At 42.7% G+C, this 72,089-nt stretch overlaps 2 protein-coding genes and 1 long non-coding RNA gene across 6 annotated transcripts; 1 reads left to right on the top strand and 2 right to left on the bottom strand.

Annotated features, from left to right (window-relative positions):
• Positions 1-12,208: 12,208 nt before the first annotated feature.
• On the bottom strand, positions 12,209-32,710 carry LOC133135681 (uncharacterized). Its single transcript, XR_009709429.1, has 3 exons — positions 31,977-32,710; positions 31,726-31,795; positions 12,209-13,255 (listed from the first exon to the last, which is right to left on the bottom strand). It is a non-coding gene; the product is annotated as an uncharacterized LOC133135681 (long non-coding RNA).
• A 4,406-nt stretch (positions 32,711-37,116) lies between these two features.
• Positions 37,117-49,066, top strand: LOC133135767 (clathrin light chain A-like). 3 transcript variants are annotated; one of them, XM_061253034.1, is made up of 7 exons: positions 37,119-37,444; positions 39,224-39,261; positions 40,484-40,601; positions 41,284-41,395; positions 43,408-43,461; positions 46,291-46,326; positions 48,388-49,066. In XM_061253034.1, exons 1-7 carry the CDS (start codon positions 37,258-37,260, stop codon positions 48,557-48,559), a joined length of 717 nt encoding a protein of 238 aa, XP_061109018.1. In that variant the 5' UTR covers positions 37,119-37,257; the 3' UTR covers positions 48,560-49,066. The 3 variants fall into 3 exon arrangements, with proteins under 3 accessions (XP_061109019.1, XP_061109018.1, XP_061109020.1); XM_061253035.1 differs by lacking the exon at positions 46,291-46,326 and having other exon boundaries at positions 37,117-37,444; XM_061253036.1 differs by lacking the exons at positions 43,408-43,461; positions 46,291-46,326 and having other exon boundaries at positions 37,120-37,444.
• Positions 49,067-50,573: 1,507 nt separating this feature from the next.
• Positions 50,574-69,962, bottom strand: LOC133135629 (bifunctional UDP-N-acetylglucosamine 2-epimerase/N-acetylmannosamine kinase-like). 2 transcript variants are annotated; one of them, XM_061252785.1, is made up of 12 exons: positions 69,839-69,962; positions 66,587-66,798; positions 65,844-66,298; positions 62,864-63,016; positions 61,597-61,809; positions 59,204-59,291; positions 58,314-58,524; positions 57,528-57,657; positions 57,158-57,379; positions 55,283-55,492; positions 54,426-54,542; positions 50,574-52,290 (listed from the first exon to the last, which is right to left on the bottom strand). In XM_061252785.1, the coding sequence occupies exons 1-12, from the start codon at positions 69,869-69,871 to the stop codon at positions 52,055-52,057; spliced, it is 2,280 nt and encodes a 759-aa protein (XP_061108769.1). In that variant the 5' UTR covers positions 69,872-69,962; the 3' UTR covers positions 50,574-52,054. The 2 variants fall into 2 exon arrangements, with proteins under 2 accessions (XP_061108769.1, XP_061108770.1); XM_061252786.1 differs by having other exon boundaries at positions 55,310-55,492.
• Between the last annotated feature and the right edge of the window lie 2,127 nt (positions 69,963-72,089).

The following is a 72,089-nucleotide window of genomic DNA, read 5'->3' as shown; positions in this document are numbered from 1 at the left end:
GTATCTGAGGTAATCCAGAACTGATCCAACGGTAAGGTGAAACGATAGTACCAGCATTCACGGTGATGCCAGGGTTAAGCTCTTTTCGTGCCGGTAAACTGAAACGGGGGGGTGGAGGAGGGGATGGGGGTTGCTAGCGCTAGCACTGATGTCAGGGTTAAGCCATTTGACATTGGCAAGGAGGACAATTACACGTCCCCAAGATCCTGGCCCTTATCCGTAAACCCAAAACCCGATCCACAAAGGCAGCTGCACATCTCCGGAGGGCGTCCCGATGGATCACAGATGGCAACGTTTGGGGTCATGGTGCACACGCAGACCCACGGACAATAGGGCGTATTGATCACACAATGCCCCAAAGCATGTAGGGCAGGGGTTCCAAAACTGTGGGTCGGGACCCCCATGTTGGCTCGCTCGATCTCAGGATGGGGTCATCTGAAAATCTTTATGAAGATAAAATGTCCTTTTATATATGTGAATGTAGGTCACTACATGTTTAACATTACAACAACCCAACTGTCATGAGGCAGGAGAGGTTGTGGTATATTTTCAGTATAGTAGCGAATAAAGGGTGTTGTTAGGCACAAGATGTGTGTGGGTGGGGTGTTGGGGTAGTGCAAGTTTGTGAACATTCATTTGGGGTCACATCAGAAAAAAGTTTGGGAACCCCTGATGTAGGGATACAGACCCCCCTGCCCTGAAAAACACTGCCAGAAATGCCCACACTGTACACTGGCCAAACCACAGACCAACTCAGCGTGGGACAGTCCAGAGAAATCACTCCGCCCCACCTCTCAAAGGGCTTCGCCTCGCCCATAGACATCCATGCTGGGGTTTCTTTCATGTGAGCACACTGCTAAAAATTACAGTCTTAACAAGAGTTTAAGTCTTGTACTAGTGCAGGAGCCATTTAGGCCTACATGCTAGTTTTGTTTATTCCATAATATTAATTTTGAATTCTTAATAATATGGATTGGTTTGATTTGATTATGATGATATTTGCTTTATTTTGACTTATTTATGTTGTCATTGCCCCCTTGTGTTCGAATTGATTTGTAGAATATATAAGAACAGGAAACGGGGTGCCTGCTGGGAGCAAATAGGTTTTCAACGGCAGTAGCAATGGCTAATGCTTCTTGCAAATATATTTTTGGAGGCAATAAATGAACGTTTATTTTAAACGCGCATGACTCCATTTTGTTAAGGAACACCCATGTAGAGGCGATTTGGCTCCGTTAAGACGCCTCTACAACTAGTTTGTTTTAACCCTTGTGTAGTCTTAACATTCTGTATACTCCCCTTCTCCGAAGGTTAAAAAATGTCCCGCCTTCACTAAACCCCTAAAATAAAGCTGCTTAATTGAATTTTAAACCCCAAATCAACAACCTTTGATTTCAAATCAACAACTCATCACAAACTTTGTCATCAAATGTCAAGCTGAAAAAAGATAATTTAGGGAGTTTTCACTGCTGTTAAACAGTGGCGGGTGATTTTTGGCCCTTAAGACAACACAGGGGTTAAGTTACTGTTTGCTTGACAAGTGAAATATTCTTACCTCATTGGCAAATCTTGAAATTAGTCAAATTGTCTTCCCTCATTGCCAATATTTTTGTCTAATTTAGCAAAATTGTAAAAAAAAAAAAGAGGGGATTGAGAAGAGTAAGCTCGACACGTCTCCTCTGTGAATGCAGGGCAAAGACATTAAATGGCTACACGCCATTTCCCCTGCGCCTGACTCATACCTCAGGCTGAAGGATCTACGCTCTACAAGGCAAACATGCCAACACGGTCAAAGACAAAATATGTCCAAATAACATTTCAGAAAAGAAAAGAAAGGCCAGACAGATTTACAAAGCAAGACAAACGTTTATTAATATTCTGGGAAACGGGAGGGAACCTGCCTTACCTAAGCGCCTTTCAGGCCAAATACCATTTAAAGATGTTTTTTTAACATTCCCATGTAACGGTAATGAATTTCCTCGAATTTACTGCCCCATCCCTTTACAGGCCAGAACGCAGATCAAACCGTGATTAAAAAGAAGTTAAAAGACGGAAAAACCAGAAATCAAATACAGTCCCACCTTGACTGCTCTCCCGTGACCTATAAACATCAGCTGACGGATGCCATTTTAAACAAAGCAGGAAGCGAGTGAGAAAATGCTTCTGGAGGGGTGGTAGGTATCCCGTGCTCTAGGACATAGAAAGAAAATGCCCTTGTTTACTGGTGTATTTTTGAGCTGCCCCTTACTTTTGGGGATTACAGGGGTCAAAGCGGGGGCGAGCAGATGGAGGGGTAACGTCCGCGTCACATCGCCACCTCACCACCTCCCCGAAAAAACCTCCCGAGAATCACGCGTGCCCCCTCCTCTCCAGGAAGGGCGTGTGACTCACCCCCCAAACTTGTTGTTCTCACGACTGTGGCATCCGTGCCCCGCCCTCCCAGACAGTTCCAATTACAAATGTGTTTATTGGACGGAGGGTGCAGGTGAGAAACAACATCCGAAATACACCCGTCTCCTCCCAAGCAAGGCCCACTAGGATGCTGGTCACATATAGGGGTAAATTGGCCATTTGGGGTGTTTGGACTGGCACACTTTTGCATTCCTGCTGTACATTACACTGCTTGACTAATACAGAAATAAGCTGTTAAAGCACCTCTGAGATAGTTTATTAGCATCCCTTATGGACTGATAGTTATACTATTACAGTATCTCTCTTACACACACATGCACAAATACACTCTGACTCACCCAGAAATTATCTCTCTCTCTCTCTCTCTCTCTCTCCCACACACGCACATACACACATACACACAGATACACGTTAAGGATATTACTCTCTTGCCCCTTCTTGTGTGTCTGTAGACTTCATTCACTTTACAGAGATCTGATATGGGGGAAGCAGTTACAGAGCACTTGGTGTCCCTTTGAAATTGAGTGCCCCTACATTTTGTGAGTTGTGACATGCATGTCCTGGGACCAGGTCCAAAATATGCTGTCAGAGGTCTCCCACTACCTTGCCAAAGGTTAGGGAACTCTCAACCATGTGATAATGAGCAGGCTTGTTCCCCTGCTGATCAGGGTTGGACCGTACTTTGAGACAAAAATCCAAACGCACCAGACCTATGTTCTATGTTCAATTGATCTTGCCTGCTTCCAATATACCAGACAAGCTCAGTAAAGCATAACAAAATTAGAGCCAGGTCTGAAACCAGGGCTCTGGAATCCTCATTCACAAGTTTTTTGTTTTCACCTTAGACATAGCAGTACATCATAAGGTGCTGCTCAAAAATGCTTAATTTAAGATACAACTATTTTGGCTGTAACCAATCAGAAACCAAGAGAGTTTATTCAGAAACCATGAGAGTTTAATCAGCTTGCTTTAATTGGTCAGCTAAAGGCTGAACAACAACAAAAACCTCTATACAGCTCTCCAGGACCAAGGTTGGGGACCCCTGCAGACCATGCGGCTCTCCAGGGTTGGCAAATATTCCACTTTTTTGGACAATGGAAAAATTAATTGCTCTTTGTACATACATGAATCAACATAAATCAACAAATCTCTTATTTTTGGGGGCATAAACATTTGGCCAAATCTGTTATTCATCTGTAAAGGGTATGACTCCAAGGTGTTCAGAATCAATTAAGAGAAAGGACGTGGGCACGGTATGGCTAAACGAAAGTGGCAGGGCAATATTTCAAACCAGAGAACAAATTCAAGTGAAATCAAATATTGGCAGTGCCTGTTGGTTGGCTTGGCTGCAGTTAGTATAAACCATTCTAGATGTCAACTTTATAATACGGCACACAGGTTTAAAAAAAAAGGGTGCCTTCAAGGTCTAAATGCTCAAACAAAGAGTCCAGCAATGGGTACATTAGCATTTTTCTCTATTTCTAGAGAAATAGTTCCGCAACACTTACTGTTCTAATGTGAAAGATTAAGGCTGTGTCTGAAATGGCTCCCAATTTACTAGGTAGCAAATTAGATTGGCCATCAGCCATTTTGTTCTAGTGTCCGAATTCAAAAATAACATTTTACTCACATTTTGAGGGCCCTAGAAATATCCCACAATGCAATTATCTAGCGAAGAACTGTGGTCAGGAAAGGTGAATACGAACCACAATACGACCGGCATTTTCCCAAACTTTATTATACACAAACCTATTTCTATTCTCATTTTAAGCTGTGAGAGATGATGGCGTGGTCCAGGAGCAATTCAAATAAAGAACAGCTCTTCTATGCCACATTGATGACAAATATGTTTCCACTGAGAGTTATAATAAACTACCCTAATATAACCTAATGTACTGTATTCATTATCAAAACACTGTTTGTCCAGTACGTGGCATTGTTAGCTTGCTAAAGTATTGTATGTAAGTATAGTATGTAATGAACAAGTGCATCCAGTCCATTGACTAAAACAGAATTCTTCTAAACCCGTGTTACGTAAAATTTGTGGATATAAATGTGGAGGGGAGATGTGTTATAGTTGTTGTTGGAGTTTCTCAGCACCTTGTGTCATCAGAACGGTGAATGCTGGGAGCTGTGGGAGGAGTGAGTCTGATTGCTGGCCCAGAGGACTGATTGCTGGCAAGATTGACAGCTGCAGACAGGTATTCGAAAGGGTGGCGCCCGTCTGGAATGCCTGCCGGATGGAAAGAAGACCGACTTTCTGCCCGCCGCTCCAACGCAGGTAAAAATAACTGACTTGATTGGTAGACCCGTCTGGAAACAGTTCAAAGTGATAATCCCACCCACTTTCAGGAAGTAACCAATCACATTAGCTCTGTGGAGGTGGAGCTTGGGTTATTCAAGCCTTAGGCATGCATCAAACATGTTGCACTCCCACACCCGGTGCTCTCCGATAGCCTGACCTGCCACATAACCTGGCATGTCTCTGGCATGCCTATCTGTGATACAGGGAGCACTGCTCCCATATACCTAGGTGAGAGTTCCCTGAGTTCTTTGGGCTCTGAGACGAAAGGCTCTGTGGGTGCGAAGTGTTAGCATTGACAATGCGTCTGAATCACTGCGGCTGGTATCTGACTGTGGTCATAATGTGGAATTTTAAAAGAAAGGTCTTTGGAAATTATGGTTTCGGGCAATGTCAACGGAAATGGGGAATTTCAATAATCAGAGAGGTACTGCACACTGAACGTGTACTTTAGTGGCCTTTTAAAGTGGCTTAAAGTGTTTTGTGCATCAGTGACAATGCATCCATCGGCAGACACGACTGCCAGGTGCAATAAAAGTGTCCAAGGACAGGAAACAGAACTGAATGCTAGCACATTGTGCTCCCAAACATTTCAGGAAATCGCAAGTGTTTGGACCAGGTGCAGCTAGTCCAGCCTCTTTCTTTGTCAAAGTTGTACAGTACCATGAGTAGATGCATTCAGCCCCCTGGCAGAAATTCCAGCTACCAGCCTAGGATGGAATCTAGCTGGATGCCATCTGGAATTTGGTGATGGTCATGGAGCTCATTCCAATCCCTTGTATTTTTCCTATTTTTCCTTTTCTTTTCTCCTTTTCTTGGCCATCGGGAGAAGAATAATAAGTAAAGATGGGGAAATCAAGAGAATGCGAATTGGGCAAATGGAATGTCCCGGCTCCTTCAAACGTCAGTTCCAGGCCACGTCAGTTACAGACGTGGCAGATGGGGAGAGGTGGATCGAAAGGTCGATCATTTATACGTCAGACTTTCCGAAAAAACACGCAAAGGAGGTGCTGATGTTTTCTTGCTCAAAGAAAACATCAGAAAAATTGGAAGTTCCTAACTTCTGCTTCTAGCTCCTTTAAGGGGTTGGAATGTCCTTAAAGATGGCAGACCTTCACCGATTTCTGGGTCAGGAGCAAGTAAAAGATAAGCGGAGAAAAATCCCCTACTGGAGCAATGCAGAGTTAAGGCCCTCTTGCTCATGGGCTCATTCCAAATAAGCGACTGGAATGAGCCTATGGTCTCCAGCGGATGGTTGGCTTCTCATCCACCTTGTTGCCTGGAATGGCTCAACCATTCAAACCAGCTTAAAACAAGACGTAAAAGCTTAAAACCATCAGGGACTCCTAACCTTTGTGCTGCATGAATCTGCTCACCCCTGAATATCGAGGCATTTTTTCATAGGGATAAAACTATAGTAGCTGCTAAGGCCGGGGATTGGCAATGATCTCCCCGTTTGATTCGATTCAATTCACTTTCAGTTCAATTGCAATTTGATTTGATTTCAATACAGGATACCATGTCTAGTAATACCAATATTACATACAGTAGATATGAAAGAGATTCTCTGAGATTTAATGTTATGTCCTGCACAGGCTAACTTCTAAATGACATTAAATAATATTGAAAATGTACTTAAGAAATGCATGGATACAAAGATTTATCTCAGGATTTTAAGAATCAAAATTGGTTTGTCCAAACAGAGATCACAAGTAATATGAAAGTCAATATGTAAAACACATGCAGCTTTAAAGACCAAAGGGCTTTTAAATAAAATATTGGGTTTGAAACCCAGTGAAAGAAAACACCCAAGTGTATCCCTCACGTCAGAGGATGACTCTTCAAGGGTATAGGGATTAAAGTTGGGCTTTATTTTGTAAGACTGCCATTTACGCTTTTTACGGGGTGAAGGGAAAAACAGAATAAGATAAACAAGTCATCCTATAGGGTTATGGGTAACTACGAGCAGAAAGTGTGAAGTAAATCTCATTGGAACCTGTCAGGTGTGTCAGCACTACCGCTACTCAAGTAAACATTGCAGAGATTTAATACTATTTGAATTTTCATTTATATATTTTTTATGTTTTTACAGAAATTGTAGTGGTGAATTCACTCTCTGTTTCCAGGACATGTGAAAGAGGGGGGGATGGGATGGGCAGTTACTTTTCATGTTTTCTGTGAGAGGACTGCCTGTATAAGTCCAGGTGGCTTCAGGGATATGCCCGCCTGCACATTCTTTTTCTTTCCTTTTTTTAAATTTGGCACCCAACCTGGGGATGAAAACATCCAATTCCCACCCCAAATTGGATTGTCCAATTATCTGCAACCGCATACATGTTCATGTTCAAAGCCATCCCTAGACTTTTGGGGGATCAAGTAAAAAAAAAAAATTATTTGAGCGCCCCTCCAAAACATTGGCGGCTGAATCTTCTGCTTGGAAAGAAGTGCTGCTGCAGCTGTAGCTGTAGCTGGGGGCCCTAGCCACAGTGTCGGATCTGCATAGTGGGAGGGATGGCTCTGTTTGTGCTGGACCCCAACGCCAGGCTGACAGCCGCTTCTATTCACACCGCAGACTACAGCTAAGCATGCTCAGACAAGAGTTGGAGGAAGATCTTTTATACAGTAGTCTTGTTAGCCGCCCCCTAACCTGAATGAACCTTCCCATACCCTGGCAGTTGCGGTCGCCAATCGCGAATCATCCTGTGGAGCTACCAGCCACAGTTGGCGCTACCAAGGTCCAGAATCTATCCCAGACCGTGGGGCAAATCCGGGCGCCTTTCTACACAGATAGCGAGTCAGATATACTCCCCTACACACTCTCTCTCTCTACCCTTTTCTCTCTGGGTGTCTCCAATATCTGTTCTTGTCTGTTCTTGTGTTCTCATGAACTTCTTCAACATCATCTTTCACTGCCCAAGAACAGTTCCAATGTCAAGAACACAAGAAAACAAAATGCCAGGATGTGTTCTTCATCCGAGGATGCATCGGGGGCAGTCAGATGGCAAGGAGACAATCTTTTGGTTTCTTCATTTATGCAATAAATGTTGCTAAAATATTTCTAAGAATAAAAAAATCAGGTGAGAAATATGCATTATAATAATAATATAGTGTAAAAAATTTATAAATAATAAGCTAATTTTAAGCATACATGTAGCCGATAGCTAAAAACATGTATAGTACCGGCCTGGCTATCTCATAGAGTTAATGCTGACTCGTAGACCTAGTTAAAATTTTGTGGGTTACGTGCATTAGCTAGCATTAGCTAGCTAAAGAACAGCAGGTGAAAGGGGCGTTTGGTTCAATTTAATGTCTTAACTAGGCTATAGTTTGTCTACAATTGGAAGAAAATGATGCCCAAAACCATTGTAAAGCAGCTTTACAAAGAAATGACACAAGTTTGAGAGTAGAGACAGTCAGGACAGGCTGCTACTGCCTGTTTTGTAGCAGTAGCACTCGCGCATGTCACAAGCATGCACTGCATCTCAAATGCATACAACAATGCTGTCTGTCCTTGCGTTCTTGCGAGAACACATGGCAAGAATGTTCTTCCCAAATTCTCCCTCCTTCCCAAATTTGCTTCCTTTTTCCTCTTCCAACTCTCTTTTTCTTCTTTTTTTTCCCCTTCAGCGAAACCTAAGGCAAATACAGCCTCTCACCAGCCCAGCAGGCACAGTTCCTGTTCGTTCCCCGCACACCCCTCAGCTCCTGTGATCCCCAGCAACGTCACCCCGGGGGCAGATGACCACCCGTCCCTGAGGATGAGGCCTAGATCCCCAGGCACAACCCCCTGCCACCACCCAGCACTATGTTTCCACAGCTTGGTGATGAGTGAAGGAGGGGAGCTCTAGATTACCGCTTGAAAACAATACCCCTCAGTGGCGGGCTGAGGGAGGGGGGCTGAGATGCTTGGCTGGGACAGTGACAAAAAAAACGCAGGGGGGTGTGATCTCATCGGCTATGCTTGAAGTACACCGTCACTCAGCTGGCAATGCCTGCCTCCATTGCCATTGATTGGATAAAGACTTATATAAAAAAAATTGGCAGAGCTACAATGAACCCCCAGTGATTCTCTTTTTGTATTATGATTCTTAATGTGTAAGGAAGGTATGAGGTTTTTTTTTTTGTGTTCAGACTTCTGGAAGATGTCATGTCCGCTGATGTCACACATGGCCAATATCATTCCCAGCCTAGCAGTTCAGCCCTATTCCTCTAGAGGCCGCCAGTTTTTTGTTAAATATACAGTGGACTCTGGAATTTTTGGCACCCATGACAAGTAATGCACAAAAAAATGTATGAAAATATGATACTAAAAATGAGCAATATAATTATTGAGATAAACTCAAAAATGCCAACGTGAAAAATACTGTGCTTTATAAATGTTTCAATGGAACCAACCAAAATCGAACATTCAATTAACACAAAATGAATTCCACCAAAATGAAGGTTTCATTATTATTGGCACCCCTGGTTTACTACTTGGCGCATCCACCTCTGGCAAGGAGAACAGCATGGAGTCTTTTTTTATAATGCCTGACAAGGTTTACTTGGAGATTTTGGAACATTCCTCTTAGCAGATCCTTGCAATATTCTTTACATGCTTGTGTTTGCACAAGCATCAACTGCCCTCTTCAGTTCAGCTCACAGGTCTTCGATTGGATTGAGGTCCGCCACCTGAAATGGCCATTGCAGAACATAGAATTTGTTGTCATGGAACCATTTCTGGATTTTGAGGATGCTTTGGCAGAATCCATTATACCATTGATTTTTAGATTTGGCCAATCTTCTTTTACTGTATGCATTTCTGTTTCAATGCCAAACATGGAAATGCTGGATCTGACCAAAACATTCTGCTGTATCTGACCACAGTGAATTCTGGCCAATCGTAGAGGGCTTACTCATGTGCTATCCCTGACCCTGTCTGCCTCAGTTCCTTACCAGCTAAATCCATGGTGTTTATGGGCCTGTTGATATCAGCTATAAAGAGGCGGGTGACCAGTTCATCATTCAGTGTGAATGTGGGAGAGCAACGGTGGACCCTGTCTGTACAGAACAGCAACACCTTGTCTGGACTCAACAGCAGTAGGGATAGATTACATTAATGGCATTTTGGCACAAGCTCTTATCCAGAGTGATGCACAGTTGATTAGACTAAGCAAGAGAAATCCTCTCCTGGAGCAATGCAGGGTTAAGGGCCTTGCTCAAGGGCCCAACGGCTGTGCGGATCTTATTGTGGCTACACCTGGGATCGAACCACTGACCTTGTGTGTCCCAGTCATGTACCTTAACCACTACGCTACAGGCCGCCCTATACGTACTGAGGAAGAGGCTGAACATGTCTTTCCCATGTCATCATGACATCACAGCAGCATAGCCAGGTCACTGTATACGCCGCCTCCATCCAAGGGTTTGATTTTCCCATTAAACCGTAAACTTTTCAGGCAGTCTTTGCAGACTAGCAGTTGCAGAATTAGCAATGGAGGGGGGGTTGATGTAATGAACCATGTTAACTTCCTCCCCCCTGGTGTGTCTGCATCTCTGAAGTCTACAGTGTGTGAAGAAGAAGGAGGTTGTAAAAAGACACTTTCAAAAATTATGCTGAAAAGCTGAGCAAAAAGTTAACTTATTTACCAAAAGGTCCTCCAACTCTGAGCCATTAATAATGCCAATCCCTTCCTCATTTCAAAACAAACTGTTCATACCAGGCAAAAGTCTCCTTAAAATTAATATCCTCTCATTATTTATTTTGGGGGCGATGTACTGTAAGCACTTGCCATTTTATGGGGCAAATTGAGCGTTTGGCTATGTTTCTGTAGTTCTGCCAGCTCCAGATGTTACATCTCCACAATTAATATAAAATGCAGAGAAGTGGGTCTTTTAATTTCTGGACGCCCACCCTTAACCCCAGACGTTTCACTCGTCTTTCAGGGGGGACTGCAACACAAATGGTTCTACAAGGAAATAAATTCAGACCCCTTTTTCCATCTTTTAATATCATCTGCCACTTTTATCAGCCAGCTCTGAATATTGAAGATCGTATTTCACTGCAGATGACAGATATACAGGCAGGCTGGGTGTATCTGCCATTGTGATTTTGTTGCAGCAAGTGAGCCCGGGCAATATCGTGCACGCCGAAGTGAAAATAAAAGGGAATTCAAAACAAAGGGAACAAAAAGCATTTGAATGTAAAAGATCAATCCGATTCCTCATTTTTTGGGTGAAACTGTGAAGAAAAGAAAAGATGAAGGGAATTCGAGGGAGGGGTTTTTTGTGGAGACCTGTACCAGTGTATAATGCAAGATAATGGACCAGTTTCACAGACACAGAAGAAGCTTAGTCCTAGACTAAATAGTATGGAGAATCTGCATTAATAATAGAATGTAGTCCAGGACTAGGGCTTAATCTGTGTCTTAAAGCCTTAAAGCAGGGATCACCAACTACAGCCCTCCAGAATCCAATCCCGCCCCGGTTTTCTTTTTTCCCAGGTAATTAGTGCTACTGATTGGCCAGACTGTCATCACACCTGACTCCCAGGTAAACAGAGGGTGGAGGGAGCAGTTCTTTGCCCTTGAGGACTGTGAGGTTCTGTTCCCGTAAGTCTCACCAGGGCTGGACTGGTGCGGTTTATTTTCAATGCATTCCTTTTTTCACGGTGCAATTTTCAATCACTTTGGTAACAGGATATACAGTTTGAAAGCGTTAGAACTCACGGTTCCATCTGTGTAACCTTAAGAAGTCATTTGAAGATGGCAATGCGACAACAGATCCTTATTTTGTAACGTGGGTGGCAAAACAAGTGTGAGGGGACCTCATGTCAATGTCCTTTTTATGGCAAGGATCCAGCTAACCAAATGCATAATAGTTTCAAATTCTTAAAATGCGCTAGCTCCGAGAAACGTTGATAGAATGTCCATTGTTTACTTGGAATTTCTCTGGAGGAATTATCATTGTTGTCCATTTCGCTGTTGCATACTTCTACATAAGTACTTGTTTAGTAAGCAAAATGCAGGATTACACCTCAGGAGACCCATAATATCATTTTGTTTCCATGCATCCTTTTGGAATCTCCAAATGTCCTTTTTGGAAAACTGCCTAGGCATAGCTTAGAAAAATCAAAGCAGAATGCTCATTTTCGATGATATTGTCAACAAATATGAAATTGTATTTGTACGGTGTTGTGGCTGTGGCTTTATTGTGTTTCTACCAGCATCAGCCACAATAATCAGCTTTCCCTTTCACTGTGTTTGGGCTTCTGTAACTTTGCTTTAGTAATATGTAGAGTAAACCTTTTTTGACCAAAAATCATAGTGTCGGCCAGGGTCCGATCGGAGGTTGCAATCCTGCCAATTCAGTGTTGGCTAAAACGATTTTAGTGGATGTCGTTCCCATAAACTGTAGCTTCCCTTTCTAGGCACAGGATCTGCAGTCAAGACTACGGCAGTCACAAGTCATTTATTGGCAATATGTGCTTGACACAATAAAAGCATGTCTACAAGAGGACCTTGATTTGAATGGCATTCATTTCTTAAACCTTTGATTATTTTTATCACCGCATTTCAGCAAAAAGGTCATGCTCTGTGAGTATTCATTTCACACCTCTCTCCTCCAATCCCCACAGTGACTGTGGTAATAACACACAGCAGTGCTAATCTGGGCCACAGAAGCATGTTATTGAACTTTACCAGACTACACTACGCTTGTCAGACTTGTGCTTGACTCGGGCAGTGTGTCTGAAGAGGCTCTGTGTACATGAGGAAATCGTCAGAGGTGATGACGGGGAAAATCCTGGACGAACCTCTTTCTCTGCTTGAGTGAGAAACGAGTCCAAAGGGCTTTAAGCCTCACCCTGAGATGGGAGGAGGAATCCATGAGGCAAATTTAAAAGCAGCCCTGTCTGTTCTGACCACCCATCTGGAAGAGCGACCACTCAAGTAAATCACATGACAGCAGGGAGCATTTCATGTAATGTGCTAATATTGACCAACCATAAAGACGTCTGACTTATCTCTGGCTGTAGTGGTGATTTTTAGCTATGTTATATGTTACTTGAGCTGAAAATGGCAACTAAATTGTTAAATCCTGAACTTCTGTATTTTGGACACCCCCACTCCAGAGGCCTGGGAGAACTTCTGCTCTGTCTACATGGCTTTCAGGTCCACGAGTTTGGCTCAGATACCACCACCCGGTCTAGCTCGTAACACAGTCTGCAGGAGGCGGGAATGCACTCCTCTGGAACATTAATACCAGGGGTAGGTTATCTGACCCAAACTCGTCCCACTGCCAGATCTGTTTTTTGTGACTTCCTTCACTCTATCGCTCTGTCCTCTCTCTGACTTCCTCACTCTATCACTCTATCCTCTCTCTCTGGTGGAAATAGTCAGGATTCCAGGGTCCCGGAGGGTCCAACGCTCTCTTCCATGGCTTGAACTGCCCTGCCCTGCGTTCCCAAATATCGGCCTGGCCACCGGCCGCCTGTCCTTCTGCCAGGGCAGGGAGGAAGCAGAACATGGGCCAAGGTTTGATAGCTTCACCCAATCCTTGGAACTGCAGATGAATATTTAGATATGGATTAGTCAGGGCCAGGAAATGGTGACATTTACCCTCAAATGTTAGGCAATATCATGTGCATTGTCCCTTGCAAATAAACTAAATTGAGGAGTAAAGTGCTGTAAGGAAAATGCTGTTATTTGTGGTAAAAAAGCTTTGCTGCTGAATTCCAGTGTGAGAGCGGTAGGATGAATGAGGGGTGAATGCAGACTTAAAACACTCCGGGGCCTAGTTTTTTTAAATGGATAACATTTAAATGTACTTAAGACTGTTCATCTAACATTTTTGTCGCTGTTTCTTTTAAACATACCGCAATTTGTTCCTGTACGGCATCAAAGTGTGGTTGGCAGAGAGATTAGAGATGGGTTACTTGGGAATTTGGAAAATCTCTCAGACGAGGCTCAGCAAAGTCGCACATTCTCGGAGCGGGAGCTATATCGCACAAGCACACTCGCTCAGACCGCTTCTCCTGCACCGCAAGATTATGTTCCCCCAACACCACCCAAACCGGACTGCTTCTCTAGGACATATTTTGGCAGGTATTTCGTCCTCACAGAATCGGCAAACAAAAATAAAGGAAACAAGGGAGCCCGTTTTTCTTCTTCCCCAACACAGATGTGAAATCGCAGTGTTTTCAGTCGGAACCGATGAACATGGTGAGGGCGGTTTGCGATGGGGGCGGGATACAATGGTGGTGGCCTGTGATGGGGGCCGGGTGCGACGGGGGGGGGTCATCTGTTTAAGGGGCCCAAAGTTCAAAGTCCCCTTAAGCAGAAGGAAAAAAAACAAATAAATAAACCCACTTTAGTTAATGTGCTCTTACCCATTCTGAGGCGGACGGCAAGAGCCGGCGGTTAGCAACTGTCCGTCAATTTGAAGCATTTTTGTTGTTGTTGCCGCTACTCGTTATTAACTCTTCCCATTGGAACTTGCCAAAACAGGAAACATCTAGTGTATGCAACATTTTAAAAACCGGGCTTTAACAGTGGTAACACAATGGAGGGAGTTAAGAGGGAGCAATCATTAGGCGGCAACAGGCTTGACTGGGTGGTGCGCACATAGGAAATACTTTAGCGTTGGGCAATTAAAAACAGTGCTGGAAAGCATTAGATTAAGAGGAAAGCAGCAGAGCTTTGCCCATATTAAATGTCTTACCACTCGTTTTTCTCTAAAACCTGCAGTCAGCATCTGTTTATTTTGTTCGGGCAGTACAATAGCCTCATGGACACAACAGCACACGGGCTGAGGCCCCTCAATCAATGCAAAAAGGCTTTTATACATTTGTACATGGGCCCGGGCCTGTCTAAATACTAATAAGACCATTATTACCAGTTCCATAGCTTGAAAACTTGACCTCTTAATTAGCACCTAGGAAGAACTAAATGTGGTTGTGAGATAAGAAGAGAGAACATCTAGAATCGTCAAAGGAGACCAAGCACACACAAATGTATTGGCAAAACTCCAAAATTGGTTATTGTATTTAATGTTAATGCATGTTTGACTGAATTTCATCACAGATTCTATAGACCCACCAGATACGTAACTTTATTATGTCCTGTGTCCCTACCATTGAAGCTGAAACATTCCAATCTGGTGCTGGAGTTAACAGATACAGTGCCCCCTCCAGGACTGGAGTTAAACCTGCAGTCACTGCAGCCCTCCAGGACTGGAGTTAAACCTGCAGTCACTGAGATGCTCCAGGACTGGAGTTAAACCTGCAGACACTGCGGCCCTCCAGGACTGGAGTTAAACCTGCAGACACTGCGGCCCTCCAGGACTGGAGTTAAACCTGCAGACACTGCTGCCCTCTAGGACTGGAGTTAAACCTGCAGACACTGCAGCCCTCCAGGACTGGAGTTAAACCTGCAGAAACTGTGGCCCTCCAGGACTGGAGTTAAACGTGCAGAAACTGTGGAGCTCTTAACTAGGGGCTCTTATTTTCTTAGTTAAAAAGGTAAAAAAACGGTCAAAGGAAGTATCAGACAGAGTGATCTCCTTTTTGTGAGAAAGTAAAACAAAAGAGTATGGCTACCAAGGACAGGATTTTGAACAGCTTGCCTTCTCATAGAAATGAGTTAGTTCAACAGACAGCACAGTGCACAAGGCAAAAGGCTTGTGGCACCATGGTGCGCATTAACTTTGACATTCGGCACTTAGCGGATGCTCTCATCCAGAGTGACCTGCACCGATGACATTCATTTTTTATCAAAGCAATTTCAGCCAAGTATCTTTGCTCAACTCCTGTGCCCCGTTTGGGAATCAAACTGGCAACCTCTGAGTTAAGCCAGGTTTCCTTAATCATAATCCATTATAGTGCACTGCCACCCGGCCTTTTCCCAGAGATAGATCAGGTCCCATATTGCAGCAGCTCCGTATGACGCTTGATGGTACAACACTGTAATGCCTGACTCTCTTAAAATGGCAAATGAGTCAACACCTCTGTATTATCCTACAAGGGGACAGCCCACAAAGCCAATCATAAAGAGCCCAGCAAAACAATAAGAGGCGATAAGGTCTGTGGTGACGCACTTTGACATTCCGGGTGGCTTTGTGACCATTTTGCCCTTATCATTGTGCTTTATCATTGTGGTTATGATATCTCAGAAACTTTCTGGTCACGAATAGAGACCATTGTTGTCTTACGAGGACACATGAAAGAGATAAAAATCTGTGAGCACAAAGATGTTGTGTTTGGAAGCAATGTCAAATGTCCTCTGTGGGTGAGTGTCATTTTGATTGACAGTGAAGTAGGCAGAGCATGAGCAGACAGTCCAGGGTCGGTAACTGGCACAAGCAGTGTGAGAGGACTCAAAAAAGAAAATAAGCACAACTAGCAACTTTTAAAGGTCACACACACCCACATTCACATAAGCATACACACACAGCATAAATGGACACACACACTTATATATACACACACACACACATACACACACACACACACACACACACACACACACACACACACATACACCCAAGTGCACGAATGTACACACACACACACACAGTACATGCATGCATGCACACACTTATGCAAGCAAGCACACACACACACACACACACACACACAAACGAGGCCTTATTAACAGAAGGAAGAGTACTGTATAGTGGATTTAGTAAAGTTACTGGAGCCCGGTTCTCATGTATAAAGGGGATAACGCCACATAACTCCACAGATGGCTTTACAGCTCAAACTACTCCAAACTAATCCTATTAGACCCTGGGTTTTAATCAGAGGGTCTGTGGGCCCCTGGGGTCCCTTGAAGGTACTGTAGGGTGTCCTTGGCCAGACTTGAAATGCATTAACTTGGTACAGATTTGGGAAAATATTTTAAAATATGAAACCTTTTTTAATAAAAACTCTTTTTCACATTTTTACTTATGATGGGATCTGATGAAATGATGATCCCTGGATCTGATGAAATGTTGAAAACCCCTGTATGTCTTTGGTCCACGGATAGTCAAAGGATTGTGATTTCTCATTTCATGTCAATACTTGAAGACTGAAGAATTGACTCAGTAACAGCTGCACGATACAATATTGAGGAGAAAAAGGGAGAGAGGGTGAGAATGAGAGAGAGAAAGAGAGAATGAGAGAGAGATGTGGAACGTGTGACTGAAGCTTGGATGCGGAAGGTGACATTAGCCCGAGACCTGAGGGAAAGTTGTGATTGGTTCACTCGACTAGGGGAATGGGGGTTGTTAGATCCGTAAGCTAATGGATAGCAAGGCAAGGGCTACAACTTCTGTGTCCATTTCTGTCTGTGTTTGCATGGCTGTGTGCGTGCATGTCATGAGTGAAAGGAGAGCGTGCTTAATTACACTGGGATTTTGAGCTTTGATATCAGTTGCACCTCACAAACAATTAAAACTTATTTCGAGAAGGAAACATGCCTTTCTGTTTATATCCGTCATGACCGCCAATGCAATGGCAAGATGCTAAGCTAGCGTGACTAAACCTAAATTAGCATTTTTCACTCTTTTTTTCTTAACTTCTTTCTATAGGGCCATATTTGTGGTCTGTGTTAAGACAGAATATGCTGAAATATTTTTTCTGTCATGCTGGGCACATTACAATTTTGATCACCGTACCTAGAGGTACATATTCCACCATTTACAAAAATACAGCAATTCAATGAATTTCACTGAATTGTTTTATCAGGCATTCCATCAGAACCTATGACTACATGCACATGACCTCAGTGGAATATTAGGCCGACAAAGGCCTGCATTTAATCAACATTTCTCCTTAAGGTTGAACTTAAACAAGTAAAAACAAGTGTTACACTTTTTCTTCATGATCTCATTTTGGTGATTTAGTTTTAGTAGCTGCTCAACTCACTCTGTGAAGAAAAGCAAATAAATATTGCTCTGCAATTGGTAACCATATGCAGAAAACGTATAATGAACAATCAGTTCACTTTACATCTATGGTGTGTGGTCCAATTCTATTAAGTCCAGTTCTACAGCGAAGGCTCAGACATGGCCAAAGCAATTCAAAATAGTTTTCATATTATTGATGGCAAGATGATATTTTACAAGATTTGGTTATTTAATACAAAATACACAACCAGTAAACCGAAATCTACTTCAACTGTAGAAAATTAAGGACCAATCAAAATGCAAATGTTGCAAGGTGCAATTTTTTACATGCATTGGCTGAAAATAAAAAAGTACAGTTGTTGACAGCCAAAACTGTATACCATTGTGTGAATGTACTGTATACAGGTAAACCTAAAAATGGTAGGACATTAAAGCTGAGACCACGGCAACCACAAGTTGTGCCTACAGCATGAATTTGAATCAGTATGAAGCTGTAGGGTTAAGTGGAATTTCAGTGTCACAATGTTCATGTCACAATTCCTCTCTTATCTCAGGGGTAGGTTCTGTATCCTAGCTTGGAAAACCGGCCGCTAGTTCAGAACAGAGGTTGACATAAAGGCACAGCAAGATAAGCATTGGCAAAGGGACTTATAGAGAATAATGATTAAGAAATATAACCTCCCTTCTGGAGTACGCAATTTACCCAGATTTAATCATTCTGTAAGTGTTCCTGAAAAATAAAAAGGTCAGTTTGAAAAGCCTTCGCTCTGTCAACTCGCTGCGTAATTACGCAGATAACCTTGATCCAGTAGTCCTGAGTCAGCATGAGCCACTTCCTCAAAGCAAGGTTACGCCCGCATCCTCTCCACTATCTTTGCAAGCGCCGGGGCGGGGGAAAGTCAACTTCCCTCCCGCCCATACATACAACTGTCAGTCACAGCACTGGTCTGAATGGACATGACCGTTGGGCGATAGTCTCAGGCTCACGGCGTGGCCTAACGTTATCGTGTTCCTGTGACAAAAGAAAAACTCCAGGGTCCGCGACTGTGTGCACATGGATAAACAAGATTACACAGGAGAAGACCCATCCCCCCCAACACATGACATTGGGATTTCCCGAAGCACTGCACATTTCCCACAATGCACTCCCCTGGCAGTTGAGCTACACTCACCCTTCACTTTTAACCCTTAACCTGTATCCGATCTGCGGGTCAAATCTGCTTTTTGGTCTGTAATCGTACAAATTTATCAGCTACTGATTAACGATCATGCTGTAATACATACTGAAACAGTCCAAAATAAATAAATAAATAAAAACAAGCAAGCCAAGAAACAAGCTGACTGAGTTAATCACTGAGTAACAAGGATATTTTGATGTTTTTGATGGTTTTGTTATGCACAAATTAAAATTTTCTATAAAATGGTTGGATGAAACCCCACTACTGCTGCACGGCATGACTGGAGATTGAGATCTCTGTTCTAGAGGGATTTGTTTTTGTCCAGACAGAGCGCTTGGTGACAGGATAAAAATTTTGGGAGATAAGGAGCGCCATTAGACCTAACAATGACAGAGGAGCATGAAAAAAAAGATAGGCTGCCTTCATTAGCATATCTCCTTAACTACGCCCGACCACTCATAAATGAGGAGACACCTTCAGTGTCATTGGCTTATCTGGTCTTACCTTCACCAGATAAGTACTCTCGTTTTGGACACTTCAGTGCAAAGACCCTTCTGAAAAATAATGGGGCTTGGACAATCTGTGGCCATCATTAATCTGCATTGCCTGCGAGGGATATCGCTTTCGTGATATTTCAAAGTCAGTTTGCTTTCGTCAGTCCAATGCACATTGTTCCAAAGGCATCAGACTTCTCACTGTGTTCTTTTGCATTCTTAAGATGCTTCATTTTGTGTTGAGGTCATTCTTTCTGGCAACTCTGCCATGTATTGTTTAAAGTGCATTGTATTGTTGTCCTGTGAACAGCTAGACTTGTGTTTGCCACTATTTTTGGCAGCTCTTTTGCAGTGATGTGTGGGTTCTTCTGAGAATTTCTCAACAGGTCTCAGGTCTCTGAAATATTTATTGGTCTTCCAGACCTTGCCTTGACTTCAACTGTTCCTTTTATCTTCCAATTTCTAATAATTTCTGACAGGGGAAATAGGTAGTTTGAAATATTGAGAGAGTTTTAGTAGCCTTCTACTTCTGGGTGGAAATGAACCATCTTCATTCTGAAATCCTTGGACAACTGTTTACAGAAACCCATGGTTGTTCACATCAGACAGAACAGCCACTGCAGTTGGATACTTTAGAAGGCATGGGGTTACTTCAGGATAAAAGGTTTAGCCCTGGAATTATGCTCACCTGAATCACTGAAGCCCTAACATTTAAATCACCTGGGTCTGGGCCTTAGCAATCATCTTTTTTTAAAGTAACAAAGAATAATCCAAAAGGGATTCCTTTTTCTCGAATTTATAAACTATAAACAAATTAAAATAAAAAGCATATTGCTTTAATATTTGCTTTGCAGAAAGGTGTATATATATTTAACTCTGTACCATTTAGAACTCAGGTTTGCTTTCGATCACATACAGATTAATTGTAACAGACATTTAAACCAGGGGTACCCACATTTCTGCACTCCACTGTATAAATATTTTTGTATTTAGTCACTAAAGGTTGACATATTAAAACACACAGACCCCCACCCCACCCTTTTATAAAGGACTATTTGTGTCCAAACAATGTCAGCTCTCATTTTTTATTTTCTTATTATCCCAAAGAGAGTTCTGGTTATTCAGGTTGATGCTATGGGAACCAATGTGGATGTTTAAATACTCACCATTTCTCTAACAACCAAAGAGAGTGCCAATAAACATAACTGTAAAGAACTTGCACTTAACTACATGAGGACCATAAACAAGACACACTTTTCGCTTTTAACATGCTTTGGCGTACTTACAGTCAGAACCCCTGCCAATTCCTCCATCTAAACTGATCAGCTTGATTAGAGATAAGCAAGTACGCCCAGTGTGTGTTGGAGGTCTATGTTTATTAACCCTTTGAAGTTTTAATTAGTCCCCACGCATTAAAATGCCACTCCGATTGGGTTTAGAAACAGACAGGGGGGGTGGTGTTTTGGCTTGGTTTACAGCGGGGATTAAACAGCTGTTTTCACCCTCTCTCCCACAAGCCTCAAGCGTGGCAAGCATCTGAGCTGCTCGACCAATCAGAGGCCTTGGACCAAAGACGGATCCTTCTTCGCTGAACCCCTGACACCAAAACAGCATGGGCACAGCCAATCGAAAAACGTTTTGTTATGGTTTCTATGTTGAATGATACGTTTCCGGTGCGTAATGTTTTGTAACAGGCTTTGAGGTATGTTTGTTCCCATTTGGTGGGTGTGTCGGGGGTGTAGCCTGAATCAATAATTATGTAGGCCTACGCTTTAAAGCCCAAAGAACGACTTCACTTTTTAATTATCTTTTTTTTTTTTTAATTTTTACAATTATTATTTTTATATAATTCTGAGTGTACATCAAGTATATCATTCTTATGATGAGCAAAAAGAACAAAATACAGTAAAATAACTTGTACATAGATGCCATAGGAGCACGCCATACTACATCCGTCAGTCCGCCCGCGGTTTGCAACAGGATGTTCAACATGCCACTGTTTCCGTTTAAATAAACGTTATGCAACATTTTGTCAAGACTGAACGTGGCCCATGACCGAGGGCCGCTGACAGGGTCACTAGTGCTGGCATTTGTTCTGACTGACTTTAATGAGTAACGAATACAAGAGATAGGTTTTTTCTTCATGGGCACAGATTAGTGATGGCTAAAAAAGAAACTAATCGGAAAACTAGGAACTACATTAACCAATTTAGCAAGCACTCCTGTCCACAGAAACTTTACAATGTTTCAGCCGAAGAAGAAGAACAGTGATGGTATCAAATTATCAGTAACAAATGAAAGCAATTATCATCACATTAACTTACAGCATGACATCACATAAGAGGGTGATTGAGGATATACTGCTTTAAGCTTTGAATGAATTTGAAGGTAGTGTTAAAGGTGGCATACATAATGGTTTTCAATCCAGAATAAAAGCTTTGCTTGTCCGTTAAAGTTTGGAAATGTTGATTGAACCTAGGGCTAGGTGTCAGGTGAGTAAGCGCTCAAGGCTTGTTTTAAAGTGAACCCTTTCCCCTCTGGTCCTCAGGGGAAGCAACCGCACCTGTGATTTCACTCACCTCAAAAAAACACAGCCCCCACCACCCAGCTCAACATATCCCCTGGGTGAGTTTGTCTATAGGAACTAAATTCTAAGTTACATTGACATCCCGGTAAATAACTAAGCCAGTATTTCAGGGATCATCAACTCTGGTTCTCAAATCCAAATCTCAAATCCCTGGTTTTCTTTTCTCCCAGTTCATTAGTGCTACTGATTGGCTAGACTGTTTTCTTCATCCGACTCCCAGGTAAAGGGAGGGAGGAGAACCAGCAGTTCTCAGCCTTTGAGGACAGTGAGATGCTGATCCCCGGAGTGTATTATTTTTGAGAGAAGCGATTTCACAACCTGGAACAGATATTGGTGTTTTATACATCCCTTTTTATTCTTTACTTTTGCAGAGTATGTAGGCATACTTTAAACAGTCTCCCCCATAAAGCTAGGTGTTTAGTCACAGCCAGTGAGCTGGAAACTGCCAAGAGGCGTTTTATATTCATCATCTGGATCCATCCCATGAATCAGATTTTTATATTTAGCACCATAGATTTTACTACTCTCTCTCGTGTTGCCTTTACCGAAGGGGGGTAAATCTACTTTGGTCAGTTAACGGGTTACACAGGCGCATCAGAGCCGCCATTGCTCGTTGCTTGTTCCTCCTGATCCTCATTAATACAAAACTTAGTTAGCGGTACAAACCGAGTTAGCAGCGCCAACGGAACACAGCGCATGGCTCAAATTCACGGCCGGCCGCAGGCAGCAGGCAAGCCCGCCTTCCAGCCTACCGGAACGTTCTAAGAACATTCAGTAACATTATCTACGGGTTCAAAAATAACATTCCTGGAATGTTCTAGAAATGTGATGCAAGAACTTTTTACTTCTTGTTTTTAGAATGTTGCTTACATAACGTTCCCAAGATGATGATCCAGCAATGTTCCGGGAAAATGTGATTTAAGAAAGTTTTGTGTCACGTTTATAGAAGGGTTCACAGAACATTCCCCTATTGCCAAAAAAGAACATGTTCAGGTGACCTACAATAAGGTTCATATAACATTACTGCAGCGTTGTGAGACCGTTAAGAAACGTTACATAAGAAAACATAAGAACTCCCAGAAAACAAATGAACTATTCTGGGAACCAAAACTAACCTCCTTAAACGTTCTAAGTTCTGCTAACTGGGCTGATGGACGGAGGAAGAATACTTGAGTCGACTTCTCCTTTAGTCCAGCCTCCGTGCACCCTGAGATCCACAACACATGCTGCTGACTGGCACTCTGGAACCTGTCTGTCCGCTTTTCAAAAGTTTTCTTCGCTCCACGAAGCCTTGGCTCTGACAGTTGTTCACTGAAGCAGCAATTTCACAGAGAATAATGGCTTTCGAATTATGGGGTCTCTAAATCTTACAGCACTGTTAAATGCCATGATATGTGCAGTGTCATTTCTTTAACCGAACGTCACTGCTATTTTGAAATTCCTGTCGATCTGAAAATGTTAACAAAACACAAGGTCAAAAGCTGCTCAAGGTTATAACTGAAATAATTTCAGCAGCTTAAAGAAGTCAGTGATATTTTTCTTTTACTTTTTATAAGAACATAATGTGGCAACGCTGATTTAACAGCACACAGGGATCGCTTGGGAGTTGAGCGCTTGCTTGCGCGGGTTCACCTGCTTCGACCCCAGCCTGTTTCCCATGCTACGTTACGCTACACATCAACTCAACCGTAGCTGCACCCTTCACACAGTCCGTCCTGAGCACTTCTCCAGGTGTAGCAGCGCTTTATTTTATAACCCGAGAGAGAATGAGTCACAGTTGCATTACGTAGCTAAAGGAGCCGAGCCATCATTTGCCACACTTCTGAACAGCACCATGATGAAACAAGTAAAAAAAAAAACCTATTAAACAAAACTTGAAGTCTTCTCCTTCTCCTCCTCCCACCACGGGTTCTCTCTTATTGTTTCTGTATCTCTCTCATGCGCCCTGCTTTCTCACTCTTATCATTTGTAGCAGCAGCACTCACTCTGCTAAACTGCACACAAGCTTCTTCTGCCAAACCCGCCAAGCTGAGAGAGAGAGAGAGAGAGAGAAAGAGTGAGCGTGGGCCTCCCACTAGCAGCGCCCAGGACCGGCGACATCAGGGCCCATACTGATAAAGCCTCTCGGAGTAGAAGTTCAGATCCAGGATCAGCTTGACCATTGCTCGTATCCTAACCTTACCCATTATTGCCTAAAAGGCCAAACTGATCCTAGATCAGAGCCGTATTTATAAAGAGTTCCTACTCTGTTCTAGGATCAGAATCACCTTCATGATAATAGATAAGTTTAGTATTTGCACAAAGGAAATCCAAAGGGTCCAAAAGGCTAAAATTACTCAAGCGTTCAAACATGAAGACACCGGTGCATACAGTCTGCAATCACTCCAGTTCTGAGTCCCAGTCAGCACCATAGGCAGTACAGATTAAATATATTACCTGGGGATACCTGCCTTACTTGGACACACATCTGTGTAATCCAGTGCGTGACGCTTCGGATAGTGTGAGCCACATGCCGACCAGAATGCTTCACATGAGGTACAGGGAAGCAAGAAAACCGTACATCAAATAAATGTGTCATGAATTATTTCCAAATGCATTTATGGATGTCTATCAAAAAGCCCATTATGAACATCCAATGCTAGAAAACATGTGTTTGCGTGTGGTCTATCTATGCGTGTGTGCATGTGTGTGTGTGTGTATGTGTGAGGTTCAACTATGTATGTGCTTGTGTGTGTGTTTGTGTATGTGTGTTGTTAATCTATGTCTCTATGGCATGTACATGGTGGGGGTTCAGGGGGTGAAGGGAGCTCCCTTTCAGTCCCTCTGACTCAAATAATGAAAGGGTGTTGGGGGCGTTGGGGGGAGGTGTCCCTAAACAAAAAGGACAGTGTTTCTGGGCACAAAACATACATGGTGGTAATACACTCCTTTGTATGGGTGCATTCCCCCACCCCCAACTCCAAAGCAACCCTGGAAACAGCTGCACTAGACAGACCCCTCAGATGTGAGGATTCTGTGGGAGCCAGTGGGATGCTTTGTGTTTAATGGGAAACAAGTGCTCTTTAATAGCCCCCAACCCCACCTCTCCCTGAGACAGACACACAGACATACACACACTTGTTCAGTTAGGCTCAGCACCAGCACTGCATGAACGGATTTGAGTGCCATTTCTGAGAGACTTTCTTCATTTTAATGTTCTCTCTCCCTCTCCGTCTCTCTAATGGACTACATTCCTAATGCCTTTGAGTGAGACAGCGCCACGGAAAACAAGAGAGTGAGATGAAAGGGTGCGAGAAAAGGGGGATAGTGAAAGAGAAGGAGATAAGATAATGGGGGGGAGATGGCAGCTATGTCATGCATCCTTCGCGAAAAGCTGTCAGTCTGACCTACTCCGAGCGTCAGACCTACACAGACCCTGTATTGATAGCATTGAGACAGATTACGGACCTTTAGGTTCAGAAAGGCATTAAAAGCGGACGGGTTTGGCGAGGTGGCATGGAATCAGTCAGCTGTGTCTCCAGGCAACTACCGCAAAACAGGGACTCAGTGGCGGAGAGATTGTCATTTGCCTTTTTAATACTTTGACTCAGGGGCAGAAGCTGAAAAGTAGAGCTTCTGACTAGAAAATGTGGGGGATGTAAAGATTCTATGAATAGCTAATGGGAAATCTTTTGAACATGAACATGTTGTGACGTCCCGTGCCCCCACATTCTTGATATTTCCGGATTTCCCTGTTTTATGTATTTTCTAAGTTCCATGTTTCATGTTTTCCTGTCACGTCCCGTGCCTCTGTATCTTAGTTTGTTTCCTTGTTTCTTCATTTCTATGCATTTTCTAGTCTGTGTTCTGTTTTGTGTTTTAAAATTTAGTCTGTTTCTAGTCATGACACCTGCGCCTGTTACGTGTTTACAAATGTGTCATCACACTCACCTGAATCCCATTGTGTCTCGTTACTTGGGTATATAGTCTGTCTGTTCTCTTCTGTTCAGGGCTAAATTGCCTTGTGCCGTGCCTTTGTGTTCGCATCCTGTTTTTCTAGCCTCTGTTTGCCATGTTCCTAATTCCCTGCATGTCCCTGATACCCTGCCAGTTCCGGATTCCCTTTCTGTTACCTGCCTGCTCCTCTGCCCAGTCCTCCGTCTCCTCTCTAACTCCCACCTCCTGTTCCTACCCCCATTGGACTGACTCCCTGTTCTCGACCTTCATCTGGTTTGACTACGTTCTGCCTATTCTCTGTGCTACCGTTTGCTGGATCTGCACCTGGACTGTCGGACCAAAATCTCAAAAGTCTGCGCTTCTTCCGAGTTTCCAGTTCCAAGTAGAGCCTAGATTTCATTAAAAATTGAAATTGCATGGTATTGCATGTGGTATATTTGTGAAAATGTGTGCATGCTCCAGTAAGTTACCATGGTAATGATGAAGTGACACAAACTCCACCGACTACACCAAAGTTAGCTCCCAGGTTCAAGATTCCCCTCACTGGAGCTCTGAACCACACACACTGCCAAAAACACTTTCCTTTTCTTCCGAACAAAAAAAGGTTTCTCCTGACAAATTTTCCTGATGAACTCAATGGAAAGAATATTCAGGAGGAACAATTATTTTTGTATCTACCGCATATCTGGCAACAGCACAGTGGTTTGAGGCTCATTTGATACCTTGGACCATTGATGACTTAAAGCCATTTAACACAAATGTGTTCCATACTGTGTCAGCATCATTTACAGCTGAATCTAATCCTACCCCCCCCCCCCAGTTCCCATAGAGATCCATTCAAATGCAAAGAGATTTAATATCGCTTGTAGGACAACCTGAAAATAAGATATCCAGACACTGATGATGTTGATAGATCACAGACATCAGGAGCTCATGGCATGCAAAGGATATGCAACAAAATACTAAACCTGACTTTAATTTAAATAACATTGCTGTGTCCCAAACTTTATGGTACCCTGAAATGGGGGGACTATGTATAAACACTGCTGTAATTTCTACATCGTGAAACCAAAATGTATAAAAATGCCCTTTAATCTGACAATGTGCAAATAAAGGCAAATAAATAAATAATGGGTCTTTGTCACAAATATTATGGAATGCACTGTATGTATATACACACACACCATAAAAGTGAACATGAAGGAACAGTAAGACTGGGCCTACATTGCAGACTTGAACAAAGGGAGGGAGAACTCAATGCCTCTCTTGTGGAAGGAAAATAAATAGTTGCATCTTTTTTTCCTCCCGCAGTTCACCGTCTGGTAGGGATTCGGATAGCGTCTGTCTGAAAGGTGCGATCGCTCTGTGCGGAACTCACACAGACTGCACGCCTGCTAATGGCCCCATTAAAGAAAGGCTGGCATGCAGTTCTGACAGGTGGGAAAAAGAAGGGGGGAGGGCAGCAATCCTGGAACAATGAAGCCATTTTGGAGCTGTGCATTTGCTACAAGCATAGTCCCAACAGTACACAGTACATACGAATGGACAGGCCTCATAGCAAAATTAAGCTGCTGAAATTAATAGTTTTTGGTTGGCCAACTGGGGGTGCTCTTCCCTCCAAAATCGATGGGGGCACTGTCCTCTAGAAGGAGGTATTCTGTGGATGAGATAAATGTGGATAAATATGTGGTCCTGACACAATGCGGTTTTAAAAGATCAAGTGAAAGCCGTATTTTTGAGATGGGACATCCTGGCGAAAGTCCCTCAGAAAACTGACACTCTACATTTGGTCACCTAAACCCCTCACCAGAATCCTATCAAAGAATTTTACTGAAGCGGATCAGGTTCAGGTTCATGCTCCAGAAGATGACAGCAGTGCCTCACCTATGAGTTGAACCCACAGCCCCAGTTCCCTAACCATTATGATGCACCATACACTAGAGCAGATAGAGCAACGAATATCCTCAAGCCCCGAGAACTGCTGGTTGTCCACCCTCCCTATACCTGGGTATCAGGTGTGAATATGGTCTGGCCTATCAGGTGCTAATTACAGGGGACAACAGAAAACCTGGGCTGGATTTGGAATCGAGGCCCAGAGTTGATGACCACTGCTCCAGGTCAACACGACAAAATAGAACCAAGCCTTCAGTCGACTTCACTAGATAAATAAAGATAATACAAATTAAGTAAATAGTCTGCTTATTTTTTTGGACAGGAAGGGTTTTTGGATGAGGTTTTAAAAGATTAATATTCAAGACCTAAATTCAATATTTAGAAAATTCAGAAGGCGAAGAAATATACACCTCATTTCCATGGTGATGGATTCTTGGCATTGATTGAGCTCTCCATCTGGAGAATATACTGAGTTCACTGTCAACGCGTGAGACACCGCCTGTCTATCCACCATCAGTTGCAGTGAAAATTCCATCAAGACTATATGTTTAATTAACCACTCAGTCAACCCTTTTCCCTCCTCTCCCTGGGGAAAAAAAAGCAAATCTGGAATCACTGGGCTTTTTGAGATATGGCAGTGATTGGATTGAAAAAGGAAAAAACAGTGTCAGAAAAAATCTTGGACAGAAAACGCTGTTTAACATGCCAGCATTGTGACAAGTGGAAGGTGCAAACAAATGTAGCATTAATGCATTTAAATGAAGATAAACCATTAAGAGGAATGAACACAAATCTAGAACCATCCTGCCAAAGCAGAAGCTGAGAAGAGAGTGGCTTTTGGCACATGCACATCTTGATGCCTGAAGGTAATCTTTTCTCTACAGCAAGACGATTCATCATCACTTATGGCAGCACGATTACACACAGTAACATGTTTTGTGTCAGATCAACACTAATAGAGTACATTATACCTTGATAGAGTATTAAAAACAGAGGGGTAGCTGCTGGGTAGCCAATCCTTTTTGGTTTTCAAACTTTATCATGAAGACCGACTGTGTATGCTGGATTTTCTTCCTACCATAATTGCAATCTCTGAACTGTAATGAGCTGTTAACTGCTCTCAATTAGTATGACAGGCGCTCTTAAAGTCACATTAAGATATAAGAATCAATATTCCACATTCACATCACCAATGTATCAGATCAGTGTAATATTCTATAACGCTCCACATGACAAATGCCTCCTTTTGAAAGAGGTTACATTTTCTGAAAATAATCAACTATGGACTGACATGTGAGATCATAGGTCGTAATGGGTGATCGTGTGGTCACCAAAACTATGCATTTGTGAAAGATGAACAGTTCAATGAGAGAACATGGCAATGAGCCAAACCCACATTATTCTGGAATAAGTGAAAGAACAAAATTATGTTAGAACTTACACAACATTAATTGATCAAGAGATTAGCTGTGACAAAAACCAGCATACACAGTGGGCCTCCGGGACCGTGTTTGAAAAACCACTATAACTTAACTTGTCATCGGGACAATGCTGAACAATATCAGGCTAATCTCATCATTAAAGTGGAATTCGCCAAAACTGGTGCTCAGACCGCAAACATTTCGACGCACTGCTTAGAGTAAAGCGCCTTTGTTTCATTTGCGCAGCAGATGAATTTCACCCTTTCCCTGGCATTCATATTTTATATATGGCACAGAAACCAGCATTGTTTCCCGCGTGATGACAGATTTCCAAATTCCGGAGCGTCCCAAGCATTAGCGTTTCCATCTGCTGGTGGAAAAGAGTATATTCAGTCAGTTGTTCACATACTGAGTTTTAAATCTGATAGGGTAGACCTACGTTGACATACGCGATGCGGCGTGCACTATAGTGAATACTGTGCGTCTTGCGCGTGTTCGAACATAAGGTGTAGCGCTTTAGGTCCAGACTCTTACGTTTGGGGAACACACAATACTGTACGTATCTTTTACTAAATCCAACCTCGACATACAGCATGTCGATAATAACTATATAAAGCGGAATACCATTTAAAAAGATGATATACTGTGTATGCAAGTACATTAACTATACCCGGCTTCCATGCATTCTCCAAAGGTAAAAATGAGAAGAGGCATAGGCGGGCGCGGAGCCATTCTCAGCTCAAAAAATTCCCAGCACTTCTATGTATAGCTGTTAAATACCACTGTTTCTGTTTAGAATAGCTGTGATTCAGCTGTCTGTAACCCTCACGACGCCTTCTGACTATCAGTGCGATGCCTGAGAGAAGTGAATCACTGTAATTCGCCCGCAACATGCGGAAAGCGCACAGCATGAGCGCTATTTTCACTGCGCCTGCCGGTCTCGGCTGCTCGCGCCGTCCTTTCCATTAAGCACTTAAGAGTACAGGAACCGCCAGATTCCCTGGAGTCGGCCATGCCCCCCACTACACTGAAAAACAGTGGCTGTAACGCAGTTTCACTATAACGGCTCCAAAACGAAATTCCAAGTTGTCAACAGTAAAACACTTCATCTCTTGGCAAGCAAAGCAAACTAAAACCAAAGCAATTTATAACAGGCTACAAAATGATACAATAAATACTATTTCGCACAATACAACTGGAATGCTTTGAAATTAAATGGTTGAGTGAACTGGTCTACTGCACATAAACAGTGTTACGCAAAAAACAATATTACACTGCATTTTAGCATTTAACTTCGGGCTCAACTACAGAACTTTCATACATTTTTACATTGGTTACAATCAATTTATACAGCTGTATATGTTTACTGAAGCAAGTCGGGTTAAGAATCTTACTCAAGGGTACAAAGGTAGGACCTCGGTTGGTAATTGAAGACGCAAGCTTTAATCTAAAAGCCCCTGTCTACACCACATTGCCCCTGGGAGTAATAATGTAATAATGCATATTGTTTAGCTACTCAACCGGAAATCCTTCCATGTATTTGCAATATCATATTTTAACGAGAAATATTCAAACCACCGGGTTAAGTGGGGCATTTAGCCAATTAAAATAACTATTTGCTTGGAGCGCAAGTTCATTTGAAGCCGCGATTCTGTCCATGCCCTTAGATTTTGGTTTAACATAACATAACTGCGTCTGTTCCACGGTGTACGCTGTGAAGTTTAACCAAAAGATTGGTTGTAATATAAACCGCCGAATTAGGCTACTGGTCATGTCCGGGAGACCGAGGAAAACACTTTTAGGTTTTCGCCTCATAAAAAATGACTATGAAATGGCTATGACTATAGACCATCGGTACAGTTCTAGAACATTCCTGGCGATTACAGTTCAGTCGAAAGCAGCGAGAGTGAAACTGATCCAACGTGCCCTGGCTACGGGGGAAGTTTAAACAGTTCCGGGGAAAGTTTAAAAAGCGTCCAAAATGCCGTTTACATTTTCCATCTGAAAATTGTCTTGCAGAAATCGTCTATAATCTGTACTAACCGCATATGACCATGTATATGAAATTGATATCTCGGAAGAAATTGATAAGTGCTAAATCGGACTGAACAAATGCATGGTCTGCATGGAGCACGTTACATTAAACGTTATTGTGGCTGATGCATTTATAACAGGCGGGGCATGTTGGAACACAGCGTTCCCACGTGCCCCGGCTGCGCTATTAGTACTCCAGCAAGGCTCACAGTTTCTGCTTGCTCGAGACATGGGTCGAATCGATACAGTCGTATAACCCATAAGACAGTGATTTAAATGCAAAAATATTTATCACATATCATCAGTTATTCTAAAAATACTTTGGTAAAAAAAAAAGCGTTGCTTTCACGGTGCTAAAACAGGTTTGTTATTAACTCTTGATGAAGTTTTCAAATCGCCCAGCCACATGAGAAGCGCGTTGCTATAATACATCAGTGAAAACAAACCCAAAATTCTTCGCAAATGCAACTATGCAAAATCCCCATGTTTAAACATGCCCCGTGTTCGTTTGTGCTCCGGTCTCCCCTATAAAACAGCATATTTGACTCACCGCTCCATCCCACATCCATATCAACATGTAATCAACAGTTGCCAAATTTACCTGGTGGACAGTTACATTCAGATGGAGCTTCTCGAGCAGATCTTATCTTGGCCAAATGTTCGTAAGTCCTCTGTAAATAAACAAAAATGTTCATAAATAACAAGGAAACAAGACGCTTGCATTATTAATACTGAAATACAAATAAGGATTCTAATTTTCAATGACCGCGTGATTTGCGCATTTTTAAAAGGGAATACCAGTCATGAGGTACCGCCCGGCGTGTTTGGTAAAGTGAACAGGATGGAGCTTACCTGAGACAGAAGTTGATCCACTCTCTCCCGCACCAATGAATTAAATTGATCCATGGAAAAGCCGGGAATCTGATGATACAGAAGCTCCCCGGTTCCAGTTTCCAATTCCACGACCCTCTGTCTGATTTCGGATGTTTGTACACTCAGAAGAATGCAATAGGCGACCGACACAACAGAAAATAAAAGCGAAATGACACTTCCGAATGTCCTGCAGCAATACTGCCGTTTGTAAGACCCTGGGTCCTTCTCCATGCTTTCAGTGCACCTTGAGTTTCCTCGAGCCTCCACTGCCTTCATAAGGGAATCTCAACAATGCGACAGCTCGTGCAATCCTGGCGCGTAAATTGTGCACAAATTAAAGCGCTCTTCTATCTGTACTCGATATTAACGCGTGGGTTGCAAATATTCTAAACCTAGTATAATAACTGCAACACCAGAGAGGTGCGCGAGCTCCCAGCGAGCAAAGAGACGGTCCAACGAGGGCACCGCGTTTCCGTCCTTTGCCGAGTGGGGCAACCTGTGAACGGATTCCCCCCACTGACTTACAGCGAATTTTGTAAACTTGTTGCACTGTTTTCCGAGAAAATAAAATTGAAGCCAAAACGATCGAGTTGGTTAAAGGAGTAATACGACTTGAAACTAAGAGACCTTGTGTGAGTAAACACATTCACCAGCGGCGCTTGCTATTACACACCGCACTGATAGCTACCACAGCATTCCCCCGGTAAATAAGGCAGCACGCCTCCAAATCTCCGCGTGCGCTCTCTGATTAACATAATTTATTGACTGCGCTCCTCACCAGGCTTATTTCCATAGACCATATAAATATGCAGTAGGAGGGTGTGTCACCGCGTGTTGTGAAATGAATGACTGTTTAGAGCAATATCTGAAGGAACATATTATTAAAACACTGAAACAAATTGCAGGTAGATGTAACTGTACTCGATTTGAAGAATTAATTAGCACATTCTGTGTTTAAGATTAAATAACGCATGAACAAAAAATATGCTGTCAGAACAGATGATGGTGGAAATAATACAATGTTTTTAACCATACGTGTTGCATACGTTTTGCATATCTGCCATAATTATATCATTTCCTGTACACATTTCGAAAATAACTGGATTCATAAACATGTTTTGTCCACATAATGAGTATTAACATGAAGGCACGCTTGTTGTACTACACGGTGTTTATCCCATTACTTGAGCTCACGCGAAAACTTTGCAGTGAAAATTATGTCACAGAAAAGTCCAGGCCTTTCACCCTGGGTGACAACATACAGTACCGTCCAACATAGAGTAACTATTTATTTATCTTACAACCCCAAGGGCAGAACAACATTGATTAGTTTTCTGGTGCACCATCCCTTGTGGAGACATGTGAATCACAGCACCATCCCAGCCTGCAGACATGAGATTTTTGGGAAGAATGTTCCCCCTGTCTGTTCTCATTCCAGTGGTGATTCCTCATTCCAGTGTTTGTGACTACGTTACAAGGAGGGGATGTCTGTGAAGTTTGTGGTCCATACTAGTAACCCAATCTTTGGAGAGCAGACAGCTGTCCTGGACAAACACAAACTGATGCATGCCTTAGAAAATGTGCTCAAATGTTTAGCCATGAACAAAATAACACGTTGTCTTCAGCAAAACTTATTAACAATTGAATAAGAAAATATCCTCAGTGAGCAGTTTATTAGGTATTTCTTAGACTTATTAAGTCTTCTGCTGCTGTAGCCTATCCACTTAGTGGTTTGACATGTTGTGTGTTCAGCGATGCTCTTTGCATACCACTGTTGTAATGCGTGGTTGTTTGCGCTACTGTCACCTTCCTATCAGATTCAACCAGTCTGGCCCTTCTCCTTTAACCTCTATCATTAGCAATGTATTTCTGCCCACAGAACTGCTGCTCACTGGTTGTTTTTTTTGTTTTTTGCACCATTCTCTGCAGACTGTTGGGCATGAAAATCCCAGGAGATGAGCAGTTTCTGAGAAACTCAAACCACCTTGACTGGCACCAACAATCATTCCATGGTCAGTCACTTAGGTCACATTTCTCCCCCATTATGACATTTGGTCTGAAAAAACAGCTGAACCTCTTGACCATGTCTGCATGCTTTTATGCATTCAGTTGCTGCCACATGGTTGGCTGATTGCATTAAAAAGCCGGGGTACAGGTAGACCTAACAAAGTGATAATTGAGTGTATATATTTGAAGAACAAAAAACAACACTTGTATGGAATACAATGCAAGGCAAATTATGTGCTAATGGTGGTCATGTTGTTTATAACTTTTTATAACTGATTTTCATTTTGTAATTTCATTTTGTAATTTTGTACTTCTTTAATACCTTATAGGAGCTCTCAACGAACTAACTAACTATCCAAACTAACATTAGTATCTGCTCCTTGATACCTCTACCTAAGAACTGCAATAATTATTTAGAAGGAAAAAGTATGATCCCTAAGACAGACTGCAAGTGCAATAAGTATAGACTCTTTTGACAACTTGTTGGCAACAGTAGGTTTACAAAAACAAAGCCAGCCTACTAAGCATTGAAAATCATGATACAAGCTAAAGCAGAGAACCACAACAGAGTCATGTGTTAGGGTTTATAGTGTTAGATGTGTTAGATGGTGGAAGTGGTAATGTAGGGGAAAATTCACAGAACGAAAGATCTCCCTCCTAAAAGCATGATAACCAATCACAAGTCAAAATCAGACTCCGCCTTAGTGAGCAGGCTGGTTCCTCCAAAACTCTCGACGATGTGTGCTAAAAGTTTATCAATATATCTGTATTAAAGTATGATATGTACCCTGTATAGTTTCAAACTGATTAACTGCTAAATTGTGCTAGGATTACACAGTGAGCCCAGCCAGCTGGCAGGGGGGGCCCGTCTTGAACTGTGTAGACCAAACTGTCAAGGACACGGGCAGAGCAAGATATGACTATACAGCTGATTTCTCCGGGACTCTCGATGTTTTATGCCAGGAGTGTATCTATTTGACCTAGAACATTAATTATAGCTGAGCTTATGAAAATGCAAGAAACCACAGTGAAAACTGTTGAAATGAGAGCAAAGAATGCTACGTACATTTACTCCCTTAGAAGAGAATAATTAATCAAATGTTTAGTGTGTCTGTAGATTAGAAAAGTATATTAGAAGTGAATATTAATGAAATGTTTAGTTTGTCTGTATATTTTCAATGATTACTGCTGCTTAGTTCGTCTTATAAAAGCGAAAGATACAGAGTGACGTGTATGGATGACGTGTTAGAGGGAGGGCATCCAGAACTTTCTGAGGTCTGGTAGTTTGCCAAGAGCAGGTGCGGGGTGAAGTGAGGACACGTAGTTGGCAGAATGCCCTGAACTTTGTACAGAGTTGGCAGAGCATAAGGACCGTTGGCAATTTGCCACAATGACGTTGTGGGAGGAGCGTTGGGAGGAGTTACGGTAAGAAAAGTGTGGGTGATTTGCCAGAATGAGGTTTTAGGAGGAGTTGTAGGTGGAGTAACTGTGTATAAAATGGGTGTACAAATGCCAGTCGGGGTTCAGTTCTGGAGAGCTGATCCGGCTTTATGCACGTGTGCTAATAAAGTCTGATTTTCCTGAAGATCTTGCTGCCTGGTGTCGTCTTTTCCCTCGCGAAGATGTTTTTTGACAAATTGAAGATTTGGACTCTGTCGTTTCCTAGACACGACAGTAACTCGTTCAGGATACAACTGAATCAGGTGAATTACTAGGTCAGCATTACGCAAATGGGTCATGCCCATACTTACAAGCAGCAGAGGAATATAAAAACAAACTCCTTGGAAACTCAGCCATGACCACTGAGGTCACCTTTATGTACCAGCCTACTGGGCTTCACCAAGGTAAAGTGGATTATTCACAGCGTTACAACACCCCCTGGTGGCCATGTGTGTACACTGTCTGTCTTCCTTGTATTTCCATGCATACACAGTGCATGTCCTCGGAAATGGTAACGTGTCAGAAGAGAACACTGATGGAAATGGACTAGGTTTTGGACAGAAAAAAACATGTGGCTTGTACTACACCATTTTATGCACACGGTGTGAAGTAGAAATCAACAACAATAATAATTATAGTTCTTAAGCTCAACACACTTTCAGTAAATGAAGTGAATTAAATGTAGAACAGATTAATAGGAATTTAATCCCTTTTTATGCAAAGCCCCTCCATTTTAGGGGAGCAAACATAATCGGACAATTGCTGTTTCATCTGCGTGTCTTTGCACCAATAGCTCATGCACAAGAAAGGTCTGTTGTTGTGTCTCAACATGGACCAAATTATATATTTTATTTTAAATTATTTATCCTTTATGTAGATGGGAAGGTCCCACTGAGATACACTATTTTATTCTTCCAGAGAGTATATCACATTTCACATGGTATATAAAATATATATAAACCATACAATACATACAATCTCAGAGGGTTCATAGCTAGATGCAAACCATTGGTAAGCCTCTGGTACATGGAGTTCTGGTACAATGTCTTAAGGACAGGCGAGATAAGTAGTAACTAAAGTGATGGAAAATAGACAAAGCAGAGGAGCGTCTAAGGGCTTGGGTATCTATGACAATGGAACTGGCTCACTTGTCTTCATTGATAATGTGACTGCTTACATCAGCAGTATAAATATTATATGATCATGTCAAACCAAATAATGCCTCACACTGGATGGCACTTCAATGCGATAACTGAAATATGAAATATATAAATATTATTTTATTTGAAATGCAATGTGCTGGAGCAGGCTAGAGAGCCAAAACAACTCAAATTGTGTCCCAACACTTTCGAATTTAATTGTTGGCCTACATACGTATAAATAGGAAATACATTAATACACACAATACTACGAATAGTCCTATTCAACATCACGACGTATGCGGCTAATATTAGAATATTTTGTGCCCTAAAGTCATTTGTCTGCAAATGCTTTGTGACATTCCTCTCCTGGATAAAACGGTACCTCTGGTCATTTACACGAGAATCACATGATATATGCTATTTAGTGGCTCGGTTCCTGTAACTGGGTAATGTAGGTTGTGGATCACGAATGGTGGGAGTCCATGTCTATCAAAAAGCTTTGCCCTCTGATTGGTTTAGCTCACATTTCCGCTTAAATTTCACGGATTTTTCTCCTCCTCTCCGTCCTCTGTGTAATCTACATTCCTACTATCAGTACGTTAGGATCTGCAAAGGTCGCGTTTAGACTTCATTCACCCTCTCATCTTTTTCTTTTCCCCTCGTAGGCAGACATGGACGATTTCAATGCGATGAACACGTCAGAACCAGCTTCCGCGAATGGAGTTGGGACGGAGGAAGACCCTGCTGCTGCTTTCTTGGCCCAGCAAGAGAGCGAGATCGCTGGGATAGAAAACGATGAAGGTTTCAGCATCCTGGACAGCGGCGAGGTCCAGTCCCCACTCGGTAACAACATAACAGGTGAATATGACGTAGTATTTTACCGTTAGCATCTGGTGGTTGCTTGGCTAGTTTCAGCAGAAAATTACAGCAAAGTGTTAGCCGAAAGTGTTAGGTCCAACAATCACCGTTGCCGACGATTCACAATTGCTGGAAATAACGGGTAGCTCGCTTCTAAGCTACAACGATGAATAATAGGAAAGTGTCATGGTGGACTAGCCAAGGTTGGCTCGGCTATCAGTGACTGTGATGTGACTAGCATTGGTAAATTAAGGTAAGGTACATTTCTGTTGCAGTATATGGAGAACACCCGAGCTAACGTTAGTCAACATCATCTTGGTATGCTGAGTAGTTAGCAGCGAGCTAGCGTTAAATGAATCATCAACGGGTAGCCTGCTACGGACAGTAAACAAAGGGATAACTGCGCAGGGCTTTGTTCTGCGTTGTGAACGGACAAATAAAGCAGCGATAAATCTGGAAGATTTTGCTCACACGTATGAAACCGTTTATTTTTAAGTGCCTACAGCATACATAGCCTAATCTGTTAATTGTTGTCAAACAAAGTAGACGAACATTACTCAAGCTAAAAAATCGATACACAAATGCGTTGTATCAATTTCACCACCGCTGCTTTGAAATGTATTATTACCACGCCACGCGTAGCCTATACCACTGGGCGAGAAAGCCGTGACAGCACCAAACAGCTCACAGCAATGCTCCTGATGCGATTTGATGTCATCTGTTAAATAATAGGCTATGCAACGTTTGATGTAATTGTGTAGCCAAATAATTATTTGATGTGAAAAGCTGGTTTGGCTACTAGGAAACTAAAGGGTAGCTATACTAGAAAGGCATATCACTGCAAGATTTTAATGTAAACTGATGCATGCCATTCTCTAAAGTTATTGTGGATGTAGTTAAAACTTAACGGGAATTTATTTCTGTCGACGCAAGGGTTACGATTTCTGTAAGTTGGATGTAGTTTCTAACAGGATAACAGTATCCTCATATTTAAATTAATTCCTTTCCCCCGCACGCTGTGCGAGTGGGCAGTGAGCGGCTCTGGCGAGATTGAAGAGCAGGCTTGTAAATCACGACACAGTCTTCATCCCGTGGGCACAATGTGGCCTTGACACAGTGCGAAAGACAAAACCCCTCAGTTCCTGATCCGTGTGTCCACAATGCGCTGTATATAGCGGCAGTTCCCAAACTTTCAGGACCAACATCCCATTTAATACATTTTTTGGTTTTACTTGACGATTTAAAAACACACATCCAAGGCAACTGGTGTAGGACATTAACCTGATACATTCAGATATGGATTTAACACAACGTAACACCAACTAGAGCCATTCAGATTGCTGGATGTTTTAAGGGAAACCTAACTGTGGTCGAGATTACCTCTTAGTTTTTTACCCAGTTAATGAATACAGCATGTAATGAAAAATGTAATGCAAAGCATTAAAACAGAAAGTATTTCATGCTTTGCTGACTGGCTCTTGCCTGTGAAGATGAATACAAGCCTTGGTTTGTGCCAAACTTTGTTGTGAGCAGAGCTAGCCACTAGCATGAACGGTATATGCAAAAATGTAGGGCCACAGCCATCCCTGGGCCAAACATTTCCTGTTTTCCCACACATTGGAGCACTTTGTGGCCACAACATTCTTCTTTAGGGCCACCAAAACCCTCAGACTGGCTCTGGTTGTGATGTGTGCAGTGCAATCAGAATATCTCTGGCTTAGCCTTCACCATTTATGTCATGCTTTGGGTTGTAATTGAATTATGCAAATGCATTTTTAGATGCAGTCGATGGAGCGGTGAACGGGGAACTTCAAGAGGTAAACTGTTACAGAATATCTGTTCATATGCATGTTACACAATCCAAACAAGACTGCATTATTGTATAATGTACTTGCAAGTTTTATTGTAGTAATCTGGCTGTAGATTGGGAGTGCATATACATGTAGTATAGTAGTAATCTGGCGATGCACCACATAATGCATGGTACATAGTAATAATCTGGCTATGCACCTCCTTGTGCCTGGATGTAGTATAGGAGTAATATGGCATTGCATTATACATGTGAATGTTGTACAGTACTAATTTGTTTGTGTAATACATGCTGTATTTCCATTGTGTACTCGTAACTGGCTTTGTACTGCATAGTGCAAGCATGTAGTATGTTAGCAATCTGGCTGTCCATCACACAATGCGTGTGCATGTTGTGTAGTAGTAATCCAGTATTGCACAATGCATGTGAATATTGTACAGTACTAATCCGGTTCTGCAATACATGCTGTATTTGCATGCTGTACTAACACAGTAATGCATTCCTAAAAGCACAAAGCTTGCCTCATATGAGTGTCATTAACACCCTATAATTTTGCAAGCAATTCGTTCTGCCTAGGCCAGATGCTGCCCAGTCTGGCAACTGCTACATGATTACTACATGGCCAGTGGGCAGAGAATGTAGGAGAATCAAACTATTTCATGAGCAGTGTCCATTATCAGCAATGTCAGTGTTGCTGTCTTGCATCAAATTTTCAGTGCAGACTGGTTAGCACATTTTATCAATCTGTTCAGACAGCACATGCTGTTATTTTCAGATGCGCTCATTAATCGTTACGACAGTTTGTCTTTCTACTGTTTTTTTTAATCATATTTTATCAGAATCCTTGCACATACCCGCTTCATACAGCTTCTTTGGTTTTGGGCCATGTTCCCAGAATTTTGAGCAGTGCATCATGGGTATGCTGTGGGACAGACTATTTGGAAGGGTAGTACCATTTTACCACAGGGTGTAAATCGAGCTCACCAAAACATAACATGTTAAGAGGCCCCATGACCTATACACTTTAGATCACGCTCTTGTCCTATGTCTGTTTTATCCAGTGTAAATATAAATTATGCAGGCAAAGTTGGTCCATGGACTGATCAGTTGTTTATTCAGTCAGCTAGCTGATTGTGCTTGCTTCATTGGTTGATGGGTTGATTGATGGATGTATTGATTGTGTGCTGAAGTGCATTGCTGGAAGTGTTCACAGTGTCTCCGCGCTACAGGAGAGTAATGGCCCCTCTGACACTTACGCGGCCATCTCGCACGCTGACCGCCTGCAGGCTGAGCCCGAGAGCCTGCGCAAGTGGAGGGAGGAGCAGCAGGATCGCCTGGAGGTCCTGGGTGAGTCAGCGCTAGCGCGTTAGCATTAGATGTTATCACAGAGTTGGCGCTACAGTGTTAGCATTAGTTATTATTACACCATTAGCACCACAGTGTTAGTTGTTATTACAGTGTTAGCACCACAGTGTTGGCATTAGATATTATTTCAGTGTTAGCACCACAGTGTTAGTTGTTATTACAGTGTTAGCACCACAGTGTTAGTGTTAGTTGTTATTACAGTGTTAGCACCACAGTGTTAGTGTTAGTTGTTATTACAGTGTTAGCACCACAGTGTTAGTGTTAGTTGTTATTACAGTGTTAGTGCTACAGTATTAGTCTTAGTATTATTTGTTTTGCATTAGTTATTATTACAGTGCTGGCACCACAGTGTTAGCTGTAGTTATTATTACAGTGCTGGCACCACAGTGTTCACGCTATAGTGTTGGTACCCCAGTGTTGAACTGTACATGCTAGTATCACAGTGTGTTAGTGCGTACGTGCGTATGTATGTATGTGTGTGTGTTTGTGTGTGTGTGTGCATGTGTGTGTGTGTGCGTGCACGCGCATGTGTGTGTGTCCGTCTATGTGTGGGTAGGAGGCTCTTTTCGGTCAGTGCGGATCCCTGCAGCCCAGTGCATGCCGAATAACCTCTGTGCCCCTCTAATCCCTCCCACCCCCCTTGGCCCCCTCCCCCGCCCCCCAGACGCCAGCTCTCGCACTCAGGAGGAGCAGTGGAAGGAGAAGGCCAAGGAGGAGCTACAGGAGTGGTACACCAGACAAGAGGAGCAGCTGGAAAAGACCAAAGTCAACAACAGGTGACCCCCCACGGTAGCCCTGCTCACAAGGGCCACGTCCCTTATGCTTGCACTCCATAGATACGGACAAGCAGATCTTCTACATCCCAATTATAGAGTTGGACTGAGCAGTATAAAGACTCCTGCTGTAGCCCATCTGTGTTCCTAGACTCCACTGCCAGTGACAGGTGCAGCAGGTATATATATCAGTACTGGTACATGTCTGCATGAAACTGCAACTAGGTTTTATATATACAGTATACTACACTTTATTATACATAATTAAAAGGCTGTATACTATATCGATTAGGGTTCCTGAATCCATAGGGATTCTGTTTCTTTAAGGAAATTTGTCACACTCACCTTTGCACATTTTCAGCGAGAAGTTCGTTCCATACGATGAGCAGGTGGACTCTAGAACATTCACCCGTTACAAGCCTGCATTATCGGGAGGAGTGACATCATTGTGATGATTATATTATCTCAAGATTTAGCATTTTTCCAATTCCATGTTTCCAGGTGAAATGTGACACCACTTCACAATAAGACTGTTATAGTGATTAGATACTATAGTGTCTTTTATTGGGCCATTCTGGAAGTTTCCATCTGCAGATTGTGTGATTTTCTCAGTGGGATTGGGATTTTCTGACAAAATTAAGGTGTCTGGTTAACGTAAACTGAAGAGAGATTCATGTTCAATTACATCCGTTAATACCAGAACCGTGAGTTTCAAAGCTGCTATGTACTAATGTCTCTTGCTGGCGGGTTAGTATGAAACTTGAATGGTGGCTGGCGGAATGCAACCGTTGTTGTAGTTTCAATATAGCAACTTGTTTGCAACCTTTTTTAAAGCATTTAACAGCTTCGAAATTCACGGTTCGGATATGAACAGATGTTTTGTTCTACGACTTACATTACATGAAACTCTTAAGCTTACATTAACCACAGACCTTATTTTCAGCAAAAAACTAAATCCCTATGGGGTAAAAGCATTGGGAATGTGCCAAGGAAACTCATGGCTCAGAAAAAAAAACTTGCTTCTGGGTTTTAAACTCTACTAGAGACTGAGCAAATTGTCATAAGGAGCACCTCCTCTATTTCAAATGGAAACGGACTGGAGGATCCCCTTTAGAAAGGGCAGGGTCTCTGGCTGGTGGATAACCCAAAAATGTCCCACTAGCAAATTACGTAATGAATATGCACTCAGAGCACTTTATTAGGAAATGTTTTACTTTATTACACCTACTTATTCATGCGATTAACTAATCAGTGTGGCAGCAGTGCAATGCATACAATCATATAGATACAGGTCAGGAGCTTCAGGTAATTTTCATATCAACCATCAGAATAGGGAAAAATGTGTTCTCAGTGACTTTGACCGTGGAATGATTGTTGCTGGCAGACAGGGTGGTTTGAGTATCTCAGAAACTGCGAGATGATCTAGTCTCTAGAGTTTGCAAAGAATGGTGCAAAAAAACAAAAAAATAAATCCAGTGAGCAGCAGTTCCTTGTTAATGAGAGACGTCAGAGGAGAATGGCCAGACTGGTCAAAGCTGTGACAGTAACGCAAATAACCACATATTTCAACAGTGGTATGCCGAAGAGCATCTCTGAACACACAACACATCATAACTAAGTGGATAGGCTACAGCAGTAGAAGTCTAATAAATACCTAATAAAGTGCTCAGTGAGTGTATAAAGCGACTAACTCCCCTTTCATTGTTTTAACTCTCATGACCACCAGTCCAAACAGGCCAATGAGACACGTGCTCGTTGCCATAGTAACAGACCAACCGCACATCACAATAACACCTTTAAACATTCTCATACAAACAGATAATCCCATAATCAGGCTGCCATCTGTCTACTACAGTTCAAATCCCTCCCTCTAGTGGTGGCATACGGTATATATTTTTTTGCTTTCTCCAAACTGTGCTGACGTGTCATTGGACGTTGCCTCTGTTTCTCTCCTCCTTTTTACCGCTCTCTCTCTTCTCTCCTGCTTCTCTGCCGCTCCCCTCCGCTCTGTCCAGGGTGCTGGATGAAGACTTCTACAAACAGCCCTTCTCTGAGCTGATTGGTTATGTGTATGTCGCTCAAAACTAACCCGCCTTCCTCTCTCTGCACGCTGCTCGCCTCACGCCCTCATTAACACCCCAACACTTTTACCGTTTTTACACTCGAGGCTCGTTTACGTTGTGTTATCATTACCATCGTTTGTTTCTCATTTTGGGTTCCTTCAGTTCATAGAGACAAAGAGCAGTAGTCTTTAGAGTGTGGTAATAAGGAATATACTGTACACATGTGGTACCTTCAATGATTGATTTTGTCCGGTCAGTGAGTGGTCAATTTGCTAGACTAACATCACACAGTGTGTATCTGTAGAATCTGAGCATTCTTAAAGACTTATTTTAAAGGTATTTCTAATGAGCTTGTGAAGAGTTGTTGCCATAGTACTTTTTGATAGGGTCAATTCAGGTAATTTGGGACACTTCTTTGTAAATGCAGTGTCCCAAATTACCTGACTTCAACCTATATAATGTTAAGTTCTGCCGAATCTACTGTACAGCTGATGTTAATTATGGAAGTTTTCATTTTTGTTGTTTTTTGTTAAAATATGATTTTGTCACCTGTATATTTTCCCTCTCACAACTCACTGATAGCATTATGTATTCTATATACTGTATGTTCAGATTTTTACAGATAAAGTATCGAGGCCTAATTTTACCAGTGACTGGAAACGGTTTGCACGTGTGGAAAGTGTACACTAAAGCAAGAGACTTCAGTTAGAGATTCTGGTCTATCTGAGCAAAGAACTGAAACAGAACTGCAAAGCATTACAGCAGATGTGCCCCAGCCTAGCTAATAATAGGACTAGACAGGTGCTTCAGTCCAAGGCAGACCTGGTTGAAATAAGTAATTGTTTTGGATTCTGTATGCCTGGTGCAGTTGAGCCAACCAAGAGTACCAGAAGGCAGGCTTTGCACTTTTTGTATTCATAGGTATTTCAAAGGTTCCAATACAGCAGACAAACTCAGTAGAGCATAGAAAAGTATTTGAATCCTGAACAATTATGTATTTGACCCAAGTCTGGCCCAAGGTACGTACAGAAGGATTCTTAAAAGGATCACTTCACAGGGACTAGCCCAAAATAAGGAGAGCCCAAGCTCTCCAAGCTCAGAAACATAAGCCCTTCACCGCGTCCGCTGCTGTCCGCACTCCCAAGGTCACGCTGCTAAGCTCATACACTGCATCATTTCTTTCTGTTAACAGCACGATTCAAATAACTATATAAAACCAGAACTACAAGAAGGTTTCAAATGTACAACTCCTGTTGAGGCAGAGGCATTGGGTCCGGAACTGGGTCAAATACATAATTGTTTTGGATTCAGATATGTTTCTGTGCTCAATTTAGCTTGCCTGGCGCAACCAAGAGGACCAGACGGTGGGGTTTGCGCTTTTTGAGAGCATTTCAAGAAGTGTAAACTACTACGCACCGGACAAGCTCAGCGAAGGGTAGAAAAGTATTTAAACCCAAAACAATTACAGCACTCAGGTGTTTCACTCAGGTCTGCTGGACACACTAGTTTGTAGGTAAAGTGCCTGTTCTCATAATGTTGTGTTCTTATCTTTATGTAGCAAAGCTTCGCTAAATCTGTTAGGCATTGGCAAAATTGTGTAATATCAATTGGCTCAATAATACGGACAATAAAAGTACTTTTAGGGCATTTCCAGTAGAACAGACCTGCAGCTATCTGAACATATAGCATATAATACATGTGTCCATTTGTTCCATGGTGTATTCCCGTAGTTTGTCGAATGGTAGTGGTGGTGGTGTGATGTCAGTGTATTGTAAACATTCCCCTGAAACCATGTGTTCAATTCAGTTTTGCCTCGGCAGTAGTTTTGTTTGAAGCAACTGCATTTACATTTCTTTCAAAAACGGTATTGGATTTACAATGGACAGGCTGTCTTGTATCAATAACAAAGGCTTACAGTTAACAGGTGTAACACGCGCTTCAGCTCTACTAGGTCAGGGTCCTTTGGGACCTCATACTGTGAATAAAATGCTGAAAATACAGTGAGGTCCATAAGTATTTGGACAGTGACACAATTGTAATGGGTCCCTACACAGTGCACTTGCTATGGCTATTTGGTGGCATTTACATCCATATGGAGTGAATCCAGGAGCAGGAATTACTGCCTTTTAAATTTGTGCCACTGTCCAAATACTTATGGACCTCACTGTATATGATCTCCCAGTACCTGCATTAGCTGCCACCAGTTTTTTCCCCCCGCCAGAATGTTCCAGAACATAATGCTCCCCCCTTATGAAATGAAAAAATAAACTATGTATGTGTGTGGGACAAATGAAAAGCCAGGGTAGTCTGTGCCTTAATGAGATAAAAATACTGAGAGCTTTATTTATAAGAGAGGTTTAGACTGATCAGTGGAAAATAACATCCTGTGGTTTGCAAACTTCGCTATGGATGCAGTTGCTTCAAACAGATAATGGCGTAGAAAAAGTGTGCAGTGTTCTCCCCTCTATTATAGATATGGTGTGGTGTTATAGCTAGCTGTAGGTAGTGCAATGTTTTATTTTAACTTTTTTAATTTTTTTGCCTTAACCCCTCCCCACACTCCAAACTCAGTTTCTCAGCCCTCATAACTGTCATTTAAACCGAAGTGAACGACGCTTTTGTCATCGCGAAAACATTTATTCATAAAACATTAAGCGCGGTGGCCGATCCTCGTTAATGACAGTTGGCGATAGCTGAGAAGGCTAGAAACAACCCCACCAGGTTGAGAAAGATGCATGCTTGGCTTGTCATTTGCATAAATCTCATTTACTTTTCATTTCTCTATATCTGACTTCTGATCTGTTTCTCCTTTCTTTTTTCCTACGCACCTTTAAGCACACACATTAACCATCCTTGCTACCGCCTAGACCAGTTAAGTAAAAAAACAAAAAATAAAACCGTTTTTTTATTTATTTATGAAACTGCTTGAATGATGACCATACAGTTTGAGCTGCCATTTTCTGTTTCGCTCTATGGATTCGAAGTTTGATTGTCCCCCTTGTGGTGATGTGATGGTACTGCTGCCCGTTTTGTGTGTGCGTCTGTATATCTGTGATTGGCTTCCCATCCGCATTCGCCGACTGTGTTCCCCCTCCGGTGTTTAGCGGCCCAGTTGGGCCACTGAAGAACTGGGGCTGTGGTCTGGTCCATTCCGGTTGAACCGGGTTAGGAGATGCCTGGGCAACAGTGGGTGGCATTGCCCAGATTGGGGGCACTGCAATCAGTGAATTACTTAAGTAGTTAACCCGCCTGAATTATAATTGATAGTTTTGTCATTATAAATCTCTGAAGCAAGGTGCTTCAGGTTTAGAACTGCTTCAGTGATAGTTGTATGAATGGACTGTGTAGAAGCTGTGCAAGTTGCCTCTTAAATGGCCAGAGAATGCAATAAGAATGCAGTGTGGAAACAGTTGTACAGACATAAGCTTACTGCCTTAAACTTACCTACTAGTAGCAGGTTGCATATTCCTTAAAGCTCATTTGTGTTCTGGGCTATTCTATTAGTTGCCATTTTGAATTATAAAGATTGTTACAGTGAATGAGAGAAACTAATCGTTCTGATTAAATAAACTGTGATTTAAAGGGTTGCTTGACTTAAATTTATTTATTCTCGTTATTTATTTTTAAATGTTGAATGGAAATTTGTTTTGCGGTGTCTTTTAAAGACGACGGTCAAACTCAGAGCACTGCAGGGTGATTTCACTGCAGTCCAGACAATATTAAATATATTTTTAAAAGTATGGTTGCATACGAATGTATAGCCAACTAGAACGGAGTCACCTACAAAGACCAAAGTTACATCACTTCACCCTTTTCCGTGAAGGTAACAGATTGTTATTAAACCCAGGTGAGGTGTGAATCCTGGTGTTGGATGCAGAGTGGGAAGACAGGGGGGCATGCTGTATTTCAGGATAATCCTTTGTTAAGTGTTTTGTTTTTCTGTTCGTTATGTGAGCACCTGAATGTTGCGTGTATGTTTTTAGTGTGTGCTGGACAGGAATGTACTGACCGTGTCTCCAGGCTGTGCTCTGGCCTGTTCTCAAGCAGGACAACCAGGTGCATTCAGAGAAACGCAGCAATATACATTAGATATTGGATAGCCAGTTATGTATAGATAGTTGAAATTGGTCTTTGAAAATTCAACGGAAAGTAACACTCAGTTGAAGACTCTTTGGCTGAATTCAAAACCCCTCTCTGTAATTGGTGCGTTTGGGTAACTCCAGAATACAGTTAGGGTAAGGAGTAGGGTCATTGAAATTCAGCTTTAAGACTTTAAAGGAAACTCACGCTCCGCAGGAAACTCTAGGGATCCGAGTCATTTGTGCAAGCCCACGTATAAATGTATGCGCGTGGGTGACTCTGTAATTACACTTACAGTTAGGTAATTGAAATTCCACCTGAAAGGTCCCATATTGTACACCTTTCCTGTGTTTTATTTTAGGTCCTGATATCCATAAGGAGGCGTTTGTGTGGAAGTACCAAAAACAATCTCTATCCAATCCTACATGTCCATTCTCCAGCACCTCTCACATGCTTTACCAAGAACAGGCTGTTTTAGCGACTGTGCCTTTAAGGCTCATTGATATCAGTGAACCTCTGTTCTGTCTGGCCGGCTAGCTCCAACGAGCTGAACGGCGTCTGTGCCTAACGCTCGGATTTGCCCCGGCTACACTGTTGGCCGCGTTGATAATCCACAAGGGAAATATCATTTTCCGCAATATGGGACCTTTAAGGAATTCTGGGGCTGACTGGAAGTACAGTGGAGCCCAGTTTCTCTGGACACAGGGGTGTACAGGTCCATGGCCGAGAGTGCTGTGAATGTTATGGGCGGAACGGAACGGACGGGGGGGGGGGGGGGGGGGTTCCTGTTTTCGGAAGGCTGCCCTCCTTCGCCAGGCCCCGCCACTGAGCACGTTTCCGTTTTCACCGCAGGGCGGCGGAGGAGGCCATGACAACCGAGATCGACGAGGGTAACCCGGGGACGGAGTGGGAGCGCGTGGCGCACCTGTGCGACTTCAACCCCAAGTCCAGCAAGCAGGCCAAGGACGTGTCCCGCATGAGGTCCGTCCTCATCTCCCTCAAACAGTCGCCCCTCGTGCACTGATCCTGCCCCCTCCCCCCGGCGCGGAGAGCGGCCAATCGCGCCGCAGCTCTCCGCAGGCCTCCGCCCATCTCCTCTGCCCGTACGCGGTTGCGGTCCCAACCAACCGACTTCATTCTCCCGTCAGAACAAAAAAAACGGCACGCGACAAAAAAAGAAATTGTGACTGAATTATTTTCTTATTCCTTTAAACCAAATTATCGATGTGTTATTGTTTGGACCAAACTCCCAATGTCCCGTTTTGACATTCGATAATGTGTGGTATTGTGGCATTTTTACAAACTATGCATTTCCCCATCAGTACTCCAGGAATGAAGTAGTCAAGTGTGCTGTACTTGTACCTGCATGTACATATATGGCGTGTATGTCAATGTATATAGGCTTTATATACAAAAGCAGTGAAGATCAGAGATAGAAATATAATGGTTTAATTCAGGGGTAGAGAAACGTATGTTCCATGTACATTCCCCATCCTGTCATCAGTGTCATTAAAAGTGTGTGAAACCTTTACCGCTTGAGTATTTGTGTTTTGTAACTTGCTAAACTCCTGTCTGCTCTGACATAACTTTCGTGAAATCAGCCAAACAGAGCATAAAACGGGCAGTTCCATCAGTTTAAGTTGTGGGTTACTCCACATCCTGCAGGCCGCAGTGTCTGCAGATATTTCAACCGTGCGCTACACCACCTGGTTTCACTAATTAGCTTATTTGATTTCACTGATTTCAATAATCAGTGAAATCAGGCGGTGTCGCGCCCGGTAGGAGCACATACCTGCAGATACTGCGGCCCGCAGGACGTGGAGTTGAATAGCGCTGCAGTAAAGGAAGGTGTCTGGCGCCATCTAGTGGGAGAATTATTTAATGTGTTCATGTCCGCAGGTCTGACTGTTGGGTGAATGGAGTAAACCCAGAAGCATATACAGCTAATTGTGTTGATGCAAAGGTGTAAATGCTGGAATTTGGCAAGAGGAAATGTGGCTGAACTGAAACCCATTGTAAACCAAAACCTGCCTAATGGTTGCCTGGGAATTGCAAAGAATGAAAAACAAGGTTTGCTTTTTTTGTGGGGAGGATGGGGGGGAATATGCTCTAAACTGATCATCACATGAGGCCAAATGATTCACAATGTGGAAGTATGATGCATGGTTCGGGTTCTGTGGGTATGGTCTGAATGCAGTTCTAATACGTTTATAGAATTCCTAACGTAGACATAGGCTTGGTTATTCACAACACAAATGGATAATTACATATGCAGTACTTGCATTTATTACCAGTGGTCTCCACGGACAGAAAAGGATTTTATAATTCTGCCCATACCAGTGACCTTCATTCCTGGTCCTGGAGAGCTGCAGGGTGTGCTGGTTTCTTTTCACCTCGACATCAGCAACCAATTCAGACCCAAGAAACCAGGTGAGGTCAGTTAACTGTGTAATTAACTGCTTTAATTGATAAATTAGGTGCTGAGTAACAACAAAAGCCAGCACACCTTGCAGCCGTCCAGGAATGAAAATCACTGGTTCATATATAAAATCGAAAGTGAGGTTGGTAGTGGATAAAAACAATAAAACAACATGGATGAACCAGGCCAGCCTGCAATAGGCTGCCAGACCAGCGATGTTTGGTGAGCTGAAAATTGATAGGGCGCAAACCTTTCCTTCAAAATCAATATTGGTCTCCAACCTGTTTCCATTCATTTTCCTTGATTATCAAGCATTCCAACGATTCATATCCGCCTGTTTCATTGTCACCTGTAAAGCATTTTTATTCCCTGGAATATTAATATATATATATATATATATATATATATATATATATATATATATATATATATATATATATATATTAGTGGAAACACATTGCTAATTCCATCCAATAAAATGTTTTGAATAAAATTTCAGGTAACCGTAGAACTTTTATTGGTGTTAAAGTATCACTAAACTATTTGACCAAAGTCACACACACACACACACACACACACACACACACTGTGCAGCGAAAGCAAACACACGGAGCCCTCATAAATGGAAAAGTTATTTTTATTTTAAGGTTTTGGTAAACATTCTCACCATATATTACTCTAACCATCTGAAATTCAAGACAGTTTTTTTGCACACAGAAACATTTGTAACAATCTTTGAATGTAAAATGTATATTTACATCCACATATCATTAAAAATGTGACATTTATGAAATGCATAGTTGTCACAATTTTAATGATATATGGATCGGATATGGATTTTAATGATAATGATTATCACATATTTATTTCATTGTGCAAAATTGAAATACAAAAAGGGTCACTTCAAAGACTATGACTTCATATAAATGTCACTGAAAATCACAGCATAGACTATAATAGCTATATTTCAGTTATGGTTCCCCAAACTTGTTTTGTCAGCTTCATTTCAGACATAAAGCTTTAAGTCTGGACAGTTTTCCAAAGTTTATTAAATAAACTTAATATTAAGAAAACAATAAAATGTCCCTTCAATAATATGACTAAAAAATATGACATAATGCCCTCCTCCCTGAAATAATATGGCATAGATCCAACAAAACATTCTCATAACCAGGACAGAACAGTCATAACGGTGGTTTACATCATTTTTACATGACAAATCCTGTTACACTATACGAATGTATGCTGTGCCAATAAAAGTTTTGAAATGAAATTTTCTACATGAATTTTCACGGTGTTACAACATTTGCCTAAAGTTGTAATTGGCTGGCTGTGTGTATGTGGCCTGTATGTGGCCTGTATGTGGCTCAGATAGTTAAAGTAAAGTGCTAGCAACTGCACACATATAGACATATCACTGTTGACTAACTAAGTTGCATTTTCTTCCCAGTCATATACCATAGCAATCAGCTCGATGGGTGAATGTGTGGATGTTGTGGAGAATGCTTAGTGGGCAGCATAGTTAACTTTTTCTCCATTTTCAAGTATAAGAAAAGGTGCTGTTGAGGGATGCTGTGGTTTACAATTCTCATCACTTACAAGGGTCTGGTGGGGGCTGGTGGGTAGCTGACCTGCTTTTCTAGTGCAGTTGTTCTAGATAACCCCCCACGGTCTGTAATCAAATATTGACTGTGGCTGGTGGGCCCACAGGGCACCTCACGATTAGCTTCTACCCAGAGTTAGGTAGGGTTTGTTTGCGAGGATCTTGTTGTTGTCGACCTGTTAAGCTGCACATGAAGCCTAGCACGGGTGACCTGTTAAGCTGCGCCTGTGCTAGGCTTACCGACTCTAGAGGTAAAGCAAAAGCAGTTAAAAATGTAAAAAATAGTTTCTGAAATAAAAACAAAAAAAACAGCAGTGCCAACCCCCCCCAGAGGGAAAGTGTCTCTCATGGGGGTGGGGTGTCCCCACATAGAGTACCTGCCCCAGGCGCGCCCCAAGCAAGGTTCCACATGGAGAGAGGAAGAGGGCGGAGATGCAGGCGTGGGGCGGGGTTATTGGCTAGGCGGGGGAAGGGCGGTGGCTGTTAGGACCGGACCGTCAGTACATCCTGCGGGTGGCGTAGTCCAGCACCATGCTGGCCGCCCCCAGGAGGGCCGGGTCCTCCAGGTTGGAGGTCAGCACCGTGACGCTGCTGGCTGAGCTCAGAGCTCGCTGGGAGATGACCTTCTTGACGGGGGCCAGGTAGGACGAAGCCAGCACGCCGGAGAGGACCACCAGGGAGGGGTTGACTGTGTGCAGGATGTTCACCACGGCCACGCCCAAGGCGGTGCCAGCTGAGGGGAGAGAGAGGGTCAGAGCGATACCAACGTATGCACATTACACGTGCACACAAGAACATACAGGCTTGCTTCCAATAGAAACTGTTTGGCTCAAGTTGTGCAGCAGTTTAACCAGAAATGTTGTAATTGGGAGATATGCCACTGACATGAATATCAGGTTTCACCACCAGGGGGCGATTATGAGCTCTAGAACTGGGTTAAGCAGAGCACACTGAATGGGGGTCAGTGGCATTTTCAGTGCACTTTGTGTTTGCTACTTTACTGGCTCTTAGATGGCTAGTTGAATACGGGATGGCTGTGTCGCGTAGCCTCAATGCTAGTGGAAATCCTTTTAAAGTAAGATCAGAAACAACCATTCATTGCATCTCATCTTATAATTATGTATGTATTATAAACATTAGACCATGTAACAATGACAGCAATACTCCAGTTACTCGAAAGTATTTGAAATATACTGTGATGACCGTTTTATAGCATTTAGCTCCGTGCACCACCTTGTATTCTACCATGTATTAGCAATCCCTCTCTTGTTGGTCAGTTTAAGGTTTAGATGTTATACAGGCAGCCGACCTGCATGTTGCTACCTGCACAGGCTCACAAATATGATTAGGCATAATCATACACATTCAAAAGAAGGTCTGAATTATTCATTTGCATGCACACACACATTCAGGCATGCATCCACCCATTGCTTGAGGTGTACACATACATTTGGAACAAACTCTCTGTGTGAATGCACATGCAAAATGTAAGCCTTCGATATATGCAGTATACACCCAGTATACCCGGTATTTATTAGGTATTATTTTTTCAGTTGGTCGTCTGCTGCTATCACCCATCCAGTTCAAGGTTCAACGTGTTGTGTAGTCAGAGATTCCCTTCTGCATTCCACTGTTGTAAAGCATGGTTGTTTGCACTACTGTCACCTTCCTGTCAGCTTTGACCAGTCAGGCCATTCTCCTCTGACTTCTCGCATTAAGAAGGAATTTTCACCGACAGAACTGCCACTCACTGTAGACTCTAGAGACTGTACTCTAGTTGATCCAAGAGATCAGCAGTGAAATACTCAAACCACCCTGTCTGGCACCAACAAACATTCCACAGTCAAAGACTGAGATCACATTTCTTCCACATTGTGATGTTTGGTCTGAACAGCAACTGAAACTCTTGACTATGTCTGCATGCTTTTTATGCATTGAGTTGCTGCCACATGATTCAGTGATAATTGCATTAACATGAGCTGGCATGTGTCCAGGTTTACATAATAAAGTGGTCACTATATGTATAAGAATGCTGTCTAGCAGGTTTTCTATTTCTGAGACCTGTCTTACATGTGGATCCAGCTCCATTTTACACACCTGAGATAAAACTACTTGAAGAATTTGTGGAATTCTTTACTTCTTTCACTTCATTGTACGTCGCTCTGGATAAGAGCGTCTGCTAAATGCCTTGTAAAGTAATGTAATGTAATGTAAACAATCTTGTATTACAGTATCGTAAATGGTTTACGAAACCCGGATTACACAACCTGCTCTTAACACGCACGCTCAGGTTTCAATGAATGAATATCAGGTTTCACTTCCAGGGAGTGACTATGAGAAGTAAAACTGGGGTAAGCAGAGCAAACTGAATGGGGGTCAATGGCAGTTTTTCATAAAAAACATTTCTGTAAGATTATTATTATTTTTTTTTGTTAAAATTCACAGACATCGGATACGATTTTGAGTACACTTCGATTCGTGTTACTTTACGAGCTCTTAGTTGGCTAGTGGAATACAGGACTGTTGCGTAGCCTCAATGCTAGTGGAAAGAGATCAGAAAAGAACCATTGACTGCATCTCGGCTCATAATTATGTATTTAGTATAAGCATTAGACCGTGTAACAATAATACACGGTCAGACAGTAATTCAATTAATTACTCAACTGTCAACGACTGTCGACAACTGAGATCAGTCTCCACCTTGGGCATCTGTCAAAAACTGCTCTAAAACTGCACACTCACCTGTTCTGAGAACAGCCTCACTGTATGCACCTGTCACCGACTGCTCTAAAACTGCACACTCACCTGTTCTGAGAACAGCCTCACTGTATGCACCCGTCACCGACTGCTCTAAAACTGCGCACCCACCTGTTCTGAGAACAGCCTCTGCGTTGGGGTTCCCCAGCCGAGCAGCATTGATGAGGTGAGCAGCAGTAGCAGGCTCTGAGGCTTTGAGGGCCACATCCTCCTTCATTAGTAGATCCGCTGTGAATTACAAAAGTACAGCTAAGCCACACTGTTACAGAAAAAGTACAATTACAATGTACACTGTTACAACACCAGACCTGGGTTCAAATAGTATAGTATTTGTTTGTTAAAAACGTTTCTGCATTTGCCTACGCTCGCCTGGTGCATTGCAGCAAATTAAATAATCCCAAAATGTAAACATTATCCATTTGCTCCTCAAATGCACCAGGCAAGATTAATAGTGCACAGAAAAGTGTTTGAACCCAGGTCTGGCTACCGTAACAGAATATAATTATAGAACAAACAGTTTTAACATATTGTTACAGTGCACCGTTACACTGCACTTTATGCTGCAGCGTATCATTGCACCATTACATTATGTTTTAGCACAATGTTGCACTATTACATCATGTGGCAACAAACCGTTGCACCATTGCATTATGCTGTAACATACTGTTGCACTATTGCATCAAGCTGCAACACACCGTTGCACTATTGCATCAAGCTGCAACAAACCGTTGCACCATTGCATTATGCTGTAACATACTGTTGCACTATTACATCAAGCTGCAACACATCGTTGCACTATTACATAAAGCTGCAACAAACCGTTGCACCATTGCATTATGCTGTAACTTACTGTTGCACTATTACATCAAACTGCAACACACTGTTGCACTATTACATAAAGCTGCAACAAACCGTTGCATGATTACATCGCTCTGCAACAAACCGCTGCACCCTGAGGTAATAGTTACCGTAAGGCTGAGTGGGGGAGTACAGACCGTCGTGCAGTTTGTTGGCCTCGCGCTGCAGAGCCTGGCCGGACGCGTACGCCTCCACGCAGCCGCGGTTGCCGCACTTGCACTCGGGCCCGTCCAGAGACACGGTGATGTGGCCCAGCTCGGCCCCGCAGAAGGTGCTGCCGTGGATCAGCTCGCCATGCTGTATGATCCCCCCTCCGATGCCTGCCAAACACACACAGGGGAAACAGGCCTTTAGGGCAGGATTCTGACTTCAGCTTCACTGGCTGTGTGAGAAAGTGGCTCATAGCAAGTAAGAGAAACCGTGGTATGCTAGTTGGAAAGTTGATGTACTCTTCAAGGGTTCAAATTGTATCTGTGATCGCTCTCGGTTTTGGAACTGTACTTTTCTCTCTGGTCTTCAACACACTTGCCCCTGATTTTTATTTACACTATATTGTACGTCGCTCTGGATATGAATCTGCTATATGACCGTAATGTAATGGAACAAGTAAGAGCAATGTGACTGAACTTGTTTGAAGAACATGCAGATGATGCATGTGAGTGTGTTCATGCAAATGTGAGTTTGCTGGGCTTCTGCATTAGAGACCGCAGGGGAAACATCCTTATTTGAGATGTCATATCGCATTTCAGAACAGGTCAGGTGTAGACCAATATCTCATCCCCCCAAGGTTTAATCAATGTCAATATAGTCAAGTACATAAAAGTGAGCTACACCTTGCACAAATTTTAACATAGCGTGTGTTCCCACAGTCTTCTGAGTAACCCAAGTAAACTTTCCTGCTTTTTGTTACATGGTTCTCTTCATGAATAGGGAGATAATTAAACTCCATTTTGTGTTTTGGATTGAACACCTGTTGTCTTTAACTGCGTTATTTACTTGTGTATTAGGATGATACCTTTGCTAGTTTTATTTGGCTAGGTAAGCAGTTTATTCCTAAATTTGCGGTATTGCCATAAAAAAAAAAAAAGAAAAGATGATCAAATAGGCTCTAGTCCTTATCTTTGTTGTTCAGCTAGCAGTTGAAATTGTACTTCCCTCTTGGGTCTTTCAGCGTACTTATCTCTGATTTGGGTATGCACTTTTTTGTACGACACTCTGGATAAGAGCATCTGTCAAATACCATTAATGTAATCTAATGTAATGTCTCCGTGCAGCTTTAGTGTGTCGGGTGTTACTGTGTTAATTCTACCCGAGGACAGTCTCAACTTTATGACATGATTTACATAATTATTTATGAAAATTATTATGCCTTTATTGATCGTACATTGAAAAGTCATCAAAATTATACAACAGCGTTGTATCTCGAAACGTTTTGACTGACAACCCCGCTTTTCCCATACTCACCTCTTACTTGTCTCTCTATTTTTCTGTTTAGCAAGCGAAGAACTGAAAAAGGAAATGTCCAAAATGTCCGAGACTCAAACGGCAAACGGTTTGCCACGATATACACGGCTCCATTGCGTCAAACCAGGTCTCTTTCTTTGATAGGGCCATTCCACATCAGGAGAAAATAGGAGTAAAAGGAGATTTTAATGAATAAATATGCGCTAACCGCGTAACCGCGTAACGGGTCCTCGTGCCACTGGGGCAACATGGCTCAGGCAGTAAGAGCAGTCGTCTGGCAGTCGGAGGGTTGCCGGTTCGATCCCCCACCTGGGCTGTGTCGAAGTGTCCCTGAGCAAGACACCTAACCCCCAAAATGCTCCTGACGAGCTGGTCAGCGCCTTGCATGGCAGCCAATCGCCGTCGGTGTGTGAGTGTGTGAGTGTGTGTATGAATGGGTGAATGAGAAGCATCAATTGTACAGCGCTTTGGATAAAGGCGCTATATAAATGGCAACCATTTACCATTTACATTCCGCATACCTGTGCCGGTGATGATGGTCACAAAGTCCTCCACCTCTCGGCCGTGTCCGAACTTCTTCTCCGCCAGCGCAGCGCAGTTTCCATCATTGTCCACCCACACTGGCAGGTGCAGGGTGTCGGAGATAGGTGTGCGAATGTCTATGCCGCTCCACTCCTGGATCAGCTTGGTGGAGTCAATGATCAACCCCTCCTTAGGATTCACACGGCCGCCAGTGGACACACCTGAGAGAGATAGAGAGAAAAGGAGAGGGAGGGAGAAAGAGTGCGTGAGAGAGACTTTCAGCGCCCCAGAGAAGCAACCGGCCCCATTTGGCTCCAAATCGAAGCAGTTCTGATGTGGTATCCATGATGCAAGCAGAAGTGTACCTACCAACACCCAAGATTCTGCAGTTGAGGTCCACAGCCTGGATTGCGGCATCTGTGCACATCTTCAAAATGAGTCCCATCCTATCTTCATAGGTTTTTGGGTTTGGTTGGCAGAACTTCTTCACCATTTCCCCCTGCCATCAAATAGCATAGAAAAAAGCACAACATTCAAACAACAAGTCAGTCAGTAAACAGAATTCCCTTTACAGCAGCAGGCAACTGGTCCAATCTTTATGAATTACTGATGAGTATTTATGCATGTGAAATATGATAAATAGGGCCCTGAAGGCTTCCTGTGTCCTTCTCCCAACACACATTAATCTATGACATCTATCACTTCCATGACATCCTTCAGGACTGGAGATAAACCTGCAGACAATACGGCCCTCAAGACTAGAGTTAAACCTGCAGATACTGTGGCCCTCCAGGACTGGAGTTAAACCTGCAGACACTGCGGCCCTCCAGGACTGGAGTTAAACCTGCAGACACTACAGCCCTCCAGAACTGGAGTTAAACCTGTAGACACTGCGGGACTGGACAGGGCAGGAGTTAAACCTGCAGACACTGTGGCCCTCCAGAACTGGAGGTAAACCTGCAGATAGTATGGTCCTCCAGAACTGCAGTTAAACCTGTAGACACTACAGGACTGGAGTTATACCTGCAGACACTGTGGCCCTCCTGAACTGGAGGTAAACCTGCAGATAGTATGGCCCTCCAGGGCTGGAATTAAACATGCAGACACTGTTGCCATTCAGGTCTGAAGTTTGATACCACTGCTCCAGGGCCTTACCTTCATGTTGACAATGGCCACACGCAGGTTGGTCCCCCCCAGGTCCACGGCCAGGGCGCTCTGAGTCTCCAGGATATGGTCGATGTCCTGGGAGAAGCAGTCTGCCACTGGCGGGAAGCGGAAGGACTTCTGCAGCGGTTCGTCTAGGTCGATGCTCTGCAGGAACTTCAGGATGCGTGGCACGGAGCCCCCGTCGCCGTAGATCTTAGAGCTGCGGAGCCAAGTTCAACAGCCGTTTAAGGACCAAATGCATTATGGGTAGGACTTGAGCACACAGCCAGTGTTTCACGTTTTATACTCATGGAGTCACTGTGAGAAACTATTACACTAAACTACGTAGTGTAGTTATTCCAACACAGGACCATAATTTTAGGGGCGGTTTCAGATTAAACAGATTAAATTTAGTCATGGAGAATCTCCATTCAAAATTTAAATTGTCTTTGAAACTGGCCCTTAGTTTGGTGGAGGTGAATAAAACATGAATTTGTTGAGGTGAGCTTGATTAAACTATAGTTGGGTAGATTGAGCTTGAATTGGACTGTTGAGGAGAACAGTTAGCCTAAGAGATGTTGGCACACATCCACAGTCAAGCAGCACGATTAGAGACTCATGGTAACTAGATGACTAAGTGAGACAACTTAACAATCACTGACACAAATTTAGACGGAATGATTATTAAACAAAAGTGAAACCGTGCTCTATTCAGTGCATATTCTGCGTGAATAAAGAGATAAAGACATAAAGGTAAGTAATAATGGTGATGTTTTTCATGGTAATCTAATTTTGTGAACTTTCTCCAGTGACACCTTTCACTTACTGTGATACAAATTTCCACAGATCTCTTTAAGAAGCATTTCTGTGTTTTTGACAGGTGATTATGTGGCACATACCAGGGATACCGTTTTCCAAACTGCAGCTCCAGGGCATGGTCAATCTTATTCTGCGTGTCTGCGTCTCGTACATGCAGGACGTTTTCACCTGAAGGGGTAGGCACATACAGTCGTGTTCAAAAACATAGCAGTACAACATCAGTAACCTGATGAACCACTTTTATTAGTAGTAGTGATAATTTAGTTTACTTCGATGTAGTAGGGTAATAGGAAAACAACAGACCAAACTGTCATGACATACACGTTGCTTGTTTTGAGTAATTGACTTATTAATTGAAACAGGCGTGTTCAACATAATAGCAGTGTGGAGTTTAATTTGAGAATTAATTAATTCTGTGAAAAAACAGGTGTCATTACTTGTCCTTTATTGAGGAAGAAGGGAAGCAATTGTTTCATACATTGTTATAAAATACATTTCCTTCTAAATTGCTAAGTAAAAGGGGCCATTGCAAACATTGTTCTGAGGAACAAGGTCATTTGATTAAAAACTTGATTGGAGAGGGGAAAACGTATAAAGAAGTGCAGCAAGTTATAGGATGCTCAGCTAAAATGATCTCAAATGCTTTAAAATGGCAACAAAAACCTGAAACACACAGAAGAAAATGAGCAAATACTGTTAAAATGGATCGAAGAATAGTCAGAATGGCACAAATTCAGCCATTCATCAGCTACAGATAGATCAGAGATGATCTACAATTACCTGTAAGTGCTGTTACAGTCAGAAGACATTTGATCGAAGCTAAGCTATCAGCAAGAAGCCCCTGTAAAGCACCATTGTTAAAAAAATGGCATGCGCAGAATCGTTTAAAATTTGCCAAAGAACACATCGATTGGCCCAAACAGAAATAGCGTAACATTCTGTGGACTCATGAGAGTAAAATTGTTCTTTTCGGATCTAGTGGTCATCGACACTACGTCAGACGACCCCCGGGTACTGAATTCAAGCCACAGTATACTGTGAAGACAGTGAAGCATGGTGGCGCAAAAATCATGGTATAGGGATGTTTTTCATACTATGGTGTTGGGTTCGTATACCAGGGATCATGGATCAGTTTGAATACATCAAAATACTTGAAGAGATTATGTTGCCGTATGCCGAAGAGGAAATTCCCCTGAAATGGGTGTTTCAACAAGACAACGACCCCAAACACACGAGTAAATGAGGAACATCTTGGTTCCAGACACAAAGGATTAAGGTAATGGAGTGGCCAGCTCAATCCTCTGATCTCAACCCCATTGGAAACTTGTGGGGTGACATTCTGAAGCGAAACCCAAAAATTCACAGGAACTGTGGAATGTAGTTTGTTCATCCTGGGCTGAAATACCTGTTACTACGTGCCAGAAGTTGGTTGACTCGATGCAAAACAGATGCGCAGCAGTTATCAAAAACAATGGTTATGCACCTTAATATTAGTTCAGTAAAGTGAAGCTAAATCTTGAAAAATGTATTTAGATTATACAGTAATATTTGAGTTTGAAAAGAAAAATGTCGACTGCCATTTTTTTGAACAGATTGATATTCCTTTTCTTTGCTTCCTGTAAAAGACTAACGCAGACTTGATAAAAATGTGTTAATGCTTTGATTTGGAATTGAATGTGTAATGTTTCCACTACATTTGAAATATGGAATTAAAAGCTATTAAAAAATAGTTGCACTTTATTCACTTTTTAACGCACTGCTATTTATTTGAACACAACTGTAGTCACAATTAGATAAACATTACATTACATGTTGTTTATCCAAAGGGACTTACAGTTGATTAGACTAAGCAGGAGATAATCCTCCCCTGGAGCAATGCAGGGTTAACAGCTGTGCAGATCTTTTTGTGGGCTACACCGGGAATCAAACCAATGACCTTGCAGGTTGCAGTCATGTACCTTAACCGCTAGGCTACAGGCTGTCCCCACAGATGGCTAAACATATGGCCTAGAGTCCAAAAGGACAGATAACGCACAGGGATGGAAAATAATGACTGTGTCATCAGGGCAACTAGAAGAAAACAACATCAGGGGCCTGTTTCCACAAAGCAGGAGTTAGCCAGATAACTGCTAAAACCCAGAATAGTTCCTTTTACTTCAGTCCATATTCCAGATTTGGGATGGTTCAGAATTATAATCAGTGCAGTTATCCAGCTTTGTCTGTAAAACCTGCTTTGTGGAATTGGCCCCAAGGGTGCTTGCATTCATGCTTAGGCAGATGTTCTTATTCAAAACAACTGACACAGCTTGTTCCTTGTTCAAGAGTACAGCCCAAAGCAGCACCAGCTGGGAAACCTCCTCACAACCTGTGAGTTATGAGCACAATTCCCTAGCCGATACGACGCCCTGCTGAGAACACTGATTTGACAGACCCTTCCAGAGCGAGCGTCAGCCATTTTCTACCCCACTCCTACCTGTCTCTCTGCCTGTCTGACGGGATCCCAGGTTGATGACGGGCGTTCCGAAGGCCCCGGCTTCCCGCACCCCGCAGCTGCTGTTCCCGATCATGCAGCCGGCGTGGGCCACCAGCTGGATGAACTGCTCGAACGGAACGTGTTTCGCCGCCCGGAAGTTGGGATGCCGCTCGATCCCCTTCCTCCGCATCACGCGCACCATGTCCTTACTTCCTGTGAGGGGGTACGGGGGGGAGGAGGTTAAATCTCTAGGGATAGCCGTCCCTTCTGTTAACTGTACAGGTGTGTTTACAATACGGAATCAAAATGACATCGAGACATTTCTGTTAAAAAATTCAACATTCTTCTACATAATTGAAATTAGACGGGCCACTCAATTTGCCTCAAAAAGGCAGTTTTAATAGCCTTTTTGATTAACAAAAATTAAACTTGAAGAGGCAGTGGAATATAAGATACATTTCATGTCTGAAAAACACACATTTATGGTTGGGTAAGCGACATTTTTTAAATAGATAATAGTTTTGTCCTCAGGATATCATGGAAATAATACAAATTTCACGTATGACTTGAGCTGTGACATGTTTCGGGAAACACTCTTCAAGACATTCTTACCGTTACATCATTCTTCTGGGAACTCACCCCTGAGCTTGAAGAACAGCATACCTTGCAGTCTTTTCCTGCTGGTAATACAGCTTGAGTGATGTTTCAACAAGCTACCAGCTCATAACCAGCTAGACCAGCTTTATGACCAGCTTTCCCATGCTCGTTGGCCAGCTCATACGCAGCTAGACCTTCGTATGACTTCTTATGTCAATGTTCAGGCTAGTAAAGCTGGCCAAGCTGGATTTTCCACAAAGCAGGATAACTGAGTAAACTGAAGAGCTGCACAAACAGATCGCTCCCAAATCTAAAACATTGACTGAAGTAAAAAGATCTGTTCTGCTTTTTACTTTATGCAGTTACCCAGCTAACTCAGTAATCCTGCTTTGTGGAACAGGCCACCATCTGCTGAAAAAAAATGCTCAAGCTAGGTTTTCAAACAGCTGGTAGCTGGTTGACCAATTCACACCAGCTCCATACTTAAAATGGTTTGAGCAGCTCAAGCTATGTTTAGAAAAAGCTGGTAGCTGGTGATTTCAAGCTGGTCTAACGGCATTTTACACCAGGGCAGTGCATAACCGTTTTATTAAACACAACATAAGATAAATGCCCGCAGCATGCCGTTGTTTTTGAAAATGCTGTGGTTTACCTGATTAGAGGGGCTTACCTGCATCAATGTTGGGGAAGAGGACAAGCGTCTTCCTGTTAAAGGACATAAGGGAGTCCAGCATCAGGCCGTACATCTTAACTGAGTTTTTGATGTCGGTGGTGACGGGGTGCTGCAGAGCCAGGATGTAGCCGTTTTCTTTTGCATCGTCTCCTGTTGAGGTACAAAGGTTGTTTTAAAACTGTCTCAGGTGCGGCGTATCAATCAGGTGGGCGAGGCACAGGTGAGGTGAGTCTCCCCCCCTCCCATTTTTGGCAAAATGCATTGGTGAGACCATGAGGTGGAAGGGGCGCTATATAAACGTAACTCAGGGATTCAGGTTCAGTTCCCAGATGGGGTAGGGGAGACTGGGGCACAACACTTCTTTTGTTTAATAAAAAAAAAAATATATATATATATAATAATAATAATAATAACAAAAATATATATAATAAAAAAAGAAAAAAAAGTGTATATATATGCTCATTGTAACAGCAATATTAGAAAACAGACTGAAAAGATTTTTGTTTTAATGCAAGTAGATGAATCCAACATGTCTTACTGTTTACATTTTTAATCCGATAATTGTCCAATAAAAAAACATTTTGTCTAACTAACCGCATATGACACAATTCATATGTGATGAATGTTTTGGAAGACATGGATAAAAAAATTCTATATAGGACCTAAAGTACATAGTACACATGGAATATACAACCTTACTTGAAAGGTTATTTGTGGTTGAAGCATTTATAATATGTGGGGGAATTTTGTAACACAGCGTTACAATGTTCCCCACACTGTGCTATTTGTACTGATGCATGATGCATGCTGTCACAGTTTCTTCTTGCGAGTGACGTGTCAAAACTATACTTTCGTGTAACGCACAAGGCAGTGATTTAAAGACGTATATTTGGAGTCTGTGTCATTGACACCATCAGTTAATCAAAAGAAGACTTGGTGCTAAAGCACAGAACTCTTGAAGAAGTTTTCAAATTGTCCTGTCAGTCGCGCATGAGAAGGGTGTTGCTATACTACATACAATAAGTGAAAACAACTAAGTGAAGAGCAAGTACACAAAATCCCCATGCTACAAAATGGCCATTGTTAGTTGGACATTTTGGAAGTAGGTCTCCCCTACTGCATGTGCAGGACAATTAACCTGAATTGCTACAATAAAATATAAAGCTGCATACATTGACCATGTGTTAACAGAAACTGTAAGTGGCTCAGGATAAGAGCATCTGCTGAATACCGAATGAAGTATTCAGCAGGTTTAAGTGTTCTCCCCGTCAAACGGTAACACAATAGAAGAATGTACAGTATGACGAATGCATAGCTCATAACATCAAAGCTTGTGAGTAGAAAGAAGTGTCAGGTGTCATGTCCATATGTCATGTCACTATCCCTCTTGTCTAACCCAAAAAATATATATAAATTGCACTTACGATGATTATTTTTTGTTTAGAACAGCAATTTATGTGTATTTTACGAGTTATGGATGTGAAGCTTTAACTTCTGGAAGAACCTATGCACTTGTAAGTCGCTTTGGATTAAAAGGGTCTGCCAAATGACTAAAATGTAAATGTAAAAATGTAGAAAAGAGCAAACTTTAAATTTTTTAACATTCATTTTCCAAAAAATTAAGTAAGTAACATATCACGTAATAGACCACTCTTCAGATAAAACTTAATCAAGGTTGTCTGGGATGACAGCCCATTACAGTAGCGAGACAGCCAATATCTGCAGAAGAACAGTGCCAAGTTAAATATGTAATGGTATTGGTAGGCATTTATATAGCGCCTTTATCCAAAGCGCTGTACAATTGATGCTTCTCATTCACCCATTCATACACACACTCACACACCGAAGGCGATTGGCTGCCATGCAAGGCGCCGACCAGCTCGTCAGGAGTATTTTAGGGGTTAGGTGTCTTGCTCAGGACACTTCGACACAGCCCGGGCGGGGGATCGAACTGGCAACCCTCCGACTGCCAGACGACTGCTCTTACTGCCTGAGCCATGTCGCCCCTGTGTTTTGAACAACCGACCAGCTGACCTTCTTAAACTGCATGACAGTGTATAGTACCAAAAATAATTGATGTGGTTTTAAAGCCTTCCAGTTACTCTGTGAAAAAATGTTTTTCACTCAGCACACTTTATAGTAAGGCCACTCTCAAAATACAGATTATTAGCCTACAATGTGTATGTGACAAATATAACATAAATATACAAACAGCTGGTAGTAGGTAATATCAAGCTGGTCATAGCTGGATTTTACACCAGGGTTGTATAATGTTTTCAAGGTGAAAATCCTGCATCGTATGCTTTCAACATCGAAATAAAAAAATATAAGGAGCGGAGTGGAAGCTGATCACGCTACATGCGAATTAGCATTATCGCGAGGCACCTTATCGGGTTTTACGCTATTACGTACTTTATGTTTTGTGCTAATAGAGAGGGTGTAGTAGGGTCACGTTAGCGGACGGCTCTAGCTACAGTATGTACCCAGCCAGTTCTGAATGACATAGGCAGGGTCACGTTAACAGGTGGCTCCAGATATAGTACACACCCAGCCAGTTCTGAATGACGTGGATGAGGTCACCTTAGCAGGCAGCTACAGTACCTACCCAGCCAGTTCTAAATGACATGGGCAGTGTCACGTTCACAGGTGGCTCCAGATATAGTACACACCCAGCCAGTTCTGAATGACGTGGGTGAGGTCACCTTAGCAGGCAGCTATAGTACCTACCCAGCCAGTTCTAAATGACATGGGCAGCGTCACGTTAACAGGTGGCTCCAGATATAGTCCACACCCAGCCAGTTCTGAATGACGTGGGTGAGGTCAACTTAGCAGGCAGCTACAGTACCTACCCAGCCAGTTCTGAATGACGTGGGTAGGGTCACCTTAGCAGGCGGCTCTAGCTGGAGTATACAGCCAGCTAGTTCTGAATGACATGGGCGGTGTCACAGTAGCCGGCGTTTCCAGCTATAGTACGTACCCAGCCAGTTCTGAATGACGTGGACGGGGTCCTCGCTGGGGTAGGAGGTGAGCAGCCGGTCGTAGGAGGGGCAGCCGGCCAGCAGGATCCGGGTGTGGTCCTCGCACATGGCGATGAGGTGCTGCTCGGCACTGCGGGTGCAGCAGGCGTGGTAGTGTGCCAGCTTGGAGATGGCGTGGCGAATGGAGTCGTCGATGGTGCCACTCACTTCGCCGCCCTCCAGGTGCAGGATGCGGATATTCATCAGCGCCGCCGCCGTGGCTAACGCCAGCGCGTCGAAGCGGTCGCCGTGGACCACCAGCACGTCCGGGCCGAGCCGCTTCAGGACGTCAGGGAGCTTGACCAGCGCCAGGCCCACCGACTCCACCATGGCCGCCTCGTCCTCCCCGCGCACGATGGTGTGCAGCTTGGAGCTGACCTCGAACTCGTCCTGCTCGATCATACGGAACGTGTTTCTGTGGGGGGGAAGGGACACAGTGTGATTTCACTCACGACGGACACACGACGGTGCCCTCAAACGGCCGGTCAGGATCGACGGTGAAGTACCTGATGCTAACAGTGAGAATAATGTAATATATTCACCACTAGAAGCATTATTGTTATCATTATTATTATTACGCTTATTCACACACATGCGCACGCACACATGTCCACACACACATCCTGCAGTGGCTTTTAGGCCCTTGAGTGCTCTGAAGAAAGTCTTATTTCTGTAAAAGAGGGAAGGGCGTCGCAGGGCTCACCCGTAATCGTCGATAAGGTGTGACCCCAGCACCACCACTTCCAGGTCAAAGTTGTCCGGGTCGGCCTTCAGCCCGAACATGATGGGAGCCAGCTTGGAGTAGTCGGCACGGTTACAGGTGGCCACGCACACCCTCAACTTCCTGTTCCTGGGGCTGTCCTCCATCCTCTCTCCCCTTTCTCTCTCACGCTGAACCTGCATGTAGTACAGCTCCTGCAACAGCAGAAGAGAGGAGTGGAGAAGAGGAGGAGAGGAGAGAAGCGGAGGACAGGGGAGAGAAAAGGAGAGGAGTGGAGGAGAGGAGAAGAGGGATAGAGAGGAGGAGGAGAGGAGGGGAGGATAAGGGGACATTTAATTTGGGGGTTTGTCTGAGTAGGCATAAAGTGTCAGAAATGTACCTAAAAATCTAACAATTCAAAAATCTGTGAATGACGTATGGCAGGAAGGCAAATACTACACACAATCCTTTGGGAAAATGCCTCTACAAGGTTAATAAATACTGTACGAAAATGTGGCATCAAGGAAACTCTCTTTAATTGAATTATGTTTCAAATTTAAAGTTCACATCCACCACTACATAGACACAGCTTCTACACATTCGTGAAATTATTTTTCTGTTACATTCACCACTGTAAATATGAAAATTAAAACTAAATCACATACTCAAATTTTATGGAAATAGAATGTACAGCATATTCACTACTGCACTGACATAACCACGATTTGTACGCATGGTTCATCTGATTAATCACTGCAGAAACACTGCAAATATAACTTAACCATTAAGCCAAACTGTGCCAATATGGTTTCTGCTGACCCACCACTTCACAAACACAGTGTTTTCACCACGGCAACGTCGCTTCCAATATACAGTTGGAAAGAGGTTGGTAATCGCACAAACAACCCCACAAATGCAACTTCTGCAAAACGCATTCTCCTTCATCACACTCACCACTACACTAACAAACTCACGAGATAAACTCACTTATCAAAAACACACTCACTACTCTGTTGAAAAATATATCTTAAGCTAGGGTTAACAGCTACATGGTTTGGCCAGCTAAAGCTTTTTTTTTTTTAAACAAGCTACCGACAATAGCGGGTTGACCAGCTCATTGCCAGCTTGACCAGCTCATGACCAAGGTGTATAGCAAGCTGGTATAGCAGGGCAGACAAACACACTTATCACTGCTCAAACACATGCAGTACTACACAAACACACACAGTACTATGCAAACTCACTACATAAACACACTCACAATTACTTGAATTAGCAGTGAAGCTGCCAACTTTTTGAGTCTTTGAGTGTCTGAGTGTCATAGGAGATTATTTTATCAACACTTACTGTCAACACGTCATTCTAATGTCTAAATGTCTAAATCTAAAATGATTACTGTAGATGTGGTTTATGTGCTTAGAAACACAATGGAGCCAAGTCACAACACTGGACAAATCCCCCTTTTGGATTTGAGGACAGTATCACCAAAAATGAGCATTCTGCATAGTTTTTCTAATCTATGTCTGTGTATTTTTCCAAAAAGGACATTTGGAGACTCCAAAAGGACACATGGAAATTAAATGATATTATTGGTCTTATGAGGTATAAAATGCTGCATTTGCTGACTAAACAATACGACAGTTTTTATCCTGAAAAAAAGTGTTTGCATTTCCCCCGCCTGTCACCCACCCCTACCTCTCTGTCCAAAACAGGTCGAGAAGGTCATAAAAAATAAGTAGAATAATCACATTAATGCCATCTTGTATACTAATGTATTCACTGAGGTCCATTGATTGAAGTTTTTGTCAAATACCCAACCCCCATCAACAAGTCACATTCCATAATTTCACATGCTATTTATTATCCAAAAGCAGGCTGGCTCCTTATTTATAAGCATACTGAATAATAATTTAGGTGTTTAGATGGTCACCGATATAAAATGGGGTCACATCATTGAAAATTCCCTCTATTGTGTTGTCTATGGTCTTTTCACTGTCTTCCACAGGAATACAAGAGATTCCTACTGATAGAACTGTGAGTTTTAAACGCTTTCAAACAGGATATCCTGTTACCATAATGATTCAAAATTGCAGTCTGAAAAAAGGAATGAATGCAAAAAAACCCATCTGCATGCATATTGAAAATGTTACAGTTTCATTACGCCCAGCCCATGTATTTAATCACACCACACCTGGGCCAATGATTAACAAAAAATGTAATGATGCAAGAAGCTTTGCTTCATACATCATTGTGGAGATAGTGTTGATCCAACTCTAGCACCACACTAGGACCACCATTTTGAAGTTGTGCAAGTTAACACGGTGTTTGTCGCATAACCTGGCTGCTATATTTTGAATTGAAATCCTCCACTGAAGCAGGATTTCACCAATCCTGAAATCACCAAGACACATCATGCAATGCATGCCATGCACCATCCAGCCCCATGCACTGAACTAGCCTTTCATTTGTCGGAAGGGGAACTGACTACATGACAGTCACACACAGGAGAACGGTATCTGCTCAAAGGAATGAAGGAAGACCAGCAAACGCCTCTCAGCAAGGCAGACGCAAACACAAGACTGAGTATCACAACATGAGAGAGACAGAGAGAGAGGGAAACTGCGAGACAGAGAAAGAGAGCTTCCTACTCCAACTCATGCTGAGGTCTCCAGCTACACAGAGAGCCAGCTTAAGATAAAATGAATAGTGAGTAAGAATTCACATTGACAAGAACATATCATACCTCTAGGCCTTGTCATTCACCTAATGTACAGTCTAAGAGAGCATCCAGATCTGCGTCTGGCTCGGGGGGGTCTCTGCCTCTTCTACACGTCCTGGCAAAGCTGCCCCACACATCGACAGTGGAGGATTGAACTACACCATGAAATAAGCAGGGAGTATGGTCCCGTTCTTTGAATGCGAAATCCTTCTCCGTCCGGCACTCTCACACACGGTCGGCACAGTTCCTGCCTCCACACCGGCAGTGTCACAAGCTCCGCTGACCACAGGCAGTATCGGGAGAGGGAAGGTGCTCAAACATGCCCCACTTCCAACCAACTCACGCAAATATTTCAAGAATCCATGTCTCTTTTTAAAATTCCCCATACAGAACGGATACATTTAAAATCTGAAACCTCCGCTGTGAAATTTGGAAGATTCCCATTATTCCATTTCAAATCTAGGGGTGGATAAAAACCCCTCTGTCTGGCAACCCTGAAGGGGCAAGGAAGGATGGGGGGGAAGCAGTGAACTCACATGTGGGTTTTTGACTATTTCCTCTGGATGCATGGTCAGCTGGACGGATCTCACTGCAAACTTTCCTGACAAATTTCAGTTCACCTTCTCCGGAGTGCAGATTCCCAGTGGCACTCAGTCACAGTAATCCCGTCTATACAAAAGGACACTGTGACCCACCCCCTAATATACATAGAGTGTGCTCATTGGCTGAGGTGCAGCGCTGCCTTTGGGGCTGGACCTATCACTCCATGTTCTCCAAACTAGTAAAAAAAAATATATAGAAAAATATACACACCACAATTGTAATGGCAGTTATATTATCTTAAGGCACAACTTGTACATTATCATTTAAAACTTTATATGTTCTTTGTCATGGTATATCCCTGCGATTTCTATATAAATGAAACTATCTATCAGTAACACCGGGGGGTGAAAATTATTGCAAGGACCAAAACTTGGTAATTTTGGGACAGAATTTGCACTCCCTGTTGCTGTGCGCCACAACCCGCATCATAACAAGTTGTTGTTTCCACATTATTCGTGATAAGTGATTGTTCTGAGCTCACAGTATAAAGGCAAAAGTACGCAATAGCATAGATCAAAACTAATCTCCTTATCCTATCTTTACCACCACCGTCACTGGGCAAAAATAACGCTGATGATGATGCATTATTAACATAAAAAAAAAAAACAGCCTTGGTGTCATCGTCAAATACGTTGTACCATGTTTACTTGATAAGCCGTCTGTAAACAAATGCTCTCAATAAGATGTCATGGGTGTACCAGTCCTGAAACTGGCTTTTGGCCTTTACTCGGAGAAAAACATATGACTTTTGAGGTTTTCAATATAACAAAGAAAAAATCATCCAAGACGTGACCCACATGTATAAAAAAATTACTCTAAGGCAGATACCAATGTGAATGAAATGTGTGACTGTGCTGCATTATATTCTCATATACTGCATGTATTTTTGAGGTGAACCCAAAGACAATTGTCTGGTCTTAGTCAGACAATAAAGTTCTATTCTATTCTATTTTAGACTAATAATTCATAACAGAGCCTGTTTGACCACGCAGCAATCTACATAAATCCATGTACAACCTGTTTTCTTATCACAATAAAGCAAGATAAACGGGAACAACTGTATATATCCCCAGGAAATGAGTTTGCTAAAGGAAGCCATTCCAGGGTTTAAGAAACACAATAAACTCTCCTAGACAGGTGCGACAGTAAGAACTCAGCACAGACCTTCTAGAACATTATCTAATCTTATTCTCACAGCACCTATCTCATATTACAAATACGTCAGATATGCTTGCTGAACACTATTGTGTAACATTACATAAATAAAAAAAATGTTCCGGTGGCACCCAAGTTTGCTTTTTTAATTTGGTTTCAGACGTTGTATGAGTTATTTTCACAAAAGAATGTTGTAGGAACTGTCGCCCCACCCGTTGCCCCACCTTCCATACCTGTGCCTGTCTTTCGCTGCAGAGAGAAAGGACTTTCTGAGTCTCAGCCCCAGCACACGACACGCTCACTGCTTTAGGCCGCTGAACCCCTGAGCACGGAACTGTGAACATACAGTAATTCCTCTGTTTAAACATCTCCTAACCCCGGGCTGCAGAGGTAGCATTTTAAGCAGCCGGCTTGTGGTCTGAGGCAGCGGGGAGTTCGGGGTTTTGGGGGTTTCTCCAGCAAGGCTGAAATGACGAGCCTGGCCAGCCAGCTCATCTCATCTGGTGTCCTTCTGCTCCCACACATTTCTAAGATTTCTGTATGTAGAAGTGGTGGGACATGAGGGATTCTTTGTCTCATTCGTAACAGCAGTTTGACCTGTCTTTCCACAGTAGGCGACTGAAAAGGCTCTCTCTCTCTCTCTCTCTCTCTCTCTCTCTCTCTCTCTCTCTCTCTCTCTCTCTCTTTCCACTGAATTCTGGTGATGGTGGTGGAGTGTCACCTTTTGTCTGGTGGAGAACTGGATTGTCTCGGGCACACCTGCTGGTGGAGGAAGCACACAGCCCTGTGGTGCATTAAATAATCAGCCCAAGTGCTTAAAGTTTTTGTTTCATTTTGTTCATCCTACAGTTCAGTGTGGAAGAAAAAAATAAAAAATAAAAAATAAAAATAAAAAAAAAGACGCTGCTGAAAAGCTTGGTTTTACTTTCTTTCACCTTTTTTAATTTTAATTCATTCTCTTGATTCATTATTTTTGCCCAGAACACATGAGGGGGAAGGGCAAAGACTTTTTATTACTCTCTCTCCATG

The sequence above is a fragment of the Conger conger genome, chromosome 8 (genome assembly GCF_963514075.1).
Source record: "Conger conger chromosome 8, fConCon1.1, whole genome shotgun sequence".
In the NCBI taxonomy this organism is placed as follows: Eukaryota; Metazoa; Chordata; class Actinopteri; order Anguilliformes; family Congridae; genus Conger; species Conger conger.
This window is presented reverse-complemented; position numbering and strand designations above follow the sequence as displayed.

Excerpts from the sequence above, each read along its gene's own strand:
- LOC133135629 (XM_061252785.1), bottom strand. The coding sequence starts at position 69,871 with ATGCATCCAGAGGAAATAGTCAAAAACCCACAT. Across the intron at positions 61,810-62,863 it reads CTTCCCCAACATTGATGCAG|GAAGTAAGGACATGGTGCGC; the intron begins GTAAGCCCCTCT and ends ACCCCCTCACAG. Across the intron at positions 57,380-57,527 it reads CTGCAGAATCTTGGGTGTTG|GTGTGTCCACTGGCGGCCGT; the intron begins GTAGGTACACTT and ends TATCTCTCTCAG.
- LOC133135767 (XM_061253034.1), top strand. The coding sequence starts at position 37,258 with ATGGACGATTTCAATGCGATGAACACGTCAGAACCAGCTTCCGCGAAT. Across the intron at positions 43,462-46,290 it reads TCTGAGCTGATTGGTTATGT|CACACACATTAACCATCCTT; the intron begins GTATGTCGCTCA and ends CGCACCTTTAAG. Across the intron at positions 46,327-48,387 it reads CCTTGCTACCGCCTAGACCA|GGCGGCGGAGGAGGCCATGA; the intron begins GTTAAGTAAAAA and ends TTTTCACCGCAG.